The 72,089-nt window shown below is 45.6% G+C and overlaps 1 protein-coding gene across 1 annotated transcript; it reads left to right on the top strand.

Moving 5' to 3' along the window:
- Positions 1-34,564: 34,564 nt before the first annotated feature.
- Positions 34,565-44,144, top strand: LOC146776431 (interleukin-17C-like). The gene is made up of 3 exons (XM_085636940.1): positions 34,565-34,821; positions 36,640-36,974; positions 42,367-44,144. The coding sequence occupies exons 1-3, from the start codon at positions 34,804-34,806 to the stop codon at positions 42,605-42,607; spliced, it is 594 nt and encodes a 197-aa protein (XP_085493066.1). The 5' UTR covers positions 34,565-34,803; the 3' UTR covers positions 42,608-44,144.
- The last annotated feature ends 27,945 nt before the right edge of the window (positions 44,145-72,089 follow it).

Raw genomic sequence — 72,089 nt, 5'->3', positions numbered from 1 at the left:
CCTCACTTAATATTATGACATTGTAGGGGTGGTCAGCCCTGTCTTCAGCATAGTACCTCATAAAACCTTTTTAATTTTAAATTACACCAGTCATGTGTAGCCCTATAGTAAAGTGGTGTTGCTGTTATGTAAACATTCACACCTGTTAAGGATCCCCATGGCAAATTCTCACTTTAAGGCAGTCCTGGCCTTTCCAGCAGACATCACATTGTATTCTGAGACTTCAAATTCTGCTGTTAACACTGTAACAATAGGTTCAAAATCCCCAGCAGTAAAAAGCCAGGATTGGGTAAAAGTATCACACATAACAATGGGACCCCCTATAACTGTGCGTTATGTTGGTATGTGGAAGGTCTTTTGTTGTGTTTCCACCACTATCCATTGTGTGGTGACAGCGCTCTTTTCACAGGTATCTGTCCCTGCACCTTATATTGAATTGTTAAAGCCTAGGATGCTTGTCAGTTGACCTGCTATCAAAACTGGGGGAAAGGTAGGTATATTTTTATTGTTTTAAGTTATTTTAAACCATAACAATATGGAAACGCTTACTTATAATAAAAACCATAAAATCACAAGGTATCACAGTATGTTAATTCATGCCGACACCCTGCAAATAACATCAAGATAAAATCAGATAATATCTCAATCTGTCAATTCGTACATTGTGCTGCTCAATTGGCTCATCCGAGGGGCATAGACTTTAAACCAGTGGCTAGTCTGCATAATAACATCACTAGATAGTGCTAGTCATATAAAGCTTTACAACTGTACCGCTTGTTCCCCACCCCTGCTGGAAATAAATGCCATTACTATTATAAAGTGTTTAAGTAGGGGGCAGGACTAAAAATATAAAAACAGTGGCACTCAGGAAACAGGCGTGATGCAACTTTGTGGACTTATGGCCAGCCTTTTTCGTAAAGTACACTATACGGTGGCTTCTGATAATAGTAGTGGTTACATATGTGACGGTCTCTGTAAAACTTTGTGGTGCTTGAAAACAGCTTTGTTAGTGGAGTGCAATAGACAATGGCTTGTAGCCAAACAGTGCTGGCTCATGCAGATCCTAACTTGTCTTGAGGAAAGGGCGTTTAGCCTGCTTGGAGACGGGCTCACATCAAATTTGTTCAAAGTCTAGGGCTACTGACTTGTTTGAAAATGGGTTTTGCTCATTCTGTGTTTGAGGGGGAAATGTGATAGTACATATTCACCAAGATTCTTATGAGACAGCCATTTCACCAATAAGTAAAAGAATTAAACACAGCAGAAAGATCAAATAGAATTGTGTTATTCGCATATTTTTGGCAGAGCATATAAAAGTGAGATTAGACCTATAATATACTTCTAAACCCTGCACCTTCAATGGAAGCACACAAAACCAGAGGAAACAAAAGGAAGATGATACAATATTTTAGTGACTTCCCTAAACAAAAAAACTCAAGCAGAATAATCCTAGATTTGTTTTGTCTTGCTGATACCTTGTATAATAAAGCTACATTGTGTTTGCTTCTTAAGGAAGAAATAAAAAGGACCATTCTCTCTCACTTTCCTTTCGTCGAAGGGCATTTTTTATTTGTGGTTTTACAGGTGTTTATATGTTTACACGGATGAGGGCATTTCCCCTTTCGGTTGGGTTTTATCACTTTTTATAAGTTAAAACCTAAAACAGGATAACCTACTTATACCATATGTTAGGGACTTATAAGTATTTTTAAATATACCAATTAGGAATATTCCAGTTTGATTATGTTTACAAGTGGAAAGCAAACACTAGAGGACCACATGCACTTGTGCTAACCTGTAGTAGAGTTCTAAAACTAGCAAAAATACAGGATCCAACAAAAGGCGAAAAATATGTGGTGACCACACAGAAAAGGTTTATTTCCTCCATAACCATCTGAGACAACATTTACACTTACACTTTGAGGGATATATTCTCTGACATAATATTCTTGTACACCTTGTAAGGGGTACCATCTCTGGCATGAAATGATAGGCGTTTTCTCTGACACAATTGATCTACATGTAACCACCAATATCTGATAGTTATAAACTCGTTAATATTTGATGTGTTTATCTAATGTTATCATTTCCTGGGCATATCCTGTGGCACTCTGCCCTGTAAATAATCTTGTTAATCTTTGGTAATGTGATGCTGGCAGGGTCGCCTCTCGGACGGTGCAATAGGTGCCATCGCACCGGGCGCTGACTTGGGGTGGGGGCGTCATTTTCCCAAGTATGTTATTATTTCCAAAGCACTTGGTGCTGTGTTCCTGGCGTCCAGCCATGTTCAGGCATCAATTAAAAGGCCAAGGGAACTCCAGTGATTAATCGTCTTCCTGGAAAGAGTCCGTAGGTTTGTCTAGTGGAAGTTTTGACTCGTCCTAAGGTAGCGCACAGGGTTACAATGCCTGCTGCTAAGAATGTGTAACATGCAGATAAAGTGCATATAATGTAAAAAGTTCAGTGGGTTCCTGCTTTTGTAAGAGAGCTCTTTTTGTCACTTGTCGTTCTAATATAGAACATCAAAGAGCTGCGTGCAAACTGCAAGGTATATGTTAAAGCTATATCTTTTTTGTTCCCAGTCTTTCATTATCCTAATCTTGCCAAAAGGGTTCATTTGGTTAGAAATCAATTCTTATTATTGAAGAGAACCCCTAACAATGGTGTTACGTTTTAAATTCTGAATTTGTGCTTTACAGAATAAGGACTCTTAAACTAAATTGCCTACTAGTATCGATGACATGTCACTCCTACATTACACCTTGTAGTCCTGTCTGATGTAGCATTTCCTATACACTGATGTACACACATATGATTGTATCTGTACAATGTGTGTGTGATGTAAATTGCTCTGACACCTTACACTGGTATGAGTGGTGCTATATAACGAAATTAATCTGAGAATCAGTGGTTGTGGAGACTTGAAGGGCACTGTTTAAGGGTGCTAGTGAGGGAATCCATGGCAGAGGTGGTCATTGGAGGGCGCCAAAATACATTGTCGCACTGGGCTCAACCAGTGTTAAGGCCGGCCCTGTGGGATGGTAATATAATATGGCATTGAAGGATGGAAATATACATTGACAATTAGTGATTGCCATATTATATACTCTTTCAACATGATAATAGGTGATTGTTACACTTTTATTTATGTCTTGTGGTTTACTCTTTGAGATTTTAGTGACCATAGTTTTTAAAAATTGTGATACTGTTTTGTAATGATTTTAAATAATTGTACAATTAACCTTATTCTGATTCTGAATGCTTATCAGTGTTTCTTCAGCTGCCAAACCCACAAAATAGACGAAACACTGTTTTCCTAGTGTTGTTTTTTTCAGTGATTGTTATAAACCACATATTTATTTTAAAGGAGAAGTGTTGCAGGGTATGTAGTGTCTTCCAATTGGTAGTGTGTCCAATGGACTTATGTGAAACTGTTATAAGCAGAGAAAGTCTCTTTATTTTACTCCCACTCACTCTCACACCTCATTACCCTCGCTGACATTTCATTACCTCTAACACACACTCTGTCAGGACTCTGTCTGGTTGACAAGACTATCAAAGGATTACATAGTAAGAATCCTATATTCAAATGCCTAATAAACAAATTCCTGCACACAGCTGGGGTCAGACACCTACTCTTCACTTAATATTATGACATTGTAGGGGTGGTCAGCCCTGTCTTCAGCATAGTACCTCATAAAACCTTTTTAATTTTAAATTACACCAGTCATTTGTAGCCCTATAGTAAAGTGGTGTTGCTGTTATGTAAACATTCACACCTGTTAAGGATCCCCATGGCAAATTCTCACTTTAAGGCAGTCCTGGCCTTTCCAGCAGACATCACATTGTATTCTGAGACTTCAAATTCTGCTGTTAACTCTGTAACAATAGGTTCAAAATCCCCAGCAGTAAAAAGGCAGGATTGGGGGAAAGTATCACACATAACAATGGGACCCCCTATAACTGTGCGTTGTGTTGGTAAGTGGAAGGTATTTTGTTGTGTTTCCACCACTATCCATTGTGTGGTGACAGCACTCTTTTCACAGGTATCTGTCACTGCACCTTATATTGAACTGTTAAAGCCTAGGATGCTTGTCAGTTGACCTGCTATCAAAACTGGGGGAAAGGTAGGTATATGTTTATTGTTTTAAGTTATTTTAAACCATAACAATATGGAAACGCTTACTTATAATAAAAAACATAAAATCACATGGTATCACAGTATGTCAATTCATGCCGACGCCCTGCAAATAACATCAAGATAAAATCAGATAATATCTCAATCTGTCAATTTGTACATTGTGCTGCTCAATTGGCTCATCCGAGGGGCATAGACTTTAAACCAGAGGCTAGTCTGCATAATAACATCACTAGATAGTGCTATTCATATAAAGCTTTACAACTGTACCGCTTGTTCCCCACCCTTGCTGGAAATAAATGCCATTACTATTATAAAGTGTTTAAGTAGGGGGCAGGACTAAAGATATAAAAACAGTGGCACTCAGGAAACAGGCTTGATGCAACTTTGTGGACTTATAGCCAGCCTTTTTCGTAAAGTACAATATACGGTGGCTTCTGATAATAGTAGTGGTTACATATGTGACGGTCTCTGTAAAACTTTGTGGTGCTTGAAAACAGCTTTGTTAGTGGAGTGCAATAGACAATGGCTTGTAGCCAAACAGTGCTGGCTCATGCAGATCCTAACTTGTTTTGAAGAAAGGGTGTTTAGCCTGCTTGGAGACGGGCCCACATCAAATTTGTTCAAAGTCTAGGGCTACTGACTTGTTTGAAAATGGGTTTTGCTCATTCTGTGTTTGAGGGGGAAATGTGATAGTACATATTCACCAAGATTCTTATGAGACAGCCATTTCACCAATAAGTAAAAGAATTAAACACAGCAGAAAGATCAAATAGAATTGTATTATTCTCATATTCTTGGCAGAGCATATAAAACTGAGATTAGACCTATAATATGCTTCTAAACCCTGCACCTTCAATGGAAGCACACAAAACCAGAGGAAACAAAAGGAAGATGATACAATATTTTAGTGACTTCCCTAAACAAAAAAACTCAAGCAGAATAATCCTAGATTTGTTTTGTCTTGCTGATACCTTGTATAATAAAGCTACATTGTGTTTGCTTCTTAAGGAAGAAATAAAAAGGACCATTCTCTCTCACTTTCCTTTCGTTGAAGGGCATTTTTTATTTGTGGTTTTACAGGTGTTTATCAGTGTTTATATGTTTACACTGATGAGGGCATTTCCCCTTTCGGTTGGGTTTTATCACTTTTTATAAGTTAAAACCTAAAACAGGATCACATACTTATACCATATGTTAGGGACTTGTAAGTATTTTTAAATATACCAATTAGGAATATTCCAATTTGATCATGTTTACAAGTGGAAAACAAACACTAGAGGACCACATGCACTTGTGCTAACCTGTAGTAGAGTTCTAAAACTAGCAAAAATACAGGATCCAACAAAAGGCGAAAAATATGTGGTGACCACACAGAAAAGGTTTATTTCCTCCATAACCATCTGAGACAACATTTTCACTTACACTTTGAGGGATATATTCTCTGACATAATATTCTTGTACACCTTGTAAGGGGTACCATCTCTGGCATGAAATGATAGGTGTTTTCTCTGACACAATTGATCTACATGTAACCACCAATATCTGATAGTTATAAACTCGTTAATATTTAATGTGTTGCCCTGGCGAAGCTGACGCTCCCATGGTTTGACGGGGGGATTGCCCTCCCGGATATTAAACGGTATTATTGGGCCTCCCAGCTCGCTGCCATTAACCATGGCCAATACGGGCCCGCCTTAAACCCGGCATTTGAAATGGACAAAATGCTCCTGCCAGGTGGCGACTACAATTGAGCGCTCTACTCTGGCGCGCCCGATGCTCGTCTGACGGGCCCCACGCGTGTCATGGTGCAAGTCTGGCACGCGGCCAATGCAGCTATGGGGTGGAAGGACCGTTTGACCCGGGCGTCACCACTATACGCGTCTGAGCGGTTAGGCTCCCTGTGGACCTCTAAGGGCTTTGAGAAGTGGGACATAATAGGTATCAGTAAAGTGGGGGATCTCTGGACGAAGGGAGGATTTAAAACGTTTGATATGTTGCAGACGGAATTTCAGTTGCAGGGCAGTGAATACTTTCGGTATTTGCAGGTCCGTCATGCGCTGGGCTCCGTCTTCTCGGACGTTGCCTCCTTCCCGGAAAATTCCCCCCTGGAGGATAGAGTGCTGGATGGACACGTCCCGGACAGCACGATCTCACTGATCTACAAAAAGCTGATAAACGACCGCTCGGGCCTGCTGACTGCCCTTCGTGCGGCTTGGGTTGCCGACGGGCTGGAGTTGGACGACGAGGACTGGACCTCCGCGGTGGCCTCCCCGAAGGAGGTGGCCATACCGGCTCGCCTTCGCTTCGTCCAGCTCAAGATACTCCACCGGGTCTACATGACGGGGCCAAAGCTTCTGCGTATGGGCTATGCTGGAGATGGGTTGTGTAAGCGTGGGTGTGGTGCTTTGGGGACCTTTATGCATATTTTGTGGGAGTGCCCGGAGGTAGAGGGGTTCTGGCGTGGTGTACATGAGGTGCTGCGACTGGTTACGCATGTGGCGCTGTTGCCTGAAGCGAGGAGATGCCTGCTGAATGTGTGGGAACCGACTGATTACTCAGCGCAGCAGACGTGGTGGGTGACTCTGGGATATATGGTAGCCAAGCGTGATATTGCTCAACTGTGGGGATCCCAGAGGCCCCCGACGGTCTCGGCCTGGAAAGAACACATGGACTGGTGCATGTTTCGAGAAAAGGTGGTGTATGTGGCGAGGGGTAAGCCTGGGACATGGGTGAAAGTATGGGGCCCCTGGAACGCCTACCGAGGGGGTATCTGTGCACCACCGATGCTGCCTGATGCCTCGCCAGCCCCATCCCCTTAGCCGACTCATTCCCCCGCTGCCGGGCATTGGGTTCCCCCAGTCCTCGCTCTGTTCTCTTCCCCCTCTTTATGCTTCTGTGTATAGTTGGGATCCCCCCTCTAGGGGAGCACGTGCTGCTATTTTCGATTGTGGGTTGCCTTGTGGGTGTGGTTTTAATTTTTGTTGTTCTTAATTTAAAATGAAACCGCATAATGGGGTCTGGATGATGTGGCCTTTGACATTGTTACCGACTGAGAAATGCTCATCCGTAATACCACGTGTCCCATATATGTATGTCGTATGTTCCTACCATTGCTAGCGGCCGGCCGGAAGGTTGTGGGCCCATACTTGTATACTTTTAAGACCTGTAATAAACGGTTTAAAAAAAATATATATATATTTGATGTGTTTATCTAATGTTATCATTTCCTGGGCATATCCTGTGGCACTCTGCCCTGTAAATAATCTTGTTCATTTTTGGTAATGTGATGCTGGCAGGGTCGCCTCTCGGACGGTGCAATAGGTGCCATCGCACCGGGCGCTGACTTGGGGTGGGGGCGTCAGTTTCCCAAGTATGTTATTATTTCAAAAGCACTTGGTGCTGTGTTCCTGGCGTCCAGCCATGTTCAGGCATCAATTAAAAGGCCAAGGGAACTCCAGTGATTAATCGTCTTCCTGGAAAGAGTGCGTAGGTTTGTCTAGTGGAAGTTTTGACTCATCCTAAGGTAGCGCATAGGGTTAAAATGCCTGCTGCTAAGAATGTGTAACATGCAGATAAAGTGCATATAATGTAAAAAGTTCAGTGGGTTCCTGCTTTTGTAAGAGAGCTCTTTTTGTCACTTGTCGTTCTAATATAGAACATCAAAGAGCTGCGTGCAAACTGCAAGGTATATGTTAAAGCTATATCTTTTTTGTTACCAGTCTTTCATTATCCTAATCTTGCCAAAAGGGTTCATTTGGTTAGAAATCAATTCTTATTATTGAAGAGAACCCCTAACAATGGTGTTACGTTTTAAATTCTGAATTTGTGCTTTACAGAATAAGGACTCTTAAACTAAATTGCCTACCAGTATCGATGACATGTCACTCCTACATTACACCTTGTAGTCCTGTCTGATGTAGCATTTCCTATACACTGATTTACACACATATGATTGTATCTGTACAATGTGTGTGTGATGTAAAGTGCTCTGACACCTTACACAGGTATGAGTGGTGCTATATAACGAAATTAATCTGAGAGTCAGTGGTTGTGGAGACTTGAAGGGCAATGTTAAAGGGTGCTAGTGAGGGAATCCATGGCAGAGGTGGTCATTGGAGGGCGCCAAAAGACATTGTCGCACAGGGCTCCACCAGTGTTAAGGCCGGCCCTGTGGGATGGTAATATAATATGGCATTGAAAGATGGACATATACATTGACAATTAGTGATTGGCATATTATATACTCTTTCAAAATGATAATAGGTGATTGTTACACTTTTATTTATGTCTTGTGGTTTACTCTTTGAGATTTTAGTGACCATAGTTTTTAAAAATTGTGATACTGTTTTGTAATGATTTTAAATAATTGTACAATTAACCTTATTATGATTCCGAATGCTTATCAGTGTTTCTTCAGCTGCCTAACCCACAAAATAGACGAAACACTGTTTTCCTAGTGTTGTTTTTTTCAGTGATTGTTATAAAGCACATATTTATTTTAAAGGAGAAGTGATGCAGGGTATGTAGTGTCTTCCAATTGGCAGTGTGTCCAATGGACTTATGTGAAACTGTTATAAGCAGAGAAAGTCTCTTTATTTTACTCCCACTCACTCTCACACCTCATTACCCTCGCTGACATTTCATTACCTCTAACACACACTCTGTCAGGACTCTGTCTGGTTGACAAGACTATCAAAGGATTAAATACTAAGAATCCTATATTCAAATGCTTAATAAACAAATTCCTGCACAGAGCTGGGGTCAGACACCTACTCCTCACTTAATATTATGACATTGTAGGGGTGGTCAGCCCTGTCTTCAGCATAGTACCTCATAAAACCTTTTTAATTTCAAATTACACCAGTCATTTGTAGCCCTATAGTAAAGTGGTGTTGCTGTTATGTAAACATTCACACCTGTTAAGGATCCCCCATGGCAAATTCTCACTTTAAGGCAGTCCTGGCCTTTCCAGCAGACATCACATTGTATTCTGAGACTTCAAATTCTGCTGTTAACACTGTAACAATAGGTTCAAAATCCCCAGCAGTAAAAAGCCAGGATTGGGTGAAAGTATCACACATAACAATGGGACCCCCTATAACTGTCCGTTATGTTGGTATGTGGAAGGTCTTTTGTTGTGTTTCCACCACTATCCATTGTGTGGTGACAGCACTCTTTTCACAGGCATCTGTCACTGCACCTTATATTGAATTGTTAAAGCCTAGGATGCTTGTCAGTTGACCTGCTATCAAAACTGGGGGAAAGGTAGGTATATTTTTATTGTTCTAAGTTATTTTAAACCATAACAATATGGAAACGCTTACTTACAATAAAAACCATAAAATCACATGGTATCACAGTATGTCAAATCATGCCGATGCCCTGCAAATAACATCAAGATAAAATCAGATAATATCTCAATCTGTCAATTCGTACATTGTGCTGCTCAATTGGCTCATCCAAGGGGCATAGACTTTAAACCAGTGGCTAGTCTGCATAATAACATCACTCGATAGCGCTAGTCATATAAAGCTTTACAACTGTAACGCTTGTTCCCCACCCCTGCTGGAAATAAATGCCATTACTATTATAAAGTGTTCAAGTAGGGGGCAGGACTAAAAATATAAAAACAGAGTGGCACTCAGGAAACAGGCATGATGCAACTTAGTGGACTTATGGCCTGCCTTTTTCGTAAAATACAATATACAGTGGCTTCTGATAATAGTAGTGGTTACATATGTGACGGTCTCTGTAAAACTTTGTGGTGCTTGAAAACAGCTTTGTTAGTGGAGTGCAATAGACAATGGCTTGTAGCCAAACAGTGCTGGCTCATGCAGATCCTAACTTGTTTTGAAGAAAGGGCGTTTAGCCTGCTTGGAGACGGGCCCACATCAAATTTGTTCAAAGTCTAGGGCTACTGACTTGTTTGAAAATGGGTTTTGCTCATTCTGTGTTTGAGGGGAAAATGTGATAGTACATATTCACCAAGATCCTTATGAGACCGCCATTTCACCAATAAGTAAAATAATTAAACACAGCAGAAAGATCAAATAGAATTGTATTATTCGCATATTCTTGGCAGAGCATATAAAACTGAGATTAGACCTATGATATACTTCTAAACCCTGCACCTTTAATGGAAGCACACAAAACCAGAGGAAACAAAAGGAAGGTGATACAATATTTTAGAGACTTCCCTAAACAAAAAAACTCAAGCAGAATAATCCTAGATTCGTTTTGTCTTGCTGATACCTTGTATAATAAAGCTACATTGTGTTTGCTTCTTAAGGAAGAAATAAAAAAGACCATTCTCTCTCACTTTCCTTTCGTTGAAGGGCATTTTTTATTTGTGGTTTTACAGGTGTTTATCAGTGTTTATATGTTTACACAGATGAGGGTATTTCCCCTTTCGGTTGGGTTTTATCACTTTTTATAAGTTTAAACCTAAAACAGGATAACCTACTTATACCATATGTTAGGGACTTGTAAGTATTTTTAAATATACCAATTAGGAATATTCCAATTTGATCATGTTTACAAGTGGAAAGCAAACACAAGGGGACCACATGCACTTGTGCTAACCTGTAGTAGAGTTCTAAAACTAGCAAAAATACAGGATCCAACAAAAGGCGAAAAATATGTGGTGACCACACAGAAAAGGTTTATTTCCTCCATAAACATCTGAGACAACATTTTCACTTACACTTTGAGGGATACATTCTCTGACATAACATTCTTGTACACCTTGTAGGGCGTACCATCTCTGGCATGAAATGATAGGTGTTTTCTCTGACACAAATTGATCTACATGTAACCACCAATATCTGAAAGTTATAATCTCTTTATTATTTGATGTGTTTATCTAATGTTATCATTTCCTGGGCATATCCTGTGGCACTCTGCCCTGTAAATAATCTTGTTAATTTTTGGTAATGTGATGCTGGCAGGGCCGCCTCTTGGACGGTGCAATCGGTGCCGTCGCACCGGGCGCTGACTTGGGGTGGGGGCGTCATTTTCCCAAGTATGTTATTATTTCAAAAGCACTTGGTGCTGTGTTCCTGGCGTCCAGCCATGTTCAGGCATCAATTAAAAGGCCAAGGGAACTCCAGTGATTAATCGTCTTCCTGTAAAGAGTCCGTAGGTTTGTCTAGTGGAAGTTTTGACTTGTCCTAAGGTAGCGCATAGGGTTAAAATGCCTGCTGCTAAGAATGTGTAACATGCAGATAAAGTGCATATAATGTAAAAAGTTTAGTGGGTTCCTGCTTTTGTAAGAGAGCTCTTTTTGTCACTTGTCGTTCTAATATAGAACATTGAGCTATTAACTGTCATCAAAGATCTGCGTGCAAACTGCAAGGTATATGTTAAAGCTATATGTTTTTGTGCCATTATCTTAATCTTGCCAAAAGGGTTCATTGGGTTAGAAATCAATTCTTATTATTGAAGAGAACCCCTAACAATGGTGTTACGTTTTAAATTCTGAATTTATGCTTTACAGAATAAGGACTCTTTAACTAAATTGCCTACCAGTATCGATGACATGTCACTCCTACATTACACCTTGTAGTCCTGTCTGATGTAGCATTTCCTATACACTGATTTACACACATATGATTGTATCTGTGCAATGTGTGTGTAATGTAAAGTGCTCTGACACCTTACACTGGTATGAGTGGTGCTATATAACGAAATTAATCTGAGAGTCAGTGGTTATGGAGACTTGAGGGGCACTGTTAATGGGTGCTAGTGAGGGAATCCATGGCAGAGGTGGTCATTGGAGGGCGCCAAAAGACATTGTCGCACAGGGCTCCACCAGTGTTAAGGCCGGCCCTGTGGGATGGTAATATAATATGGCATTGAAAGATGGACATATACATTGACAATTAGTGATTGGCATATTATAAGGCATAAACCGTTGATATTTTTAATCAAATACATTGTTAAACACAATTTGAAGGGCATATATTCTGGTGCTATTTGACAGGGAGCTTACCTACTGACAGGATCTGGTGGGCTTCTTCTCTTGCCCTATTAGATGACAAGTTCTCTGGCATGACGTTTTTTTATATTGCACTCTATAATGAGCATATTGAGTGGAACTAAATGATGCTGTTATATTTGGAACTTGAACCAGAGGAAGGCTTGGGTCCTCAGCTAACTCGATGGGACCACTGGTAATGTGTATACAAACAAAGATATCCAGTAGCTTTGATCAAACGTATTCAATAACGGGCCAATGGATTAATTTCATAGGCTCGTGTGATTTATTTCACATTTTTTTAATTATTCCATAAGAATCAATATTATTCAAATCATGTCAAACATTAAAGGGAATCCAAAATAGTAAAGTTTTGAAATACAATACATAGATTACATAAGCAAATAGTGAACATTAACAGATATTAACAAGTGTGTATCAAACATCAGCGTATTGTACACAATTGACGAAACAAAGAATCAACAAAAAGGCAATCAGCATAGCACCAGCCGGTGATTCAAAGTGGCAATTAGGCGGAGTAACAAGACCAAATTCTCAAACCACTACATTGTCTCCTGCCTATATGCACAGCTCTGGGGGGAGCTCTGTATCAAATTCTTGGCAGCAAAGGAGGGAAATTAATTGGACTTTCTCCCTGAACACCGGAGGTTAACTTTCCCAGACGCTGTTGTCAACGCGTTTCCAACCCCATCACCATTAAGGGGTTTTCATCAGGACTTGGACGTGTTGATGTCTCTTTTCTTGGCTGCAGATTCCTTTATTTGTTCAGAAATTACTGACACTGTAAAAATTATTGTGACCAGAATTAAATGGTATTTTTTAATTGAGAGTCGAATCAAACGCTGTATCAATTATTTCAGTTGTTGAAATACTATTCCGGTCCAAACGCGTAAAGCCCGATCAAATCGATTGAAGCTTCAGGTCACAATAATTTTTATTGGGGTTGGAAATGCATTAACAACAGCGTCTGGGAAAGTTAACCTCCGGTGTTCAGGGAGAAAGTCCAATTAATTTCCCTCCCTTGCTGCCAAGAATTTGATACAGAGCTCCCCCAGAGCTGTGCATATAGGCAGGAGACAATGTAGTGGCTTGAGAATTTGGTCTTGTTACTCCGCCTAATTGCCACTTTGAATCTCCGGCTGGTGCTATGCTGATTGCCTTTTTGTTGATTCTTTGTTTCTTCAATTGTGTACAATATGCTGATGTTTGATACACAATTGTGAATATCTGTTTATGTTCACTATTTGCTTATGTAATCTATGTATTGTATTTCAAAACTTTACTATTTTGGATTCCCTTTAATGTTTGACATGAGTTTAATAATATTGATTCTTGTGTAATAATTCCCAAAAATGTGAAATAAATCACACGAGCCTATGAAATGAATCCATTGGCCCGTTATTGAATAAGTTTGAATCAAAGCTACTGGATATCTTTGTTTGTATACGTATTATTTGGAAAGCATACTCCCAGCGCTGTATAATGATACACTATCCTCCGCCATCTGATGAGCATATTCCTTAGCATTATTTCTAGTCCATATGTTTCTGACAACATGTATGGCCGGCAGCCACGGCCCGTATAGGGCTACCGCGCAACAAAATTCATTTTTTTTCCCGTTACTTACCTGAAATCGACTGTATGCCGCATTTTACAACCCCCCACCCTGCCCCTCCCCGCCCTACGTCACCACCCCGATAGCACGCCCTATACGGGCCATGGCTGATGGCCGAAATCTCTAACTTTCTTTGAAAGGCATACTCCCTAGCTGTGTCTGGCAGGGAAACAGTCTAAGGGGCATATTTACGAGCGCTCTGCGTCGCTCTTACACCACGCATCATGGTGCAAGAGCGACGCAATGAAAAAGGAGACTTATAGCCCATGCAAAGCCACCTTGCGTGGCATAATTAATCTTGAGTAATGTAACGCAATGCAAATTACTCTGCTCCAGGGAGGCATTTCCATGGGTGATGCATGGGGGTTCCCACGCAACATCCTTGTATTCTGATACATTCCTGGATTTATAAGAACTTGTAAACATGGAAATGTGCCAAAAGATTTGCCTCCCCAGGAGAGGCGTAACAAGGAGAAATATCTTTATTTCTCCTAATTTTGTCCTCTTTCTACGCGTGCTGCAATCTACAGCACACAAAGAAAGAGGGAAAAGCCTCTCAGGATTGTTTTTGTGCAGGGAGGTGCCCCTTACTGCATAAAAGCACTCCTTCATGCAAAGCAGGCACTCTTGCACCATTGTTCAAGAGTGCCTGCATTGTCACTAGGCAGCCAATTGTGCGCCAGTGCAGGGTCAGGACAGGAATGTGCTTCATTGCCTTAAATACAGCGCATTCCTGCCCTTCCCCAGTGACACAGCGCAGCAAGGTGACCTGCTGCGCTGCACCACTTTTTCAGAAATTCGGCCCCAAGTCTATATAGGATGGGTATGCATAAATTAGGGATTTATTTGAATTTATCTGAAAACTTTATAAAATGATTTTCTTTGAAGCCTTCCAGACCACACATCTTGTGTAACAGTGGCTGTGTCAATGCACTTCTCCAAATTTCTGAACTATTTGACTGGGTTCATTAAAGTGTATGTAGAGGGGGCCAAATATCGCAGCTCTGCACCTACAAATCTACAATGGGCGTCAGAAGCATTCCTGAGGCAGTCTTACGAACCCAGGCTTACTCATGGGAAACCTTTGTCAATTCCATTTCTGCATAAACAAATTTAAACTTGTATTTTTGCTCCCGCAAAATCTGCGGGCCAAGTGCAAATGCTCTTACTTTGTTCCCCACTGAAAACCCCTTTTCTCTGTACCCAAACTAAATTTGGGAATGTGTCAACACCTTCACCACCCTGAAAAGGGATCTACTCTTGCCAGGAATAACTTTTAGAGTTTTTCCTTAATAAAAAAACGCCAGCGAGTAGTTAGTGTTCACAATTATTTATGCTGCTTTGTGGGTACACACAAACTCAAAAGTGTTTCAGCCATGGACGGACTCGCACACACAAAATAATTGTTCAGTAAATGCTTTTGTTAGTGCAAAACCAACTTTATAAATTATAAAAGCTGCTTACCAGTTAGCGTCGACTTACACACACAAATAGAATCATTTTGTGAATCGGGTCATGGATGCATTAAAGTGTCGTACAGGCATCGCACGTTTGTGACCAGCCACAAGGGGCGTGGCTTCCATTGGTGCACCGGGTGCAGTGACACCGGGGCCCTCTGAACCCTGATTAACGCTGTATTTTATCATTCAAACGGCAGCTAGAAGGGCCGATTTCCTTCCTTGCAGTCGGGCCCATGACACACTGGCTACTCTACTAATACCAACACTTTGTATCCATTTGAAACAACCACTAGGTGTTATGACTGTTAAAGTGCGTAATATGTCATAGAACTTCCTTACTTGTACGCCTCTTACAAATAAAATAAAATTAATTCGAATTGAGCTGTTGGTTACTAAGGGCAGAAACACGGCGCGTGGGCACGATAGCTTGATCGCTTCCTTCCCCAATGATTCAGCTCACAAAAAACACGTTACTTCCCCTTTCTGCTGCAGTTTGTTATTCGTTCTGGGCAAACATGGCACGATTAGAGAAAATCCCGTCTAAAAACACCCTGGTAACCGAAAGAAATAGTGGATGAGCGAGAAGCAGATTTACAAGGCAAAGATTGGCAGAAACCTGATGGGTGCCCAGATTACGAAAATACTCAACGCAGGTCCAGTAGACTATTTGATTTTGCAGCAGCCGCGTTTTCCGCATAATTATGGATCAACTGCGCACCTGCCACATAATCCACCATCTGGTGTACAATCAGCAGATTTTAATAAAAAATGTTAGTTTCTAGCTCACATGGACCAAGAGTTACTAAACATGCAGCAACACGTGTTGCTTACACAGTGGGAGTCCCTCTGCCCAGTTAACTGGTCGCTTTTCTGTTGCTTTTTTCTGTTTGGGTGTCAAACTGGTACTAATGAGGAGAAACGTCTGCCTAGACAGTGTTAACTTGTAAAGATGTCAAAATAATGAGGAAATGCTACTTCAAAATGTGTCACATTATGCTGCATAATTTGCCTTTTCTTGCCGCATAATTTAGTAAACCCTGCCTCATAATTTCGTCCTCCCCTGATGTATAATTCTAGTTGCCATGGTTTAAAGGCCAGTTTAATGGTGAGAATGTCGTATGTGGATGCACTAACAAAAAATAACTACACTGCAAACTGAATGCCATTAAGGCACTCTCTAGCCAAACACATAATTTGTTTCTTATACAGGAACTTATTCTTGTAATTTATACATTTCTAACAACTTTTTTTGTAGTGGGAGATATGAAGAACAGGGATTAAATCATTCCATTAATTCAATCCTGGAATTAGACACCATCAATCCTGTATTCCGAATCGACAACCTATCCGCATCGCATCGCGTCCCAACCCTCCATGTACCTTGCAGGGGAGCCCCCTCAAATTTTGTTACGCCACTGTTTACAACATTATTGATTTACTTCTTTAGGTGGATGGTCTGGCGTGACTCTCTCCTTCGCTATCTTCTGACGCAAAGTCTTATGGTCACACTTTGCTTCATGCTTTAGGATAGCCTTCCAGCCCACTGCCGAGGGCTATACTGGTTGTTAAAGGCTCTAAACCAGATGTATAAGCCCTATCCACAGGCGAGGGCCTATAATGAGGGAGTGGGCCTTTAACAAAATGCGGAACCCAAGGCTGTGGGGCTATATTGCCATTATAACATTCCACCCACTGAGGATATAATGTGCTAAATTAAAAATGGAGAAAAACAAAGACAAACAGTGGAATGTTGGAGCGGGAGGCCTGTACCAGCTATTATAGGCTCCGAGCTACTCCATTGTCTTCAGCCTTTGTGTTCTAATGTTTCAAATGTGTTTCTTTGTGTTTTTACAATACATGTAGCACACCAGGGAGAAGCAGCGGAGCACTTTACATAAACAGATAGGTGAACAGTGATGTCAGCTCGCAACATGTATATACAAGTGGAGCATAGCGACAATGCTTCGAAAACAACTTTGAGCAGGACAATGTAACAATAACAAGATAGCAAACGTGTACAAAAGCAGTAACAAGTCCAGGAAGAGGAAGAGTGTTGGTTCATATTTCCGCAGGGTTAAGCAGGTTGTGTCAACGGACTTTACCGCAGGGTTAAAGGAAGAGTTAAAAGGATTAACCTGGCATGACATCCTCCATGGAATCAGTAGTGTAAATGTAGTTGAAATAGTAGGAAGGTAGATTAATTCTGAATACTCCTTAGGAGGACTTTGTTCTTATTGCAGGAAGGGAGTCGAGTTCCGTACCTCAGGTGCACCCCCTGAGAAGGCTTGCATGAGGGTTCTCTTTTATTCTTGATAGAAGAGGTTTCGAGAGGGAGGTTGTCTGAGCACCGAGGGAGTGGAATCTGACTTAGAAGGTGACTGTCGGTCGGGTATTCCACAATGTAAAGTTGTATATCCTATATAGGGCAGTGATACTCAAAGTACGGCCCGGGGGTCGAATGCGGCCCTCCTGACTTTTACATGCGGCCCCCTGGGCAGCAGCAGCACTGGGCTGCTGTTTACTCTACTCAGCACAAACATGGAAAAAAATGTTAAATATACAGCAATCACTTATATAAAGATGAATTGCAGTTATGGAAAGGAAGTAACTAGGCCCCTAACTTTAGGAACACCTTAATTTTTAAAGTCAGCCACTAGATATACATGCTTTGCTTTCCCTACACCCACTTTACACACACCGCTGGCATTAGTGCGGCCCTCGGTCATACCAAAGACCAAACTTTGAGGCCCCCGGGAAAACGTCTGTTAATATCCATGATAGAGGCCAACTTAAACAGGCTTGTGGTTTCAATGGACGCCACATTTGGGTAGCCAAATCTGGTGTGACCTCGGGGATGTCAGATTTAATCCCTCTGATTTGATACAATCAATCTTGTCTAGGGATTTGGTGTGAACATTCGGGTCCAGAGATTTCTCGCAGAGCCTTGGTACAATCATTGAGGGGTGGTTTACAATTAAAGATGCGGGGTGTATCACAACAGGTTTGCGATGGAATGGGAGAAGGGGACAGACAGTATCATAAGCAAGTCTGTTTTAGCAGGATTCATTTTTAGATACTGAATTGTCCTCCAAGACTGGAAATGAATAAGTATCTGGTCCAGGGATGTTATGTCTTGAGGGGAATCAACATTCAGATAAAGCTAGGTGTCATCAGCGTAGTGGTGGTAGGAGTTGCAGGAGAGTTTTGGAAGTGCACCTAGAAGAACTCTATGTAGGTTAAATAGAGTGGGAGATAAGATAGAGTCATGCTGGTGCCAAGTGGAAGAAAGGAGGCATTAGAAAGAGAACTGGATATTTGTATTGGGAGATGTTATTCAGATAGAAGGGTGACCTACTAAGAAATGTTCCACTAAATGCGACTTATTTTTCCAGAGTTTTTAGGAGAGAGAAGTGATTAACCAATTCGAACACTGCTTGCGGCTCAAGAAGAATAAGAAGGCAAGAGCTGCCTTTGTCAAAGATACTTTTAGTTGGGCTTCCGCACCCCATCCTAAGGCTTTGGCGAGGAAGGATAGGTTAGATATACAGTGGACGTATGAATTTTTCAAGATCTTCTAGAGCTGTGTCTGCTTTTAGGTATCACCTTAAATGTTTAACCAGCCTCATGCATTCTAAAAAATTCATAAAGAAAAATTCATACATAGAGGGGCTTTGAGTAAGCCTTCCTCATCCACTGATCAGTTAAATCGTCATTCACAGATGAAGAAGGTTGCTTTTGCTTTAACGACGTGGCTGCTGGTTGGTCTAGATGCATATGAAGTATTTCAAGATTCTTCTGGGAGGAATTTTGCCACAAGATGGTTTCAGTAGATCAGATAGATTGTCTTTCCTTATTAAGATCTATTCCAAAGTGTAGCACTTGTATAATTGTTTTTTTTGTGTGTTTGTCCTCTCAGTTTGAGTGGTTCCGGACAACCAATGATCTCAAGCATATCCTATTGTAGTTGCTCCTGAGCTTTTCTGTGGTATTTCGAAAGTCTGAGGAGATCCATGCTGCAAAAGTGGGTACATCAATATGCTCGTAGACAGTGACCCATTGTTTGGGTTTTATTAATTGACAGGTGGTCACTGCTGTTTTTTGCAGAGAAGCAAGTAGAATAAGACAATGAAATGATACAACCAATCCATTGGTGTCTTAGATAGATGAAAGACGGATAACTTGTTGGCGCCTGTCCATTGAAGATCGAAGTCCACTAATATGTTATTGGATGAAGAGTTGAAATTATCAACAAGCTCAATTGGCGATTCAGTAAATAAGAGTTTATCCATGGGGGTGGAATGTTTATGATGTGAAATTTGATATATTTCGAATCAGGCAGCAGATAAGGCAGAGTATTATGGAATATTTCGCTGGAGTTAAGCTACAGTGAACTAGTAAGACTGAGGAGAAAGGTAGAGGTAGGATGTGAGATTTCATAGATACGGTTGGGCAAGTGCATTGGAAGGAATTTGTATATATGTTGGATTTCCATTGGGATCTGATCATTTCAATTGACGCTGGAGGAAGTAGGTCGGACAATTGCTGTCTTTTACGATAGTTTTTCCTAAAGTTAAAAGGCATTTGAAGTGTAAGTTGAAGAGTTTCAGGTTGGTGTCAGATGTTTGCATCATAACAATATTGCTATTGTAAATAGAGGTAATCATTTCTGCCTTTTGAAGGGTGATATTAAAATGAGTGAGCGTATTGGAAATATTGTCCAACATAAATATTGCGCTCTGAACATCATTTACAAAAATATTGCAGATTGAAATTAATAATATGAAATCTAGGCTCACTGGGACTATATTTTTTTGTGAACAATATTGAGGACACAATATTTATGTCTGACAATATTTCCTTATGAATTGTCAAGATGATGATGTTTCTGCCATATGGAATTTTGAAGTTCTGAGAAGTCTGTCAGGCATTTGAAAAAACTTTGGCGCAAAGAGTTATTATGGGCAAAAAATGAAAGGTCAAGTTTGAATTTCCCTTTTTGTGTGTGGTAATAATGGTCAACAATGGGTTTGTCCCAGTGTTCCTCAGAGTTTCATTTTTGAAGTTCTTTGTAACTTTGAACGAGTAGACAAGACTACTTCTCACTCGGCAGAGCTGTTATTCCCTCATCAAAGACCTCTCACCTTCTTCAGGAGCCCTGTCACTTGCCTTAGACAGTCCTTATATTTTCTCCTCCAGGTAAGATGGGCAACTAACATTTCTAGATTGGGTGCCATTGTAAGCTCTTTCTGTGAGCCAGAACCTAAGCTCAGTGGAAATTTGCTATTAGCTTGAATTCTGCCAGAACGATCCATCTAAAGTTGATCAAATGAGGGGGTACTCCAGTGTTTGGTAATACTAATACTCATTATTTATGGGACACAGGCATTATGTGTTTTTATTCTTCTATGTTCACAAACTCTTCTCTACGCTCCCTTACATCAATGTACTCCATGTCTTCAAGCAGGAAGATCCCCTTCTACTCTCTTCTGGTATGGCTTCCAGCAGTGTATGGGTACCCTTCTTCTCATCTATTTTTCCTGCAGAAGACCTATCCGTTATTTCTGAATTCATCATTTGTCCAGACTCTGTTGTGTTCTTCCCCTTTGTGTACATCCTTCTTATCTTGCAGACAAAGGTTTCCTACTTGTTCCAATGTTGCCACGATCAGTACAAAATTAACCTTTTCCTGTGTATGCCTTTAGAGGCCATTCCTGCATCGTCAGGACCAAACATACACCTATGGCATGTTCAATCCTTCCTCCATAATGGTGACTACACATCATCCATCTATAGACACTTGTTTGGTTCCCTAGCTGACGTGCTTTCATCCAGCCCAGAAGCTCCTTTGCTCTTGTGGAGAAGTGTAGCTCACTGGTTAGAGGAGGCATACCCTGAAGCAGAGATCAGGCCCGGGACCTGGGTTCGATTCCCGACGCGGCAGGGTCCAGATCCCAATTGTCCACGGACTCGATAATTCTCGTTTCGGTGCCCACTCTAAGCATGAGTTCACACTATGCAGCTCTGGGCAACAAGCCTGCTTAATCTCCACAACGGCCCCCCGCGGCGGGATGCCTGGCTTTCACCTTGGGGATGCCCAGTACGGGTTATCTTACAGGGAAAAACCAGGACGGGTTCCCAATGCAAGCGCCAAGATGCCCGTAGGGTGATAGTTGCGCTCTATAAGTACTCCAATCAATCAATCAATCTTAAACTTTCTTTGTCATGGTCTTTACTGCTGATCTTCTTCTAATAGCTTTGATCAGGTTGGATTGTTTCCCCCATCACATAAATCTTCCTTGCGGCTTCATGTGATTATCCTCCCCTGTTGTTTTGTGATAGTGAAAATATGCACCCTTCTGTATCAACATATTTCGCCATAGGCACAGAATCAGTAAAACAACTAATACATTCGCCCGGTGGTGCAATGCATAAGACTTAGAGACAGATTCACACACTGCAATTTGAAGTACATAAAGTAGTACTCCAGTGTTTATTACTCCAGTGTTGTGTATTTGGTTTGATCTCTGTACTAATGCACTGCAAGGTGACCCTGCACACTGCATGACAGTGGTCTTGACCGGGGTACGTCAGCAGAGGATATATATAAAGAGTGCAGGACGTGCAGATTTTAGACTGGCATGCAGAGCGTATGCGCACTACCAACTCATGTGTCCATGTTTGTATTACTGAGGGACCTGGTAATACTACACAACACTGAAGTAGTACTATTAAATTACTACAAAATGCAGTTCACAAACCTAAGGCTGGGAATCTCCTCATGCACTTCTCTTATCTTTTCTGTACAGACATTTCCACCAAATGTGAGGTCTCTGCACACGTTGGTATATGTTGATTAGTAAATGCTAGAAGGACAAAGGGGAAAGACTGGAAAATGGGGAGTAATTACTACAAACTTGGTGGGGTTATAGAAATGTCAGGAGGAGTTTAGGGAAGAGTTTATGTAGCGACATGCACATTTTAAAACACACCCACCAAAGAGTAAGACAAGTGCAATTCACAAAATACACTTCTAATTCTCCTACAGCTCTATTAGTGACACAACAGACTCAAATGTACTTCGGTCAAGCCTTGCAACGAGTTAAGTACCACATATTGCAATCACTGGTACTGTAACATTTTTTTTTAGAAAACAACGGAGTCAGGGAATAACACTATGGTCAAATAGGAAAATTAAAGGTAAATCTTTTTTAAGGCACACCATTTTTAATGTTTTGTTTTAGGTATATTTATTAACATGTATAACTGAGAAGGTTTTTTTGAAAACGTATTCCAACAACGCTCCCAACACATGGAACACACCTGTTAATGCAAGAGAAGGAGTGATGACTCAGGACTCTACCAATCATCTACAGGTAAAACCTGTTACAACCCCAACAAATCACATGCAGGCAGACCACAAAACAAATAACTCACACCCCATATATGTTTTGGGTTCACTTTGCCTGTGAATGCCTTTGTAGCTTGTTCTTCATTTTGAGGAACAATTATTTGAGGTGGAGCGAGAGAGAGGGTTTACTGGCAAAGAATCAACATCTTTGGCATGTACAGGGAAGCAATCATTGTCAGATACTGCTTCTCAAAAGAAGTGATTACATGAAGTGATCCTAGACATGGATGCACGCTGAGGGGAGGAGCTTGAGTCACCTACAGTCAGCTCCCAGGCTATTCCAAACCCTTTCAAAATACTTGCGGCACTCCATTTCATAGCCACTGGGTCTTTCCAGAAGGCCATGCCTGACAATGTAAGTGTCTCACTGGCAAGCCAATCTCAATGACTGTATCAGATACTGAGATGCCTCACCAGAAGAGTGCATCGGTTTGTCGCCATGCCACAGTCACTGGAAGAAAAACAAGGGGTGGCAAAGGAATTTGATGCCTTTGCCCTCTTCCTTCATGTATTGGATGCCACTGATTGTTTCCAAGTGGTACTTCAGCCACCTCACCTCAGGTAACATATTTTCTACAACAGACACTGTTGGTTCTAAATTAATGTGCAAGTTGTCTGTGATGCCAGAGGCTGCTTCATTGACGTTTGCACTGTCTTTCCTGGAAGCACGCATAACAGCTATATCTTCCTTCAGTCAACTCTCGCATGTTGGGTGGATGATTAGAATTTGGTCATGTGGGGCTCATAGCTACCTTATAACATCTCACACTGGGGCTACAAGTGCATCTGTGGATGGCCTCTCAAAGATACCCACTCATTAATCACTACAATACTATAGATACACATTACCTTAACAGTCACAACATGGGTGTACACATGATGTGATACATTTATAATAGAACCGGATCTTAGAAAACTCTGTTCTGTCCTCTATCTTTGCACCTGGTGAAGATACTGCCCTTGACATGGGAACCATTCTGCTAGGACTAATAAGGCCTAGCGCCTTCCGGTCCAGGCCTTGGGGTCCCATTCTTCCTCTCAGGCTGGGGCTCTGGGCTTCACCATTCAGGACTGATGGCGGGTCCCTACTGCTGATGCCAGGCAAGTCAGGGCCAGGGAAAAGGCCTACCAGAGATGTACAGTCAGCACCACTTCGCTCCATGTGGAGACCAGCTCTTATACTAATGCAAAACTGACTAAAACCTACTGGAAAATTCCCCACACCCAGTGCTTGAAATGGAAAAATAGAATGGCGGGTACCCTGTACCAGAGTAGCTGCTTGTTTCTGAGAAGTGCCAGTACTCGCCAATTAAAAGTATTACGTCCATCTTGAGAAGTGGAGGTGCTCTCCCTCTCAAAATGAAAAAGTGCTGGTACTCCGTACCGGAAAGTACCGACCCATTTAAAGCACTGCATACACCCAATATACGCGAGTCCAGTTTATGAGGACCAATCGCGTGCACTCAGGTAGTGCCAATCAGCGCGCGAGGGAAGAAGTTTGTGGCACTCGGGACTTTCAGCCTAGACAACATTACTGATAATAGAGATGAAGTGTTGCAAGTCTGAGTTACTGTTCACTGAGAAGGTTTACGTCTGAATAAGAGTGCCTTTACTACAGGCAAGAGGAAATAGTTCTGTTGTAACTGAGCTGTGGCTGTGACGAACTGAGTTAGTCCTCTCCGTTGCTGAGCACCAGTGCTCCCCCTGCTGGGCAGGATGGGTCTATGCAGGAGATTCTACCAGGGCTGAGGCAGAATTTGTCATCGGTCCAGAAGTGTGTGAAAAAGAACAGACAAGAGGAGCATCAGGCGCGCAATACGCATTGGACTCAAAGGGCTACAGCCCCCCCCCCCCCCCCCCCTCGTGTGTGGCAGCCCGGGCTGAGACAGCTTCCGGGCACACACACAGCCGCACCCGAGCACTTCACAGGTCTTTAAAAGACCATTTGCATGTTAATGGCGCCTCGCTGTTGTTTCACCCCTTCTGAGTGCCCCTGCAGCTCCACTCTGCCTATTGCTTAAAGTTTCAGCCCCCCCCCCCCGAAATCTTTTCTTAGCCCCCCCCCCCCCACACCCCCCTCCCGAAATTTGGCTCTAGTTGCGCCTCTGAGGAACATGCTTATTCCTCAGTGGCGCGAACTGATTGATTACATTTGATTAAATTTGTAATTTGTACGTGATTCTGAAATATATAAAACTCTCTAAAGCAGTTTAGGTCGGCTCTTATGATATAATAATGACGTCATAGTTCTATACAGTATTCATGAAACTCTTCCGCCATTTCTAAGCGTGAAAAATCACCAGATGTTACCATCACAAAATGTAACGGGGCTCAGTTTACCGACCTCGGAAGAATGAACGGGCCAGGCTTGCCCAGCCGGAATCGAAAATTCAGTGCTTTGCTCAACTGCAGATGTTAAAGGCTAACCTTAACTCACTGACACGTGGGGTGCCAGAGGTCACTTGCGCAGCGCCCAGAGATGAGTCAGGACCCGCAGAGATCTCAGGAGAGCGAGGGGGTGGGGGGAGGGGGGGGACGTGCAGCTCTATTGGGGCCCTCCTCGCGCCTTCACCCTCTATTGGGGTTCTCCTCGCGCCTTCACCAGCACCGAAGTCAGCAAGGGGGGTTCTCCAAGAAAAGAATGCTCGGATAATGAGCGATGGAGACCTTCTGGACGTAGTTGGTCTGGTAAAAGAGCACAGGTGATGGTGAGTGGCTGGGCGGGGCGCAGAAGAGATGCCATACTGCCTGATGGTTCTTAGCCTTCTGACTTCTGTGGACCCCCACTGAATAACTACTGAGATCTGGGAACCCCTGCTGAGTCACTATTGGAAGCTGGGGACCCCCACTTACGCAATTTCTATGATTTGAACCTCAAAACAATACACATGAATACAGAAACAAGTATACACTAAACAAATGCTCAAATATTTAAATATTTTGTTTAATTCACAATCAGATATAGAAAAAGGTTTTACATTTTAAATGTTGTTTTTCTATTTCTATAACCTTCATTAATTTTAATGTACTCACTTTCATAGTATTTCATTTTGTATGACAAGTCGCGGACCCCCAGAGGTGCCCAGACCACAGGTTAAGAACCACTGACCTAAACTATGGAGTGAACAACTCTCTGAGCGATTGCAGGGTCTTATTGAGAGGTAAAAAACACACAATTGTACCTAGACAGGTGAAAACGAGAGGAGTCTGAGAGCCAGAGCAATGATGCAGCCCTGCCAAGTTTCCCCGGTCCGTGTACGATGAGGCGCTGCAGTCCAGTTTTTTTATTTGAATTCTATGACTTGTAGTCTTGTTCATTGCTTTATAAAACTAGGACTTCAAGCCCAGAATTCAAAGAAAAAAAACCTGGACTGGAGCCGCTCATCACACAAGGACCTGGCAAACTTGGCAGCTATGGTGAAGACTGACTTTGAGGGATGGATACATGTGGGGTTTTCAGAATATCCTCATGTCATAAATGTTTGTGCTATGACTCTAAATGGAATTCAAGTACATCGTCAGTCGTGGTCCTGAAAATCCAGCATGGATCCATCCCTCCTGCTCCTCCCGACTTCAGGACGAACCTGGCTTACGTTATCTGTATTGGGGTAGGACCTATGGACCCCCATGGTTGACCACAAATCAGATCGGCCACGCAATGTAAATCAGTTTTAAAACACAAAGTAACAGTGAACAACCATTAGGAAGCCAGAGAGCCTGAGAGTTCCACTGACATCCAGGAAAAAGGGAAACCAGACAGAGCCCTTAGATTTGCATGTTCCGCTGACACAATGTCCACATCACAAGCTTCCAGTGGAAGCACAATGTCGTAATCAGGACTGGACTGGACGCCAAAAGCAGCAATGGAACAGGTTAATTTCCACTCCCCTAGTGCACTGAGTAAGGGAGATTAGTAAAGGGAGTCCAACCCTCTCTAGGAGGGAGTGAATCTTCCCCCAAGATATATTGGGTAGTTATATCGGACATGTATATGGAATGGTCCGGGAAAAACTGCTTTTAAAATGACATTATGCATTTTCTTCTTTTGCGACAGCCAGTACAAAAGCCAGTGCATTATAGGCCACTCTGTGATAAAGGCTGGGCAGGGCAGATCGCATAAAAGTGCACAAAATCAACTAATCCAACATACATGGTTCAATCAGAAAGTCACATTTCTAGCCAGCTTCATTTTATATTTGTTTGATTGATTTGTGTGTACACCATAGAGGGGTAAAGTCTTGCATTAGGACACTCATTAGACTTTGCCTTTATGGTGCCGCACAGATTTCCTTACATTTCTGGTGGCAGGTGGAAACGCCCTCCCATCATTCCTGACAAGTGGTCTTAGGTCATGACTGCAACATTCAACCACGTTTTGTTTCTCAGCAGCGGGACACAAGCAGTCCATGATGGGTTGGAATCCTATCCCGAGCCATTGCTGGTGGTTAGGGGGAACAACCTTTACAACGCAACTTTTACAACGCACTACCTTTACAACGCATTTTTTACAACGCATAATCCATTACAACGCATGACATTACAACGCATGACACTACAACGCATTTTTAAAAACTACCTTTACAACGCATTCCATTACAACGCATACTACCATTACATCGCATACCATTACAATGCATATTATTACACTACACTATCCAACACTTACCCTACTGTTGCACCCCCTGGAGTTAGAATAGTAATTTTTACCCCTATACTATCCAACACTTACCCTACTGTTGCACCCCCTGGAGTTAGAATAGTAATTTTTACCCCTATTCTATCCAACACTTACCCTACTGTTGCACCCCCTGGAGTTAGAATAGTAATTTTTACCCCTATACTATCCAACACTTACCCTACTGTTGCACCCCCTGGAGTTAGAATAGTAATTTTACCCCTATACTATCCAACACTTACCCTACTGTTGCACCCCCTGGAGTTAGAATAGTATTTTTTACCCCTATACTATCCAACACTTACCCTACTGTTGCACCCCCTGGAGTTAGAATAGTAATTTTTACCCCTATACTATCCAACACTTACCCTACTGTTGCACCCCCTGGAGTTAGAATAGTAATTTTTACCCCTATACTATCCAACACTTACCCTACTGATGCACCCCCTGGAGTTAGAATAGTAATTTTTACCCCTATACTATCCAACACTTACCCCACTGTTGCACCCCCTGGAGTTAGAATAGTAATTTTTACCCCTATACTATCCAACACTTACCCTACTGTTGCACCCCCTGGAGTTAGAATAGTAATTTTTACCCCTATACTATCCAACACTTACCCTACTGTTGCACCCCCTGGAGTTAGAAAAGTAACTTTTACCCCTATACTATCTAATACTTACCTTAAATGCAATTTAATATTATGCGTTGTAAAGGTATGCGTTGTAAAGGTAGTATGCGTTGTAATGGAAATGCGTTGTAAAGGTAGTTTTTAAAAATGCGTTGTAGTGTCATGCGTTGTAATGTCATGCGTTGTAATGGATTATGCGTTGTAAAAAATGCGTTGTAAGTGCATGCGTTGTAAAAGTGTGCGTTGTAACGTCATACATCCGGTGGTTAGACTTATTGCAAGTATCCTTCCATCAAACAATTGACAGCGTTACATCAAACACCCTAAATGGACAAGTGTATGTCCAGACTTGGGTCCCTCGCTCACTGGAGCCACGCTACGTCTGAGTAAAGAGCCCCAATTAGGGTGGAACCGGTCTTGGGTTACTTGTATGCCTGTACAAAGAGGAACTGCCTCAGCAGTTTGGGTTGGACTGCTCCTAGTGGAGCAGGGTCAAGACTGATTTGCATATGCGGGGTCCAATCTGAGGTGGCATGATGAGCAAAAGAATGATGGATTGGAATGCTACCTCGAGTGATTGCCAGTGGTTAGACTTATTGCAAGCATTCCTCCCATCAGGTTTTGTATGTTTGATGTGAAGCCCTAAGTGGCCATGGGTATGCCCAGACGTGAGTCCCTTACTCACTGTGCCACTGGAACCAAGCTACACCCGACTGAAGAGTCCAATTAGGGCAAAACCGGTACTGGTTTGCTTATGCCATGGTTCATAGAGGACCTGGCTTGGCAGTTCAGCTGTACTGCTGCTATTGGAGCAGGGTCGAGACCAGTTTGCATCTGTCTGGATATAATCTGAGGTGGGGTGGTGGACATAAGAACAATGGGTTGGAATGCTATCCAGAGCGGTTGCCAGTGGTTAGACTTATTGCAAGGATCCTGCCATCAAGGTTTGTGTGTTTGTTGTTGCGACGTACAACACTACTGACAGCAGTGTTTTTCAAATAAATAAATATGTTGAAATAAATGTAGCTGTAGGCTCATAATTACAATGGGAAAAATGAAACTACAACTCCCAGAAGCAGACTGAAAATCACAATCATGACGTGGACCAGATGAAAACTAAAGTCCACTCGGTGCTCTCTTGTCTCCCTAAGGATGCTCATGAATGTAGCCGAGCTTTCACAAGGGAGAGAAAGGGGATTCAATTAGGAACATGGATACCAAGTGGCTCTGTATCCTCTGTGACACAATCACCCAGACCTGACTCTTCAGCCAAACAGTACTTTATATTTTGAATCTTGTAGATCTGATTGTTTTAAGTAGCCCCCCCCCCCTCCCAGTATGTAAGATGATGTTATTTAGAAATGTGCTGCGGCAAGACTGAATCAAACATTCACCCCCAGTCAAGAGATCAACGCCACCCCAGTTTGGACCCAGCCATATGCAAATCAGTCTTGACCCTGCTCCTCATGGGAACAGACCAGCCCAAATTGCCAAGCCAGGTCCTCCCTGAACCAGAAAAAAGCATCTTGGGACCAGTTTCGGGGCATCACCCCTCATCAGCCAGGCTACCTTGAATCCAGTGGCACAGCGAGCAAGGCAACCATGTCTGGGCATACCCTTCCCACTTAGGGCGAAAAGAGCTAAAGCAACAAATGACGGACGGAATGCTGAATGAATCAAGCAATCCATTGTTTGTTTGCTCACTACACCACCCCAGTTTGGACCCAGCCATAAGCAAATCAGTCTTGACCATGTTCTTCATGGTAACAGTCCAGCCATTCCTGGAAAAGGCCACCAATAGTGACACATTGCCAACAGGGGTGTAGATATTCAACAAGCGTTTGTACAAAATTCAGTAAGTCTAATACGCAAAGCACTTTCATAGTAACCTATTAAAGAGTGCTTTTCGCCAAAGGATGATTCAATTTACTACAAGTACTTGAAATCAGACGTGTGTTTACAAATTTAAATCAAACCGGTTTCTTGCTGGAAATCAGTTATCTTCTTTGTTTAACAAAAATATACAGCCTGAAAAAAAAAATTAAAGGCACATGGTAGCTCGTGTCAATACAGGGAACACACAACTTCATGTCACCGTAACACGACTTTTCCAGTTCTGGGTATTGATTGATTTAACATATCAGTACATTCTGGGAGTTGTAGTCTTGGTTTATTTTAATTAAGCCAGTGGCACCAACAGAGTGGTATGTCAGTGACATTGAATATCTCGTCACCATAAACGTCAAGTGGGACACTCTCAGATACCCATGGATGATTAATATAAAAACACTTTAGATTCTGGTACATGTAGGTTCTCTTGTCTCATTGTAAGCAAGCCTGAGCAGGCAAAGTGGTCTTGGCTAAAAATTCAGGACTAGGTCAAGGACCAGGCGTCACACATAGCACAAGGATCACCTGGCTGCGGTGCCACAGACAAGGGGCCTGAGATCACCAGACTATTGTCTACCGTCGCCAGGCCGATCCATGTACACCCGTGGTACTCATAGTACGGCCCGCGGGCCGCCAGCCCCCCGGCAGGCCTTCTTTGGCGGCCCGCGGACCTTGCAGGTAATGTACCCATGGCCCCCGAGAGAGAGTGGAGAGAGAGAGTGGAGAGAGAGAGAGTGGAGAGAGAGAGAGAGAGAGTGGGGAGAGACAGACAGGGGAGAGAGAGTGGAGAGAGAGAGAGTGGAGAGAGTGGAGAGAGACAGACAGTGGAGAGAGAGTTGAGCGAGAGAGAGTGGGGAGAGAGAGACAGTGGAGAGAGAGAGAGTGGGGAGAGACAGACAGTGGAGCGAGAGTGGAGAGAGAGAGAGAGAGAGAGAGGAGAGAGACAGAGAGTGGAGAGAGAGAGAGTGGAGAGTAGAGAGAGAGACTGACTCACTGAAATAGAGACAGACAGAGAGAGAATGACTGAAAGAGAGAGAGAGACTAACTGGCAAAAGGACTGACTGACTGAGAGAGAGAGACTGACTGACTGAGAGAGAGAGCGAGAGGGCGAGAGAGAGAGAGACTGACTGAGAGAGACTGACAGAGAGAGAGAGAGAGAGAGAGAGAGAGAGAGAGAGACTGACTGGCAGAGAGAGAGACTGACTGACTGACGGAGAGAGACTGACTGACAGAGAGAGAGAGAAAGAGAGAGACTGTCTGACTGAGAGACTGACTGACAGAGAGAGACTGACTGACAGAGAGCGAGAGAGAGACTGACTGACGGAGAGAGAGAGACTGACTGACTGACAGAGAGAGACTGATTGGCTGAAACTGACACAGCGAGACTGACTGAGAGAGAGAGACTGACTGACTGAGACTGAAAGAAAGAGAGACTGACTGAGAGAGAGAGAGAGACTGACAGAAAGAGAGAGAGACTGAGAGAGAGAGACTGACTGACAGAGAGAGAGACTGACTGACTGACAGAGAAAGACTGACTGACAGAGAAAGAAAGACTGACTGACAGAGAGAGACTGACTTACTGAGACTGAGAGAGAGAGACTGACGGAGAGAGAGAGACTGACAGAGAGAAAAACTGACTAACTGACAGAGACTGACTTACAGAGAGAGAGAGACTGACTTACAGAGAGAGAGAGACTGACTGACAGAGAGAGAGAGACTGACTGAGAGAGAGAGACTGACTGAGAGTGAGAGATAGAGAGACTGACTGAGAGAGAAAGAGAGACTGATGGAATTGGGTTCAAAGTGTGTATGAAGCTATGCAATGCATCTTAAGATTGCTATTGTCTGCTAATAAAAAGATATTATCAAAATGTGCTCTTTGTAGTTACATCTGCTTTTGAAATACAGCATTGTCTAATGCACGGGTACTCATAGTACGGCCCGCGGGCCACCAGCGGCCCGGCAAGCCTTACTTGGCGGCCCGCGGACCTTGCAGACATCATACCTGTGTTTTTTTGGATCACAGGTTGCAGCAGCGCGGAGCTATGAGGCCGGGCGATTCTTTTAAAGCATATTCACTTGTTAATGAGGCTTTGTTGTATTTCACCTCTTCTTAGCGCCCCTGCATCTCCACTCTGCTTGAGTGGAGATGCAGGGGCGCTAAGAAGAGGTGAAATACAACAAAGCCTCATTAACAAGTGAATGGTCTTTAAAAGACCTGTGAAGTACTCGGGTGCGGCGGCTGTGTGTGTTCCCGGGAAGCAGTCTCAGCGCGGGGTGAGGTGACAGCGGTTGATAGGACAGCAGGGTGAGGTGACGGAGGGCAGCAGGGAGTGAGAGCAGCGGGTGAGGTGACAGCGGGAGGAAGACAGAGTGCAACAGAGGGAGGAAGACAGAAGGGGGGGAGACAGAGAGGGAGGGAGAGAGGGAGGGAGACAGAGGGAGAGATAGAGAGGGAGGGAGACAGAGAGAGAAGGAAGGAGAGAGAGGGGGAGGGAGACAGAGGGAGGGAGACAGAGAGAGAGGGAGACAAACAGAGTGAGTGAGACAGAGAGAGGGAGGGAGACAGAAGGAGAGAGGGAGGAGACAGACGGAGAGAGGGAGGGAGACAGAGAGAGAGGGAGGGAGACAGAGAGAGAGGGAGGGAGAGAGGGAGGGAGACAGAGAGAGACAGAGAGGGAGGGAGACAAACACAGTGAGTGAGACAGAGAGAGAGATAGAGAGGGAGGGAGACAGAGAGAGAGGGAAGGAGAGGGAGGGAGACAGGCAGACAAACAGAGTGAGTGAGACAGAGGGAGGGAGGGAGACAGAGGGAGACAGACGGAGAGAGGGAGGAGACAGACGGAGGGAGGGAGGGAGAGAGAGGGAGGGAGACAGAGGGAGGGAGACAAAGGGAGGGAGACAGAGGGAGGGAGACAGAGGGAGGGAGACAGAGGCAGGGAGACAGAGGGAGACGGAGAGAGAGGGAGGGAGAAAGAGAGAGGGAGGGATAGGTAGGGAGGGAGGGAGACAGAGGGAGGGAGACAGAGAGAGAGGGAGGGAGACAGAGAGAGAGAGGGAGGGAGACAGAGAGAGAGAGGGAGGGAGACAGAGAGAGAGATGGAGGGAGACAGAGAGAGGAAGGGAGACAAAGGGAGGGAGACAAAGGGAGAGGGAGGGATAGGGAGGGAGGGAGGGAGACAGAGACAGAGGGAGGGAGACAGAGACAGAGGGAGACAGGGAGGGAGACAGAGAGGGAGGGAGACAAACACAGTGAGTGAGACAGAGGGAGAGAGAGATAGAGGGAGGGAGACGGAGAGAGAGAGGGAGAGTGATAGAGAGAGGGAGGGAGACAGAGAGAGGGAGGGAGACAGAGAGATAGATAGAGAGAGATGTGTGTATGCCGGGCCTGGTGGCTGCAGGGGCCTGTGTTCAAACTCATTGTCATCGGTTTTTTTTTTGCTCTAGCCCCGCCCCCACCGGTGCGGCCCTCAGCCACAAACCACACTGTAAATTTGGCCCCCGAGATAAAGTTTGTGAGTACCCATGGTCTAATGTTTTGAAACGGTTTGATTTTTTTTTTACTCTAGCCCCCCCCCCCCCCCACCACTGACCCCACCCCTACCGGTGCGGCCCTTGGCCACAATCCACACTGTAATTTTGGCCCCCAACAGCAAGTTTGTGTGTACCCATAATGTACACAAAACGACATATTTCCGGTTATGGACTTACATTTAAGAAAGCACTGCATTCTGGGAGTTGTACCATTTTTTTTGCTTCAATTGGGCTAACAGACCAGGGTTCAGTGGATTATACAAGGACTGAATATACGGTGCTCAACTACTAGGAGTGACCTAGCTATGGCTCAAGAGGATGTGGCTTCGCGACGCGCCGCTGCTGCTCCCCCGCTCCAAGCAGATAGGAGCTACGTGGGGGAGCGGCGCCTATATCTCCCACCCCCCGAGTCTTTCCTGCCTAGCTGGCAGGTTCCCCCATTGGAGGGTTTGTACCCGCTCGTTCCCCCATTGGCTGGGGGGGGGGGCTGCGCCTTCCTGGCGGCGGCCGCCGGAGCGGAGACACAGGTGCTTCTCCCGCTTCTGGGCGCCTCAGCACACCAAAAAAAACTTTTTTCCAGGGCTCAGTGTCGGTTATGGCGTCGGCCCTCGAGACCCCCTTTGGGGGCGGCCTCTGCGATAATAAGTGGCTGAGGTGAGATTCGAACCCGTGCAGCTAGTGTAAAAGGCTCATACCAAGCCACGGGCGATCAAAAATACAATGTAATAATTACGATTTATTCAAGCATTTCTAGCCATCACTTTATGCTCACTGTCTAGCCACTGCTATTCACCACTAAATTGTTTTATTAAAACAATGATAACACCTGTCTGTTATCATTAATATAATAACCCTGGTGTTTATTCTTAAAGAGTGCAGTGGCCGAAAGAATGTACATTTTCCTTCAGAAAATACCAGTGACAAAGTGCTAAATAAACCTTTTTCGGTCACATTGAAAACTCTCCCTTAACGGTACCAGTCAAGAGGATTGTAAAAATCAAAACAAAAAGTAAGCTCTCTCCTGTGCCGCGCGCTGAGCGTCTCGAGGCCTCACCTGGGAAACCTGGCACGCGGGCGCTACACGGCTCACCTATGAGGAAGTGCCTGTAAATAAAGGCCCGACTTCCTTTTACGACACAGGGGGAGGAAGAGGTGCAGGCTATTTTACACCTGTGGATTTTCCGATGAGGGCTGGAGCTTCCACAGACAGGTGTATAAAAGGCAGAGGCGGCCTGCTCCAGAGGCATGAACACAGTTTGAAGCTCAGCCAAGAGAACAGAGCAAAACAGAAGAGGCAGCTCTGCCTGCTGTGGTTGCACGTGCCGAAGGAGTCTGGGAGGCTAACTGAGGCAGAGGTGGCAAACAGCTGTTGCTGCTGAGATCGGCAGTGGAATCCAGAGTTACAGGGAGACAGAAAAGCATCGCTGAACCAGAGAAAAGCCCTCGCTCTGCAATGTATTCATCCGCCCTGGTAAGTGGTACACAAGTTTTTCTGAAAATTTGAATATACAAGTGCAGTGGACAGGGTGGTCAGAAGGCATCACGTGTCTGCTAAAAAGGGAATTTCTATGTTTTTTTTCAAATAATATTAGGTCCCTATATTTGGCTGCTCACAGTGTTTTTTCAGTTGATGTAAATTAAAGGCGATGTAGAGAACATGATTTGCACAAGATCACACAATTTGGCCATTCTGAAAAAGTCAGGATAGGATCATTTTCCAACAAGACTACTAGCCCTTAGCAACGAAACCACGAAGTGCGGTTCCCCTGGAGGAGCTCCTGCATAGAAAATGGACATTAATGTTGATTAAAAAGCTCATTTTCATATAGCACACAGTGACCGTTTCTTTGCAGCTTTTAATATGTAGGCCTCTTGCACGTGTTTTGTAAGGCATCTCTTTCTTTTTCAAAATAACCCCCTGAGTAGCACTTTTAGACTTACACAATGTTTTTTCAGCACTTTTCAGTAATTGGTGCATGGGGCCGGAGGGGTTGGTCACTATAGGCTGCACCTAGATCTGACAGAACAATCCAGGCTTGTGCCAATTACATTCTTCTGTATTAACCTTGCATAGGGTGACCAGATCTCTACATGACACAGGGAAATCTTGTTCTATTTCATATAACAACCTATTGCATTCTGGGAGTTGTAGTCTTTGTTCGCATCTATGTATAAAGTTGAATTAAAGGCACAAATTAAAATGGTTTGCAAAATGAAAGGTCAGAACTGGTCACATGATGTCCATGGTAGCAAAGTAGCTTCTTGTAACCCAAATCCATTTGCATAGGGATGGCAATGAATTCATGGCTGATTGTGCTGTTGTTATTGCATATGAAGGGCAATAAAACCATGCCTCCTTCAGTTTTCACTAGCCTAGAAATGTCAGTGCAGCTATGGCTTCTTCCTGCAGGAACGGAAATTACTGCTTGGGTTGTCTATGCAGTTGTTGCATAGCTTTGTCACCAAGGCCTGGTATTGTGCTTGGGGCCCCAGATAACCAAATTAGTGGCCCTTCAAAGGGGGCTGGGCCAGGAGAATACTGTAGACATAGGTTGTGTGCATCTTCTACGACAAAGCTCAGGGAGTAGCTCTAAGGGGGTGACAGGAAGTAACATAATATCCCACCCTACCGTGGACTCCAGGTTTGGCTGGTGCTTTTCTACGTAGACACTGGTTTGGGTGGAAAAGGCCATTCCTCAACACGTGGGTTTTGTGAGAAACTGACAGGGCTAGGTAGGTTAATTCACATCCGGCTGCACCTTGGCCCAAGTGGACTGCAAGTTATAAACCAAAGATGTGACCGACTGAGCTCCAAACCTATTAGCCTTTTACAGGCCCAAAGTGAGTGAGGCCTTCTCCCAATTTCCCAGAAGGTCAGTCTGCCTCTGGCCATCACTGGAAGTATCTAGTGGAACTACCTAGTGTGAATAATACGCTCTATAGAGCCTGTTCACAAAGGCATATCGGAATATGTAAATACTTGATCCCAACGCACTGTTTTACATACTCCTATATTGCTTTGTGAAATGGCCCCCAAAACACCTAAAAAGGCAATATTCAATGAATATCCGTACACAAGTCTTTCAAATATAAAGGATTCTGCCCTCTTTGCACTTTTACTAACAGGGAGTTGGACATTTTGGGCCGATTCACAAAGGCATGTAAGAGCACGTAAAAGACTACTCCTGTAGGACTACTTTCCATACTCATAAATGTTTTGTAAATTGGCTTCTACAAGTGTGAGACTCTAGGGGCTAACGGTATGCTCTTCCCACATCTCTTTCTCCAGTGGTTCCTGTGCGCACTCGTCCTACTCTGCCTACAACACTGCGAGGCAAACAGGAGGCACGGAGTGAAACACCATTCTCATCACCAGCAGCAGTGCTTCACCAAGGAGCAGCTAAGTGACATGCCGGACAACTGGATGCAGCGATTCAGCGGGAGCCCACTGAAGTGGGACAGTTACAACGCGGTGACCATGGTGTCCCACCTGGAGAAGATGCAGGGGGACATGAAGAGACGCCGAAGGAACACAACGGGCGAAACGTGTCCATCCTTCAAGTTCATCTCGCAGGAGGACCCCAAAGGCCACAACGAGCGCTCCCTCTCGCCCTGGAGATACCGGTAAGAGCCCAATCCAATCGCGCATTCAACCTACAGTCTTACAAGATAGTCCCACCATGAACAACAGGTGCAGTCAATACAAGGGAGTTGCGTTTACTCAAACCCCGTAAAATAAAAAACTCATTTGCGCCCAATAGGATTATTTTTGGCCTCCAATGTAGTGTGAAATAACATGCAGAAAGGTTCTTTGACTCATTAATGTTCTGTTTTGCTAGTGAAATCTTCTTGTATATGGACTGGAGGAAAATGCCCATGCAAACACCTTGGGGTCAAATGCAGTTTGCACAAAACTTGTAAATTTAAATTGGATGCAATCATTTTGGCCCAATTTTAAACTTTACACTTGGAATTAGATCAGCTAACGTTAAGGCACTAAGAAGTGATTTAGGGCTTGATGTATGGACACATTTTCCCATAGACACAGAATGGGTAAAACTGTTTGATACATCTGGCCCTTAATGAATTCTTTTAGCCCTGTTAATTGGTGTTAGTAATAAGGCCACAAAAGGTACTGATGCCACGGTGTGCTGTTTTGGCAGATGGTGTGAAAAGCTGTGAAGCTGCAGCTTTTCCCCCCAAGTTGAGCCTGGCCGGTATTACATAAAGATATGTTGGTGCGTTCATTTTGTAATATTGCTACAGCTTTTTAATGTGGGATGGCAGTAGTGCTACAGCTAGTAGGTTTCCACGTCCCCTTGAGTGCTTGACATAAACTGTTTGAGGGACTACTTTACAACAAAAGACCCCTCTTTCCACTTCTGCTTGTTCCCTGGACATGTCGCACTCTAATGTGCTAACGCCCCGTTCGGTAGTACATTAAACCCAGGCCTATTGACTTTGCCAATAGGAGCCAAAAGGTCCAGAAGTGTATTTGCTTCAGTTTGGTCCAGTATCTCCTGATTGGTTTATGACATAACTTGGTTTATTAAACTAAATCACTGCATCCCTCTGCGTGCCTCCTGCAAGGCAAAAATGTAATTCCTGGCAGGACTGACTCAGCTTTCCACATTTCCGAGGAGAATAAAATGGAAATGGCTGAGTCCAGTATTAGTGACAGCGCTAAGTGCTCACTGTGCCACAGGATTCAAGCTAGCCTGGCTGAAGAAGGGTGACATACCCTGAAACCGGTCCCAGGATGCTTGTTTCTGGTCCAGGGAGGACCTGGCCTGGCAGTTTGGTCTGGACTGTTGCTTGTTTCCGGTCCAGGGAGGACCTGGCCTGGCAGTTTGGTCTGGACTGTTCCCATGAGGCACAGGGTCAAGACTGATTTGCATATGGCTCGGTCCAAACTGGGGTGGCGTAGTGGGCAAAAGAACGATGGATTTAACCCAGATCTTTTGACTGGGGGAGAATGTTTGCATTGTCAGCATTCCGTCCATCATTTGTTTGCTGTAGCGCTAAGGAGCAGCATGATTTCGCTCCAAGCACTATATGAAAAGCAATTACTGTAATGCTTGACCTGCTACTTCTTTTTCCAGAACTGTGTGAAGTATTCATGGGCCCAGTTTGTAGGCTGTTTACCAATTGGGAAGTTTTGCACAGCGCCGCACGCCACGCTGGTCACCTCGGAGCGCTAGGAGAATATAAATATGAATGATTGATAAGGACTAGTGTTCCGGTATCAATGGAGTGTTCCGGTATCAATGGATTCGAGAACGGGTCCTATATCGAACCCTTATTTTAATGCGTTTTGAGGTTTTGCTTCAATGCCATCCATTGCGGCACTGCCCAAGATCACAGTTAAAAATAGGATGCCGGAAACCGTGGGATGGAGAAAGAGCGCAGCCGAGGATAAAACCCTGGGGTGGAGCACGGAGCTTGTGAGTGGGTGGAGCTAGAAGCCTGGGAGTGGGGTGAAGCCTGGGAGTGGGGTGGAGCCTGGGGTGGAGCACGGAGCTGAGTCACATTCGTTCGTTGCTCCAGGGAAGGAAGCAATGGTGCAAGACATGTTAACCGCGCGCTCACCCGTGCACACGCCCTCTTCAAGCATCTTTCCTTTTACCCACAATGCACTTGCCCGTCTCCTTTCAGAATCCCAATTAACTCACAGAAGCACAGGAAGTGATAAGATACCGCAGTGTCCGCCCAGCTCTTTTACCGGCCTGACGTCAGTGTAGTAAACTCCAATGCGGGGGGATGTGCCGACTTTGAAACTGGACAACCAGGTTCGGCGTCGGCTCATCTTCCTGTGATCCTGGGCAAATCACTTAATCTCCTGTGCCTCAAAAAAACAAAATTGACCCTGTTGAATGTAACTATGGCTCGTGTAAAGCGCTCTAAGTCCTTCGGGTCGAGTTCACGCTAGATAAAACTGCATTTTTTTTTTTAAATGTAGAAACTCCTGACTCTTCCTGCCTGGCCGTGGGCCGTGGGCCCACTCCTTGGTCCCGACCGCAAGCACTTCTGTACACGTACTTTACTTGTGCCCCACTGTCCCGACAGTGTGCGGCGCCCTAGTGTTTTCGGTCTAGATGTGCACTATAAAAAGCCCCAAGGCCACAGGCAGACCTGTGACTCGCAGACCTGTGACTTGATCGGCTTTTATTCCACCGGGCTTTTCCCCGGTGGGCAGGAGCCCTCGGAGGCCGGGTGTGCACGCCCAGGGCCGTTCCTGGTGCCCCGGTTACTTTCCCCGGCGCATGAGGTGAATTGTAGCAGTGATGGGGGCTTCAAGCGGGAGTGGGTGCAGGGAGAAAGCGATCACTGGGGTAGAGCGAATGGGTGGATCCAAGGACAGTTTGCAGGAGGAGATGCAAGGCACGTGGCTGCTGGAGCATCTTTGCCAAGGCTGCTTTTGGTACCCTGGTCCGTCCTGGTGTCTCTTCAGATGCCCCCGCCTGACTCTCCGGCTAGGCTTATGCTCCCATCACGGGCAGAACTTAGTCCAACCTGATCCCATTCCGCAAACAGCTAAAAACAGATGTATCTCGTCTTTTCCTTCAACAGCTTCATTGTGCACCATCCCTTTGTTTTTCCTCTCCCACCCCCTTGCTTCTGTCCTCTGCTTCCAAACCATAAAGTGAATATGACTGGCCACACTGATTATTGCGTCTTATTCAACAGCGCCACTTGTTTACCCAGCTCCGCCAGAACCGCCCCCCCCGCTTGTGTCGCCCATGGGGCAGTTGCTGTGTCGGTCGCTGCTGGTGCTCCAAGTTGTGCCAACAAAGTGGCCACCGTTGCCAAAATATTAGAGTGAGCAGCCTGGCCAGCTCCCACCGCTGTACTGGGCACCTGATCCCCCCCTACCTCAGCTTGTCTGACTGGTAGCACTGCAGGCGGTGAGACCGCCACCGGAACCTCTGGCACCGACAGTACTGGGATACTCGCGGGTGGGGCCAAGGTCTTGAACGCGCCCCTAATTTCTGCCAAAATTAAACCAATATCATCCCTCGCTAACCCTGGTCCCTCTTGTGGGGTCACTATGGGTTCTGGAATTACAGGAGGAAGCATAGGCGGTGGCATAGGTGCTAGTAATGGTACTACAGGGGCAGGAAGCACAGGTGTGGGCAAAGGAGGCACAGGAGCAAGGGGCATTGCTGGCGCAGGTTCTATCACCTGCTGAGGTACGGCCGGCTGACACTCCTGCCCCCCTGGAACGGCCTCATCACCCCCTTTCGACTCTTTCCTCCTCTTGACACTTTTTGCCTTCTTAACCAACGGCGGAAAGGCCGCCTTCGGCGGTACTATCGCCCTTCGCGGGCGTTCCGGCACCACCGGCTCTGTAACCCCCTCACTGTCTGACTCGGGAGCCTCCCCCCCCGCGTCCTCCTCACTGTCCTCATCCCTACTCAACTTCGCTAGCACCAATTTTAATAGCTGTGCTATCTCGGAATCCCCCCCTTTTCTCTTCTGATTCCTCTTAGGAGGCATCCTGCCCCGGCTGGATCAGGCGATTAGGTATCCTGGGCGGCCCCACGACGCTCCCCCTTCTACCCAAATTACGAGGGGAAAAAACGAGACGCACCCTACAAGCAGTTCTCAACGTAGCAACGCTGCAATGAACGGATTCTGAATTGCTTCACCCCACTGACCCCGCCTATGGGCGCTTAAATACAAAATGCAAGCACTGGCTCACGCAGGCACGCTATTTTTCTCTGCTGCGACCGATCGGATCGTACCCGAGCCCTCCCCGGCACCGATTGTGAGCTGCAACGGGATCTGTTTCCCGCTCAAACGCTCGCACCGATGCGAACCACAACACCGCGCCGCGGGCTACTCCCGGACCCCGGTCCCATGTAGAACGAAAGCAGCACACCACGCTACCCAATCCCCGACTAACACTTGCTTTGCCCCCCGGAGAACCAACCCACACGCCTCGCCCGCAGCCCAGATGCTAGGGGAGCAGGACCCACCAACTCGCCCTGAGCCCCGTGGGAGCAGTACATAAAATTAACACTGCCGCCCGCAGAACCCCGGACGATGGACCCGAATCCTCACCCCTCCCAGCACCTTACCTGACCTTTTCACCGGACCCGACACCAAGCTCCGTTGCCACCTCGAGACCCCACCAGCATGCACCGAGTAGCACAACAACCGCGCAATCCGCAGTCCGCCGACCCGCCGACAAGATCCACGACCAACAGGAGGCCCCAACGATTCGCCAACCAGCGCCTACGCCCCCACGATAGTCCACGCCACGAGATTCGGAGTCGTCGTCGTCTTCGCAGTAAGAGAGGATGAGTGGAGGCGAGAACCGGGCCTAAATAGCCCCTACGCCCCACCTCCACCCATCCTGACCGGAAGCGTGCGCTCGCCCAACGTCGCTTTGCCCCGGAAGAACAACCGCTGCCCGGCAGCCAATCGGCTGCTGGCCACGCCACCGAGAAGGGGGGTGTGTCGCACGGGCGGGGGGAGCCGAGTCCTAAGGGCGCGCTTCCGGATGGTCGCGCTTGGCATAAAGTGAATATGACTGGCCACACTGATTATGCTGTTTTGATGCTTTTTTTTATATTAAACTGTTAAATATATGGTTACTGTTGAATGTAAATCGCCTATTTGCCTCGGGATGCTGTTGCTGTTTGTAAGAACATGAAATAGATAAAAACATGTTTATTAAGGCTGTTTGTTGTCTTTTGAGCACATAAAACCTAAAAATAACACAATATAAAATAGGGCAATTATCACCAAACTACTATATACATACAATTCGTCACTTAAAAATTTCTAAAAAATGACCCAATAATTGCCTTGTTTTATATTGTGTTGTTCTTCTTAATGGATGCATATTTAATGAAAGAAAGTCACAACATACCCAAAGCGTCTTCGTTGCGTTGGCTACACAAGGCCTTGACATATACATTTTAGTGCATATGCCAGTACTTTCTGCGCTTAGATTCTCTACTATCCCCACAAAGTGGCTCAAAATTGAATTTTTTAATCTTTTCTCCAGTATCAATGTGGACGAGAACCGGTACCCTCAAAAGTTGGCCTTCGCCGAGTGCCTGTGCCGCGGTTGCATCAACACCCGGAATGGGGAAGAGACCGCCTCTCTGAACTCGGTCTTGCTGAATCAGACCATGATGGTTCTCCGGAGGAAGCCGTGCCCCCACCCGCCAGCCACGTTCACCTTCGAGGTGGACTACATCAAGGTCCCAGTGGGCTGCACCTGCGTTGTACCCCTATACTCATAAAGCAGCCACTGGTGACCCCCCACAGAGCTCCTATGGAGTTCAGTACATTGACAACCAACCCTGTAGTGTGATTGTTCACACAGAACCAGTTCGTTTGTTTTAAAACACTTTAAGAAGTCTTTTCACTAGTAGGGCCTCTTAGGTCATTGTCTGGTCTGTGGAATAGTAAATTCACGACTAGAATTGAATTCCAGGATATTGGATTTTGGATTATGTAAAGCAATAGCAGGTTCACAATCAATTCTTGTGCCCAAGAATGTAATTCATTCACACACAGTCAGTTGCATGGCTTTTTAAATAGCGCCTAGTATGGTATTCAGCATGCGTCTAAATGCAGTGGCACCAGCTGTTGCAGTAAATGCACACAGAAGCCCATTTAGAGTTATGTCATGAACTTTGACTAGCCTTACCAAATTCACTTCTTCACCTGACACATGTTGATGTGCAATGCTGGCAACCATTTTAAAATATCCTGCCACATAATGGCCCATCCCCCTTCCTGAGATACAAATATTCATTCAAAATGGAGTTTGATTGACTCCCCATAAATGTACAAGACTCCAAAATCTTGATCCTAGAGTTCACAATGACCTTTGACCTAGCTAGTATGTCGAAGTTATAGTACGGTACTATGCTCTTTTACTGTAAAATGCATTTGTCATGTTTATATATTTGATAGAACTGCCCTTAACCAAAAATATATATATATATTTAACATATTTTATATAACTCTTAAATATCAATCCTATTTATTATATTGTATATGTATTTTAATTTTATTAATTATATGGTGTATGTACATTAATGATACTGCATATGTGTATTTCTAATTATTCGTTTTATCGCATAACCAATTGTTTGATTCAGGCACAATGTGCTTAGTTTAACCTCGAACTGCAGAGTCAGCTCAGGAGTTCAGCTGATCAGCAAAGGTGGTGAAAACAGTCACTTTTGGAAGTGGATTATTTGTTTCTCAAGCGCACTTCCTGCCTGAGGCACGCGTCTAACAAACTATCTGAATCGTGGCGCTGTGCCGGGGCAACAACCTGTCTGGAATGCAGCCTGTCCTGCTGGCCAGGCAGAGAAACCGGAAGGCCCAGTTCCCTGTGTAAGCAGGCGGGAGCTGCGATGACAAAATAGCGAGATAGGAACGAAGATGTGTATTTAATAACTATTTATTATGTATTTATAATGTATTTATTATAGATCTATTTATTGAAAGGCCCTGCTGATTTAAGAGCCTTTAAAACAGTGATTTTAAAGAGAGGCAACATGACATATATATATATATATATATAGAGAGAGAGAGAGAGAGAGAGATTATGTGGCTTTAGGATACTATTACAAAATAATATTTTTGTATCTTTATGAAGTGACAGCGTGTAATTATTTATTGTGTGTAGCTGTGGCATTTAAACACACTTTCTATTTGATTCTGTCTAATTTAATGCGCCATGGCATGATTCGTCATTTTGACTGCTAGCAATGGCTTGATGGCGAAATGAATTGCTAAATAAATTTTTTAAAAACCATTTAATTCCTTTTGTGGTGATGTTTCTTTTTGCTACAATTTGACTGGTTTCGAATGAGGTGGTGGTGGGCACCAAGGGGCATATCATCAAGGACAGGCGATAATTATTGCTAAGCGCACTTAGCGCTAGGATAATTATCGCCGGCTAACGTGGATTTTTATCGCTGAGAAAGCGTGCTATTAGCAACGCTTATCTGAAAAGCGATAAAAATCCTAGCGCTAAGTGCCAAACGTGAGATTATCGCTGGAAACCCAGCGATAATCTCACACAATGTGGCGTTAGCTTGCTGATAGGGACTCACAAACTTAGCCATGATATCCACCTTCCAAAGGATATCATGGCTAAGTCAATCTTGAAGAAGGCGTAAGGAAAGTAGCGATAACAGGGGTTATCGCTACTTTTCTTGCCGCTATGCTTCATAGCGTGGGGCTTGATGATAGGAGAAATGTCGCTTAGCGACATTTCTCCAGTCATGTCAGGGCAGGAACGCCCACTTTGCATCTCATTAGAGATGCAAAGCTGGGCGTTCAGATTTCAGGTGCTAATGCAAGGTTTCACGCGATAGCGTAACCTTGCTGATTAGGCGATAAAATTATCGCCGCTTTTTGCCCGAAAACGGACGCAAAAGCGGCGATAATTTTTTATCACCTCATTGATGATATGCCCCCACGTCTGTCTCATTTGTTGGAGAGTGGGGTGGGGGGGAGGGGGAGGCTGTTCCATTCATCTTCTGCAGCGGCAGCTCGAACTAGGACCACTTGTCCAAGAGCCAGAGGTATCTCTGTAACTGAGGCTTCTGGGAGTTGCCAGGTGGCCAGGATCACTGCACCATACTCGGGCCACTGACTGACGACCAGCCCCCATTTAATAGCAATGCTTAATCAGTGACGTGAAAAAGTCCAACATTTTCTTAAGTGCCTGCTGCCGAATGCTGGAATTGTCGAATTCCATGGCTGCCTAGTCTTGATTCCACCTCATGCCTTTTTCTTCCAACATCCCACACTTTTCATCCCTTTATTTCACTCTTGTTGCTCTCTTTTGTCCTGAGTTCTCCTTTACTCAGTGTTTTTCTATATCTCTCTTTGTCCTTATCTGGCTTTCTCCCTCTTGATCTGAGACAAAGTCTGATTATGAGTGTTGGTGCCCATCACCTACAAACACCAGCACAAATTAAGCATGTTGTAATACTGTTTTCATTCTTACCCATCAAATGTGCCTAAAGACCAAGGTATTTTGGAACATCCTCAAAGTAGGATAGCTTCCATGACCCCACGTGTGTCCAGTCTTAGTATATTCTCACCACCATGACACGATCTATATCACACGGGCAGACAAAGCGGTGGGCACTTCAGAAGTTAGTGTAGGGCCTTGGTCAAAAGTATGATGCAGGTTCACCGGATGTTTGTTCTTTTTTGCCAGCTGTCATGAGCATCAGATACTAAGTATTAAAAAAATACATGATGTCCTCTGGGGAGAGAGAAAATATGGCAGCTCTACATCCAGCACCATCCAGTAGTATGGCCATGTAAGCTGTCTCATCTTCAATACAGCCAGCAGTCATGAAGTAAAAATCTATTTAAACATTTTTAGCGGCAGGACCACATGGGACCATCCTACATGAGGAGTCTGCGGCACGTGGGGAGATGGCTTGAAGAGCTCATAGTGCATCGACAGGACAAGCATGGAGCACAAAGACAGCCTCAGATGCTTGGGGTTCATGATTGCAATGTCAGTGAACTACAGTCCACAGTGTAAGGACATTGAGACACATGATCAGGGTGAACATCATGAGGTAAGGAAACAGACATTGTGAGAAGCTTGGGGCAAATAGTGCGAGGAGCTTGAGAAAAGTGAAGAGACACTGGGACAGATTTGCTTACATTTGATGCAGCGAAGCAACCAAAGGTGCAGCGTGGGGCCAAAGGGGGGGAGCAGAACAGCACCCAGTCTAATAATGTATAGCACTGTACCTCTCTTCCCCATCACTGGCGCACTTAAAGCAGCCAAGGGCCATCAGTCAGAGTTGCATCTAGGCAAAAAAGTCCTCTTTGAGAAGAAGATTGCTGAAGCCGATAATAAATCCAAGGAGATTTTTAAAATTGTGAAAACTTTCCTAAGCCCCAAGGTCATCTCTAGAGATTCCAAACCTACGGAAGAGCGGTGTGAAGAGTTGGAATGAATTTTTCATGATAAAATCTCCACCATTCAGGCAAATCTTCCTATAGATGTCCAATCAGCAATAATCGACTCTGAGACAACAAAGGTTTCTACTCCTACTAAGGGGAGTTCAACCGTTGCTAATTTCTTCCCTTTGCCACTAGGCGATTCCTTGGCTGCTATTAACAGTCTGAAGCCGGGTTCCCCTTCTGACCCATACCCTCGGTAATGTTGGTAGCCCAGGTTATTAACCCGATAGCAAACAGAGTATTAAACACCTCCTTACAATCTGGCAAGGTTCCGGCCCACTAGAAAACCGGAAAAGTCATACCATTACTTAAAAAGCCCACACTGTACCCGAAATTGCTGGCTAATTATAGACCCATCTCCCTTCTCCCTGCTTTTTCTAAAATATTGGGAAAATCCGTCAACGCACAATTGTCGCAATTTCTGGAGGAGAACAATCCCCTACAACCAGTCAGGTTTTAGGCGTCACTTCAGTACGGAAACAGCGCTTTTAGAAGCTGTGGATTATGTAAGATGTGCCCTGGACATAGGAGGCAAAGCCATCTTGTTCATGCTGGACTTATCAGCAGTCTTCGATACTGTTCTGCATCGAAGCGCGCTTGATCACCTCCAGGAAATTGAGATTGAGAATACTGTCCTGAAGGTGTTCCAGCAGTTGCCAATTAATCAGCTAAAATGCAACTCGGATAAAACAGAGATTATGATCTTCGAATCATCTTCCCCTAACCTATGGAAATCTTTCTGGCCAAAGGACTCTCAGCTTCCGGTCCCTCAACAGGGCTCAAAAGGAAATGTAGCCATCAAATTTGACAGTGCCTTTTCCTTCCAACCACAGATCCAGGCTCTAATAGGAATGGTAATCCAAGCGTTAATAACCGCTAAACTGAACTACGGGAAAGCTCTCTACTTAGGCATTCCAGAATATCTCCTAGGCAGTCATAAGGTGGTTCAGAACTCGGCAGCCCGGTTGCTTCTCAGTCTCCATCTGAGAATACAAATCCCATCTAGAGGCCCTTCACTGGCTTCCAATAAAAAAAGGATAATGATGTTTAAAGCCATGGCCTGATGGGCCGGCTATCTGAGGGAGATGATCCATGGCTATGACCCTGCCAGAACTTTACGTTCTTCTTCTGGCACTTGGCTCGAGTCCTTAGAATCTACCAGCTTAGAACGGGCGGCAGATCCTTCTCCTATATGGCGCCAGTGACATGGAACAAAGTCTGGGGGAATCTCCCCACCTTTAAGAAAAAAGGAAAGACTTGGCTCTTTCGACAATCTGCGTAGGTCTTCACTGTAGGTGCCTTTATGTCTGTTCAGCGCCGGGACACTCTTGAGTAGCTGCACGCTGTATACAATTTTATAAAATACCATAACGTACATATGCAAGGGTGGGTGCGTGCGTGATGTCTAGCACTGGTTGTATATTGGAAGGGCAACAGTCCAACACAAATTACTATGCTTATATTTTGTTTAAAACTTTTTGAAGTTTGTACGTGTGCTGTACATTACGCCAGCTTGCATCACTTTTTGTGACACTGCACTGGCGTAAAACTTGATAAATTTGTCCCATTGTGTGAAGCGCAGGTGTACATGCCAATAGACCCCATTCAAGTGGGAGACTCCCAATTTTTGAAGCCAACAATGGCTTCATTTAGACTGGCTCCAGACTCAAATTGCCTCTCTTTCAATTGAAGTCAAAGGGAGAAATACAGTCCTGATTATGTTTTAAAAACATCCACTTAACTCTTTTAAAATGTTGGCATATCTGCACAAGGCACATGGATAGAGGGTGACACTGTCAATGTACAACAGGGATACAATTTGGGGAATAGACAGAACTTGTCAGGCACTTGACCGACATTTTGAGGTGCTTAGGACATAAGGGCAGGTACTGAGAATCACGGGGCAGTGCTTTCTGGGCACATAGGGAACTTTTCCCCCTACCCTCTCCGAGTTAGTCACACATTGGAATGTAAGGCCTGCCGCTTTGTTATACTGTTCCTACTAATCTAGTAGGACTGTGTATATAGAACAACAAAACTTCATAATACAGACACAAAATCAAGCATAAACTGTGTAGAAAAACATGGCCCCAGGCCGACGAAACTGCGCATAAAGTGGGACAATGCTGATGCCCACAAAAAGGAACACGGGCACGCAAGAGAACCCATGCAGAGTACACAGACGGCAGTCCACAGAAAAACTCCAAGCCCTTGAAGATGGTTAGGCATGTAGCAAAAAAGGCAAGTAAATACAGACAGGACCCTTCTTAGGCCAACACTTCTGCACACACACGTTTTAAATGCACTTTGTGTGTACTTTACCGTCAGGAATTCAGAGAAGTTTTAAGGCACAGCCAAAGTGGGGAATCGTGTAGAGCCCCTCACCACCCCCCCCCCCCCCTTCCAAGAGCCCCTACAGGAAAGTTAACTTTCGCTCTATCTCACATCTGTCTATTTCTCCATCTCAGCCTTTAATTTATTATTCAATATTGCTTGGCATCCTGTGGCTCGAAATAGCAGAAAATGGGTAATACAATGCAAAGCTGCTCTGGCCTGGGGCCCCTAACATATGCCTTGGTCATATGCTCAGAACCAGACTGATTCACTCCGCTTTTCATCCTTCCAGTGCCCATAAAACGGGCCAGAGAAGAAACACATGTTAGGAGCAGAAAGTAACCCAAATGGTTACATGCTGCCCTTACCTCCCAGGGGGCGGCTGCCTCGTATCCTCTCAGCTGCCTTTTAGCTGCATTTCTTTAGCTGGACGATGCTGTGTCAATAATATATATTTTGTCCTTTCCAGGGCACTCTTTTTGAAAATTGACTGCGGCGAGAACTGTTGTTGGAAAAGGTGACTGAAGGCAGGGAATCTTCTCTCCTCTGGACTCCGGAGATGACTCATTACTGTAATTACAGGAAGAATGTGCAGAGTGGCTTTGTCTGATCAGCAGCGGCCTTTAATATCATTCACACTGAATATAGATGCACCATGTAGTAGGTCAACCATTGCAGATGCCTTAAGGAGCTCCTGCTACCACATCTGCATGCCAGTTTATGTGTTCCCATTTTACTCTACAAGATGCTGCTGAACAATTTGCACGGATTCAATCTCTAAAGCGCTTGATAATTCAAAGGACCTAGAAAAATAGCCTTAATTGTTGAAAACAACAGACCAGCCACTCTTGCCAACATTCTCAATGAAATTCTTTCTAAACTCAATACCTTCTGTATTTCTTTCTTTATCCTCTTCAGCTTTTCCCTTGGTAATTTCTATTGACTTTCTACTGAGTTTACCATAAACCCAAAGAACTGAGTTTCCTGACTTGCAACTAGACACAACTTCTGTCTGTTCCCAACAAAATCTAGATGCTCCAGCAAGGACACTGCCATGTTTGTGTATTCCTCTACCTTCAATCTCTTCTGATCCATTAAAAATAAGTCATCCAGATAAATTATTAGACGTATTCCACGTTCCATTAAAAATGCTGCTACCGGCGGTAGTACCTTTGTGAAACACCATGGGGCAGAAGACACACCAAATGGTAGACAAACAAACTTCTACATTCTTCCAGCCCACCTGAAGTGTAGAAATCTTTGATGTGGTTCCCAAATCGGAACTATCAAGTAAGCATCTTTCAAATCCAACCGGGTCAACCAATCCCATCTGCAGTAGGTCTCTCAATAAATACATGCCATCCATCTTGAAATTATGGTACTCCACCCAATCGTTCAGGTTTCTCAGATTTATCACTGGTCTCATACCCATGTCCTTTTTCTCTACCAGAAGTATATTGCTTACAAAGCCCTATACCTCTTTTCTTACTTCCACAATTGCTCACTTTGCTATAATTCTTGAACCTCCTTGCTTACCAATTCCGATGGTTCTGTACTGAACCATATCATTCCTGGGAGATGGTCCTAAACTGGTTCTTTTATAGTCTATGATAACCTTGCACCATCTTTAGTAACTAAGCATCCCCTGTTACCCGAGTACAGTTGCCGAAAAATTGAGCAAGTCTGCCGTCTAATTTTAATGGGGCAACAATAGGGTCTATTCTTACCTGATCACCGGGAACGGCTGTCTCCATGACTTACTCTACCTCCTGGTCTCTGTTTCTGGGGATAAAATCCCACTGACAGGTATGGGGTCTGATACCTATTGTGCCTAAACCCTCGTGAAAATAAAGCTCTTGTGATGCCCTGGCCATGGGTGGGCCATGTTCACCCGGCCCACCCAAAAACACGTCTATCAAAGTCTTTCTGGATCTCAAGTTGAGATTTTTGCGAAGAACTAAATGCCCCTACATATTTGGACATTTCCTTTATAAAGTCATCTCCAAACAATAGCCCATTTGCAGTCTGCCCTGCTTCATTATTGGCTAATTCCACCAATTTTGGGTCAATTTTAAATCAAATACTTTTCCTACACTTCACTGAGATAGCAGTATTCGCATTTCTTAGCAGACAAACTGCTCTCTGGTCACATTCTCTTAATTCTTCAACATCCAATGTTTTCTTACCAATATAAGCATTCTCAGCCATATGAAAAAAAAACTTTTTAATGACCCTGTGAGATCCATCAACCTGTCCTAACAAATCCTTAGTTTTTTATCCAGTTCCTTCCTGGGATCTCGTACCCCTTTACCTATAAAGGCAAGAATGTTACCATCAGGATTCGGTGTCAACACCTTATTAGCCAGGCTAGGCCTCGGTCATTCTGATCTCAGCTGCAGTCTTACATCCTTAGGAATTTGCTTCCTTAGCCAAGTTCGAACATACCCGGCCACATGTGCTGCCGGGGACCACTCAGATGAAAGTGGGTGCTTCAATAGCATGGGGTTAAACAAAGTCTCCTGACGGATCTGTTGAGGACAAACCTTCCCTACTCTTTATCCCCTCTAAAGTCTCAGATCTCTGTATATTTTCTTTGTTCTCATCATCTGGATCAAATTCAGAATAACAATCTCAACTCTATTTCTGCGCTACCAGAAGACTTATCACAGAGAACAGCAGCATGTTTTCGGATCTTTTTAGATGTCTCATTTTTTAGGCTCGTCTGGCGTTGGAGCGCGCACGCGCTCCTCGCCTGTGAGAGCTATAGTAAACAAGCTTTTTTCTAGAAGGGGACTCGAGCCCCGCCCCTCATTTCCATTGGGTAGCGTCAGCGTTTATGGTAAGCGCTGGCTTCCCATTGGAAAGGAGGGTTTTTCGTTGACTCCCTTTGGCTTTTTGCTGGACTGGCTCACCTGATTCACAGCTGTCGTGAAGACTTTTCTTATCTGCTTGTTTATTTAACAAGCAGATAAGAAAAGGCTTCACACAGCTGTGAAGCAGGCACGGAGCTCAGAGGCGCACAGGGTCACGGGGAGGACAAGGCAATGGCGAGCGCTTGTGTTTCTGTGCTAAAAAACATTATCCCTTTAACATGACAGTCAGAAGAGAAGTCAAGCGACCCCTTCATCTCCCACCCCCTGGTCGCTGTTCTGCTGTGAAATGTTCACATTTCTCTGTTAACAATAGCCACCCCGCCGTGAGCTCTTGTAAACGGGCTTTGAGTACCCTCTGCCCTGCGCAAAGCGCTTCTCTGTCCCTCAGGCGAGGGCCATGCTACATAAACACAACTGCCACCCAAGCTCCCGATGTCGAAACCAGTAGCACTTAGAAACCGTCTGAATTCCTGCAACCAAGATGAGCATCTTCTTTCGTGACCAGTAAAGTGCCTTCCTTGCCCTCAGACCCAAGATATTTCCATGTCACCGGAATACCACTTTCTTTTCTTTTACACATCAGTGTTTTTTCTCCTTTTTATCAAAATGTTCTGCTTGACGCCATTTATCGCTGATGATAGAAAATTGCTCTGTTGCCAGGACGCTGCCGCTGAAATAGGGGGCAGGAGGTGCGCTTCCATCTCGGAGCTTGAAAGCTATTCAAATGAATGTGAAAAGGGAGGCAGGGATGCGGGGATAAACAAATACAAGGCATTCGCGCTCCCCTTTTCAGCGCCCACCTTGGTTTTTCTTGGCGCCCAGCCTCGCTTGCGGCAGGGCTCTGTCCGGTGTTTGCTGAAAACTGCTTAAAAGTTGTGCAATGCGCGTAGCACCCCCCGGGGCTCTGCGAGGCCCGGGGATTCGCTTCTTGAGGTCGTATCCCCTCACCCTTTGCCTCCCCCCCAACCTCGCCATCTTCTCCCTCTATCGACCTATCTCCATTGTTTATCATGTTTCCCATCTATCACCTCTCTCACATCCCTACCCCTCTACATTCCAATTTCTCTCTTCCCACTCTCTCCCCTTCTAACTTTTAATTTCCCCTCTCTCTCCCTTTTTCTCACTCTTTCCTCATCTCCTCCTCTTTCGTCCCCTCGCCTCCCCTAGCTCCCTCATCTGCTGTGCTGCGCAGCACGCGGAGGGAGTGGGGCTCGCTTCTTCAGGCTCTGCCAGGCCTCCAGATGAGACCATATTACAGGTAATGCCTCGGGGGTGGGGGCTTTGCCTCGCAAGGGGTACGTAGTCCGGGACCCACCACCCCACTCCACCCCACTTGTCTCTGTCAAGAAAGAGTGTGTATGAATCTCCCTCTTGGAACAGACCTTGGCGCCTACGGGCCGCTGTTCACAGTTCACCACTGTGTAAACCAGTGTGCTGAGAAGTGGAGTAATCGCTATGCATTCACAGCGTGCACTCTTTGATACATTTACATTGATGTTCTATTTCAGATGCACTAACGTGTGCACGAGAATCCAAAACCTTTCCACAAATGATCTATAGATTTGGGGTGAAAGGGCGTGTTTCACAGTTGCAGTTGTAGATAGAGGAGACACGTACATGCATACACACTTACATAGCCACACAAAGTAATAGATTTGCACATTTGTATACACATACATATAAATTACTTTTACACACACATGAATCCTGCTCATATATATCATGTGATATGCATGTGTCCATGCACATTTGCATGCGTACGTCACCTGCAAATATATGAAATATTGGCTCTTAAACAACTGAATTTAGTGCAATAAAAGCACCTGTACAGACACACAGACAATCAAACATCATACATACAAATATACACACACACACAAACTACACATGCTCATCCCTGTTAGGACAACACACTAAAGCATAAAAAAAAAAAATTATGGATGGAACGCTTGAATTAATCTAAGCCGCTGGTAATACTCAGGGCTGCATCCTAATCCATTGTTATTTTGCTCGACAAAACTGCTAAGCCTGGTCCTACCTGAACTGGAACACAGGTTCAGTTTTGTCCTAGTTATGGGCTCTTCAGCCAGGTATAGCTTGGATCCAGTGACACAGTGTGCACTGGACCGATGTCTGGGCATATTTGTGCCACTTAGGGCAACACACTACAGTATACAAGAAAAGGATGGATGGATTGCCTGAATAAACCTCAGCCACTGGTAAACACTTGAGCTGCATCCCAATCCATCATTATTTGCAACATCTTGTCACCTTAGTTTGGACGCAGCTATGTGCAAATTAGTCTTAACACTGCTCCAATTGCAACAGTCTATCCTTAACCTTCCAAGCCAGGTCCTCCCTGTACTTGCTGTGCTATTGGAACCAAGCTGTACCCGGCTGCTGAGCCCGTAACTAGGGCAAAACCGGTCTCGGGTTGCTTGTGTTCTGGTTCAGGGAGGACCTGGCCTGACAGTTTGGGCTGAATGGACTGTTCACATGAAGAACAGGGTCAAGCCTGATTTGCATCTTGCAGGGTCTAAACTGAGGTGGCATGGTGGACGAAAAACAGTAGATTGGGATGTGGCCGAGCAATTGCCAGTGGCTGAGATTAGTTCAAGCATTCAACCCATCACCTTGTTGTTTTTGCATTCCTGTTTCAAGGCCTGGTTGTAAGTCTATTGTTTTGGGGTTTTCTGGTCACATGATACAGCTTGTCTCCAAGCCCTTTGTTTCCCACCCTCAGCACGGCCTGTTTAATGTGACTCTGAAATACAGAGAACCTTATCCTGAGCTTGACTCCTGACTCAGTCGTGCAGAGAGACTCAGTTGGTGCAGATAGTGAATTACCCAAGGAGAGCAACTTTGCATTTAGCGCTATTTTCTTTTCACGAAAATGCCTCCTCGCATCCAAAATGGAAGGAAGGATGCATTTTGGGCTAAGAAATTGCGTTAAATGCAAGAGAGCATGAATGGCGATCGAAAGCTACATGTGTCCTTGAGTTAGGATTCCCCTCAAGCTTACTCCCGGCATTTAGCGCTATTTTCTTAGTGCAAAATATGCCCTCACGTCCAAAATACACGAGAATTAATTGTGTGTTAACAAATAGCACTAAATGCAACAGAACACCGATAGCGAGCATTATCAGTCACTCAGGATTGCTTGATGTGCTCTCACAGTAGTATTTCCCCCCTCCCCCCAAATTACTCTTAATTATTTGAGCAGGAGTAATAAGCGTGTAGCATGTAACTAACAGGGGTGGTAGGGTACGTGACTACCATATTGCCTACATTCATGAAACACGTCCATATGTCTCCACATTCTCAGCTGAGGTGCGAAGGCCAGGCAGCTCCCGCTGTAAACTGCTGGGAATGCAAGGACTGAATGACTCCCAGAATGCTGGGCATTTTGTGACCGCAAAATGTATATTTTAATGAATTCATTCTTCAGTGGTTTGTCCAAATATACTGCCAGCGGCGGCAGGCCCGGGCTGGCCATCCTGAATGCAGCAGTTAAGCGACCTACACGTTTAATGACATGCAAAGGTTTTGCACCTAGAAGTATGTGCTTCGCAGTCTCCACAGAGCTCTGCTTGTTATTAAGCTCGAGTTTGCTTTTTGGCGTCATTTTTGAAGGGGATCCAAAAAGCACGGTGTGAGAAGTTGGCCTGGTATATGATGCTCACTAGTTAAAGTGATCACCTTGTACCATGCCAAGCAACCCTCATGGTGTGGTTGTAAGTCAACCTTTTGGGACTAGCTGCCCTAGTGGTAGCGTAGGCTAAGCAGTCTTTGAGGCTAAACTCGTGATGCGTGTTAAGCCAGCTGTTTTACCAAATGCAACCCCCTTTTATACCAATGAAAGGACACCACACAGATATATATTCAAAATATATATGTATTTATTTCTCAAAGTGACCCCTAGTCTCTTTATGAGCACAGGAGCACAAATCGTCAAACAAGATTATCACAGAATACACAGAAGTTGCACTTTATATGGATAGGCCCTGGTGGCCACTCGAACCATATACTAAAACAGTGGTATAAGTACCACGAACAGAAAAGGGAAAAGGCCTAGGGCCTCTAGAATCGCTGGGCCTACAAGGAGCTAACGTTAGTTAGTGACCAGGAGGTCCACGGGTGGCGTGTGCGGAGCAAATAGTCACACGCGTGCTCCCATAGGTTTCAATGGGTGCGTAAAAAGTACAAAGTTACTGCAAAGGAGATCTTCCGGGTTGACTAGGAACTTAAGATTTGGAACACAGGCACTAGAGATGTATTACTACACATGGGCACCGGAGTACCAGCTTTACCTCACCCACAGGAAGCGGGTGCATAGGCCTCAAAGTGCGTCGGGTTTCTTCTATCTGTTCCGTTGAGCCTGGGACAAAGATGCTGCAGGCGGTCGGTCCGGGAGAGATGCGGTGGATCCAAGGGTGGATCGGAGTTGCAGAAGACCTGAAAGCAGAGGGGACAGTGTTCACAGTCACTAGCCAGTGACCGGCGTGGCACCAGGTAGGTACCAGGCGATGTCGGGTGCAAACAGGTGATGAGGGGTAGCTTGTCTCCGCAGCCACGTGGTCCCTGAAGGTCGACGACGTCCAGGAGTCGGCTCACGAGCTGTCCCACGCAGGCTCTCGCTGTCGGCGGTGTCGGCGACTTGGTCGAAGCAAACAAGCCTTGGCAAAAGCAATTGCAGGAGGATTCGGAAATCAGCTGTTGGTTCTGACCAGCAAGGTCAGAGGGATTGCTCCTTTGGAGAGGAGCAAGGGCCAGTCTGGAGCAACCAGACCAGCGGTGTTTTTCGTAGAGTTCGTCACCAAGATGGCCACTAGCCAGCGGGCCAGCAACCGGTTAGGCGCGTCGAGTGGCAAAATGCAGAAGGGCCCCACGCAGATCGTGGAGATGCTGGAGGGCTCACCTTTGGTGCAAATGCTGCTCGAGAGTTGGGCTTCTCAGATCCCAAAGCACAACTTGGAGGGAGCCTCGGTTGTTGCACTTGTCAGCTTGTCGTAGTCGATCCAAGATGGCTGGCTCCACGTGTCTCGGTGCCTCCACGGGTCTCCTCTTTTCAGGGACTGTGGATCGGGTGGTGAGAGGTCTGGAGGTCCAGGTCTTGTCAGTCTCTGGGCTCGGGCTCCGGCGGGAGGCGGCGGCAAAGCAGACGTTGATTCGCTGGATGGTGCTTGCGTTAGCAAGGTGGTCACTCCCTGACCACAGGGGAGATTGGCTTCAGTCCTCTGTGCAGCAGAGCGTCGAAGTTCCCGTCTTCTTCTTAGTGTTAAGTTGATTTCAGGATGTCTGACGTCTTAGGACACAGCTCCTACCTTTAAGCGGATTCTAGGGGCCGGACTACCTGCTAGGTCCCTCCCTATGGGTGGGACCAGGAAGGGGGGTGGTTACACCCCCAATCCTTTGTCCAGCTCGCCCCAGGCCCGGGACTGGTGTGCCCCAGGACCGGTTTGAACTGGCATATGCACCGAGGCTCCTTGTGAGCCACAGGCATGTCTGGTTTCTTTCAAGCCCTACCTGACCAATACACAAAATCCTGTCTGGGGTGGTGCACGCACCTCCCCTGGCAGGAAACCCTTTGTCCACACCTCCCAAGCTGGAAGGACTCCCAGCAGCAGGAGGGCAGACTTGTGTCTGTGGTGGCAGCATCCATTTTGTGGAGCTGAGGCTATGTCTGATTGTACCCGGGTTTCAGGTACTGTACATGTTGTGTCCCTCTAGAAGGGTGGAATGCTAACCCCGTCGCCAGAATTGGCGAGGGGTTAGTATTCCAATTCGTATGACACCTTACTCGACATGTTTTGATAAAGCCAAACCAAAGATAGCATTTAACCGCGAGGTTCATAATGCACTTAAGAGTATATGGTATGACGATATCTGGAAACAGTAGAAGGAAGTTGTTCCGACCACTGCAGACAGGCTCAGCTCATGCCAGAGCACCATCTCACATGGAACCAAGCACTCTGCCTTCAGGATTGTTAAGGCCTGCCATAGGAGTGACTTATAGGTTACCAGGTGTCCCATTTAAGGTTAGGTATAGGTATACTACACCTAAGTAAGAGGTGATTACACCAACTTACCCTAGCTGAGTGATCAGCCAGTTGTGTCAAATTGTTAGGCCAAGCCTGGGGTGGCAAAATACATGCTTCAGCCCTTGGCAGGCCTTGGGTACACCAATGCCCTGGGTACCTAGTGTACACTGGTACAGGGGCTGACAGGGTGATCCACTTCCAATTGGTTATGCACCTAGGGTGCATAGTTTTAATTTAGTAGAGAGAACAGCAGGCTGGGGGTCTGATTGGCAGGCCCACAGCCTCAATATGTCCAAAACCAGTGAAGCAAAAAGCAAAAATTTGGGGTGACCATAGGATAGCAGACCCTACTCTCCTACACAACCCCCCCCCAAACGCTGGGACATTAAACTAGCCTTGACCAGTCTCGTCTTCATGTCCTAAGTGGAAGTACCTGGAGAGACCATCTGCATTCCCATGGTCAGTACCTGGCCGGTGCTCCACTGTAAAGTCCATCCCCTGTAGGGAAATGGACCACCTAAGCAGTTTGGGGTTTTCACCCTTCATCTGATTTAGCCACAAGAGGGGCTTATGGTCGGTCTGAATCTTGAAGTGAGTGCCAAACAAGTATGGCCTCAGCTTCTTCAGGGCCCACACCACAGCAAAGGCCTCCCTCTCAATAGCTGACCAATTCTTCTCTCTGGGGGTCAACCGTCTGCTAATAAAAGCAATGGGTTGGTCTTGACCATCTACATTAAGTTGTGACAGCACAGCTCCCACACCCAACTCAGAAGCATCTGTTTGGACAATAAACTCTTTGGAGTAGTCAGGACTTTTCAGGATAGGTGCAGAGCACATGGCCTCCTTCAGGTCATCAAATGCCTTTTGACAGCTTACTGTCCACTGAACCTTTTTGGGCATCTTCTTGGATGTCAGATCATTAAGAGGAGTCACAATGGACCCATAGTTCTTAACAAACTTCCTGTAGTACCCAGTCAAGCCCAAGAAAGCTCGAACTTGAGTCTGGGTGGTTGGAGGGGACCAGTCCTTGATGGATTGTATCTTACTCTCCAGTGGTTGAACTTGGCCTCCACCTACAAGGTGGCCCAAATATACAACCCTACTCTGCCCTATCTGGCACTTTGTAGCCTTGATAGTGAGGCCTGCCCTTTGCAGAGCCTCAAGAGCCTTCTTCAGGTGGATCAGGTGATCCTCCCAGGTGGAGCTAAAGACAGCAATGTCATCAAGATATGCTGCGCAAAAGTCATCCAACCCAGTAAGGACTTGGTTCACCAGCCTTTGGAAGGTGGCAGGTGCATTCTTCAGACCAAAGGGCATCACCACAAACTGGTAGTGCCCACCTGGGGTTGAGAATGCTGTTTTGGCCTTAGACTCCTCAGCTAATCTGATTTGCCAATAGCCAGCTGTTAAGTCAAATGTGCTCAAAAACTTTGCAGAAGCTAGTTTGTCTATGAGCTCATCTGCCCTTGGAATAGGGTGTGCATCTGTCCTGGTGACAGCATTGAGTCCTCTGTAATCCACACAGAACCTCATCTCTCTCTTGCCATCTTTGGTGTGAGGTTTGGGGACCAGAACCACTGGGCTAGCCCAGGGGCTCTCTGAGGGTTCAATGACACCTAATTCCAGCATTTTATGTACCTCAGCCTTTATACAGTCCCTGACGTGGTCAGGTTGTCTGTAAAGCTTGTTCTTTACAGGCAGACTGTCACCAGTGTCCACCACATGGGTACACCAGTCAGTTTGACTAGGTATCAAGGAAAACATATGTGAAAATGATTGTAGAACCTGTCTACATTCAGTCTGCTGATGGGCAGTGAGGTTGCCTCCAAGGGTCACTCCTTCAACTGTGCCATCTTCAGGGTTCTGAGACAACAGGTCTGGGAGAGGGTCACTCTCTTCCTCCTGTCCCTCATCTGTAGCCATGAGCAAGCCCATGTCTGCCCTGTCAACATATGCTTTAAGCCTGTTAACATGGAGTACCCTGTGGGGACTCCTGGGAGTTCCTAGGTTGACCAAGTAGGTGACCTCTCCCTTCTTTTCCAGGATTGTATGGGGTCCAGACCATTTGTCTTGGAGTGCTGCTGGGGCCACTGGCGCCAACACCCATACCTTCTGTCCTGGCTGAAACTCAACCAAGACAGCCTTTTGGTCATGCCAAGCTTTCTGTAAGGCCTGGCTTGCCTCAAGGTTTTTGGATGCCTTCTCCATATACTCAGCCATCCTGGAGCGGAGACCAAGTACATAGTCCACTATGTCTAGCTTAGGCTTTTTGAGAGGTAACTCCCAGCCTTCCTTCACCAAACACAGTGGGCCTCTCACAGGGTGCCCAAACAACAATTCAAAGGGGCTGTAGCCAACTCCTTTTTGTGGGACCTCTCTGTAAGCAAACAGAAGGCAGGGTAGAAGGATGTCCCATCTTCGCCTGAGCTTTTCAGGTAATCCTTTGATCATACCCTTTAGGGTCTTGTTGAATCTCTCAACAAGCCCATTGCATTGTGGGTGATAAGGGGTGGTGAACTTGTAGTTGACACCACATTCCTTCCACATAGCTGTTAAGTATCCTGACATAAAGTTGGTACCTCTGTCAGATACTACCTCCTTAGGAAACCCCACTCTGGAGAATACTCCCAGCAGGGCCCTGGCCACAACAGGTGCTGTAGTGGTCCTAAGGGGAATTGCCTCTGGATACCTGGTGGCATGATCCACTACCACCAGTATAAATCTGTGCCCAGATGCAGTGGGAGGATCCATGGGACCCACTATGTCTATTCCCACTCTTTCAAAGGGGACCCCCACCACAGGTAGTGGTATTAGGGGGGCCTTTGTTGTGCCACCTGATTTGCCACTGGCTTGGCAGGTAACACAGGAGCGACAAAACTCCTTTGTATCTTCATTCATGTGAGGCCAGTGAAAGTGAGGGACAAGTCTGTCCCAAGTCTTGTTCTGGCCTAAGTGTCCTGCTAAAGGAATGTCATGGGCCAAGGTAAGAAGGAAGCCCCTAAATTGCAGAGGTATAACCAACCTCCTGGTAGCACCAGGCTTGGGGTCTCTAGCCTCTGAATAAAGGAGCCCTTCATCCCAATACACTTTATGGGTACCTTGAGCATTCCCAGCAGCCTCAGCAGCAGCCAGCTGTCTGAGGGGTTCAAGAGAGGGACAGGATAACTGAGCCTGCCTCAAGTCAGCCCTTGAAGGTCCCCCTGTCCCCAGAAACTCAACCTGATCAGGTTCAAGCTCTTCAGGGACAGTTCCTTCAGGGTCCTCTAGATCAGCTTCCTGGGAAGGCTGATCATCACTCTGAGGCAGGGGGGAAGGCACAGCCTTGACCCTCCTGTTCTTCTTCTTGGTAGGTGCTTGGTCCATTGTTCCAGGATCCAAGACCTGAGGTTCAGTGAGGCACTTTTTGGCCTGTGACCTGGTCACAGCAAGGACATGTGATGATATACCTAACATCTCTGCATGAGTCCTGTACTCCACTTCTGACCATAGAGAACTCTCTAGGTCATTGCCCAACAAACATTCTACTGGGAGGTCTGCACTAACCACAACCCTTTTGAGGCCAGTTACCCCTCCCCATGAGAAGTTAACAACTGCCACACTGTGTGAAGTAGTGGCATTGCTGGCATTGGTCACCAGGTAGTTCTCACCTGGTATGTACTGTCCAGGGTCCACAAAGCCTGGTGTCACCATAGTGACACTGGCACATGTGTCCCTGTAGGCTTGAGCCACTTTGTCATTAATTAAGGGAGTCTGTCTGTACTTGCCCAGGTTACTGGGGCTCACAGTCAGGGACAAATCAATGTCCCCATCACAGATCAAGACTGCCTGTGTCAGGGTTCTGTCTAAGTCAGAATCTCCTTCAGTTCCCATAGTGATTCCCACTACACCCTTTGTCTGGGGACCAACACTGCTAACAGTAGTACTGGGAGCAGGTGCCTTAGGGGCAACAGTGTTGGGGGCTCCACCCTTTTTGCAATCACCAGTCCAGTGAGTTGTATTCTTGCAATGATTGCACCAGGGTTTCTTTTGACCTTCTTTCTTCTTTTTGGACTGTTGTTGGGACCCACCCTCCTTAGCAGTAGTTTGGGGCCCTGTTGAAGACTTCTGGTCTTTAGGTTTCTGATCTCCACCCTTTTGGTCTGTTTTCTTCTGATCACCCCCTTGGCCCTGGTTCTGGTTCTTTTGCTTAACCCTGGTTCTGACCCATTTGTCTGCCTTCTTTCCCAATTCTTGGGGAGAGGTCAGATCAGAGTCAACCAAGTGTTGATGCAGTTGCTGGTTTTGACAGTTATTTAAAATCTGTTCTCTCATCATCAAATTATACAATCCTGTAAAATCAGATACCTTACTTCCCAGCAACCAACCCTCCAAAGCCTTAGTGGCACATTCAACATATTCAGACCAGTCCTGAGTCTGTGTCTTTTGGATGTCTCTGAACATTAACCTGTACTGTTCAGTGGTTAAGCCTAACCCATCTACCAGAACACTCTTCAGGACTCTGTAATTTCTGACATCCTCTTCTCTAACAGTGAGGAGTCTGTCTCTGCCTCTTCCTTCAAAGGAGAGCCAGAGGATTGCTGCCCACTGGTCTTCAGGAACCTGCTGTACTTTGCAGGCTCTCTCAAGAGCAGTTATCCATTTGTGGATGTCATCCCCACTTTTGTAGGGGGGCACAACCTTAGACAGGTTCCTATTATCAAAGACCCTATCTTTGTCCTTAGGGACAATGCTGCCACCAGTGGGTATAGACCCACTCTCTCTAGGTTGCCTAGCCTTGTTCAGTTTTTCTTCCATCAGGGCTACTTCTAGCTCCTGCTTCCTGATCCTCAGCTGGGCTTCCTGCATTCTGGCCTCATGTTCCCTCCTCTGAGGGGTGGTCATCCTTTTCCTGGAGTGACCTTGAGAGCCTCTAGAGCCATGAGAAGCATTGGAGTCACCTGAGCGATTCCTTTGCCTCCCAAGCCCTGTGTTAAGTCCACTGGGGAGATCCAATGGGGTGAACCCATTGTCAGTCCCCAATAGCCTTAGTTTAGCTGGGCCAAGTATAATACTTGGCACTGGGCTAGTTCTCCCTTCATCATCACTACTTTCTGTATCCTCACCACTTTCCTCCCCTGTAGTATGATTCTCATCTAAGGGATGGCTATTGGAACTGGGTACCTCTGTAGTATCTTCAGAAGGGGGGCCTCCTGTTCCTGACCCTAAGGGGGCTAACTGGGAAGCTTTCTTGAGTTCTCTCTGATTCTCATCATTTTGTAAGAGTTCTCTGAGCTCAGCAGAGTTAGGGTTCTTGGGCTGTTTAAGGCCTCTAAGAGTTGCCAAATGCCTGAGCTCATTCTGATTAAGGGTAGCAAAGCTGGATGGTGCCCTCTGGGGGTCACTCTCAACAGAGATGGGTACAGTGGACCCCTCTGCCCCGGCCATTGCTCTTAAGTGTGGGTGGATGTGTTGCAATCTACCTACACTTGGGTTTACCTACTAAACCTATCTAGTAGTTGTAGTCAGGGTGTGCTACTCCCTTTGCTCTACAACAACTAAGTTCAGTAGAACTTATGTATATCTAATCTTGTTTTATATGTACCTATAGGTACCTATGTGATCTTTCAATTGGTAACCAAGAGATTACAATGGTAAAACACAGCAAGCTCAAATCCCACCGCTGCTCACCAATGTGAGAAGTTGGCCTGGTATATGATGCTCACTAGTTAAAGTGATCACCTTGTACCATGCCAAGCAACCCTTATGGTGTGGTTGTAAGTCAACCTTTTGGGACTAGCTGCCCTAGTGGTAGCGTAGGCTAAGCAGTCTTTGAGGCTAAACTCGTGATGCGTGTTAAGCCAGCTGTTTTACCAAATGCAACCCCCTTTTATACCAATGAAAGGACACCACACAGATATATATTCAAAATATATATGTATTTATTTCTCAAAGTGACCCCTAGTCTCTTTATGAGCACAGGAGCACAAATCGTCAAACAAGATTATCACAGAATACACAGAAGTTGCACTTTATATGGATAGGCCCTGGTGGCCACTCGAACCATATACTAAAACAGTGGTATAAGTACCACGAACAGAAAAGGGAAAAGGCCTAGGGCCTCTAGAATCGCTGGGCCTACAAGGAGCTAACGTTAGTTAGTGACCAGGAGGTCCACGGGTGGCGTGTGCGGAGCAAATAGTCACACGCATGCTCCCATAGGTTTCAATGGGTGCGTAAAAAGTACAAAGTTACTGCAAAGGAGATCTTCCGGGTTGACTAGGAACTTAAGATTTGGAACACAGGCACTAGAGATGTATTACTACACATGGGCACCGGAGTACCAGCTTTACCTCACCCACAGGAAGCGGGTGCATAGGCCTCAAAGTGCGTCGGGTTTCTTCTATCTGTTCCGTTGAGCCTGGGACAAAGATGCTGCAGGCGGTCGGTCCGGGAGAGATGCGGTGGATCCAAGGGTGGATCGGAGTTGCAGAAGACCTGAATGCAGAGGGGACAGTGTTCACAGTCACTAGCCAGTGACCGGCGTGGCACCAGGTAGGTACCAGGCGATGTCGGGTGCAAACAGGTGATGAGGGGTAGCTTGTCTCCGCAGCCACGTGGTCCCTGAAGGTCGACGACGTCCAGGAGTCGGCTCACGAGCTGTCCCACGCAGGCTCTCGCTGTCGGCGGTGTCGGCGACTTGGTCGAAGCAAACAAGCCTTGGCAAAAGCAATTGCAGGAGGATTCGGAAATCAGCTGTTGGTTCTGACCAGCAAGGTCAGAGGGATTGCTCCTTTGGAGAGGAGCAAGGGCCAGTCTGGAGCAACCAGACCAGCGGTGTTTTTCGTAGAGTTCGTCGCCAAGATGGCCACTAGCCAGCGGGCCAGCAACCGGTTAGGCGCGTCGAGTGGCAAAATGCAGAAGGGCCCCACGCAGATCGTGGAGATGCTGGAGGGCTCACCTTTGGTGCAAATGCTGCTCGACAGTTGGGCTTCTCAGATCCCAAAGCACAACTTGGAGGGAGCCTCGGTTGTTGCACTTGTCAGCTTGTCGTAGTCGATCCAAGATGGCTGGCTCCACGTGTCTCGGTGCCTCCACGGGTCTCTTCTTTTCAGGGACTGTGGATCGGGCGGTGAGAGGTCTGGAGGTCCAGGTCTTGTCAGTCTCTGGGCTCGGGCTCCGGCGGGAGGCGGCGGCAAAGCAGACGTTGATTCGCTGGATGGTGCTTGCGTTAGCAAGGTGGTCACTCCCTGACCACAGGGGAGATTGGCTTCAGTCCTCTGTGCAGCAGAGCGTCGAAGTTCCCGTCTTCTTCTTAGTGTTAAGTTGATTTCAGGATGTCTGACGTCTTAGGACACAGCTCCTACCTTTAAGCGGATTCTAGGGGCCGGACTACCTGCTAGGTCCCTCCCTATGGGTGGGACCAGGAAGGGGGGTGGTTACACCCCCAATCCTTTGTCCAGCTCGCCCCAGGCCCGGGACTGGTGTGCCCCAGGACCGGTTTGAACTGGCATATGCACCGAGGCTCCTTGTGAGCCACAGGCATGTCTGGTTTCTTTCAAGCCCTACCTGACCAATACACAAAATCCTGTCTGGGGTGGTGCACGCACCTCCCCTGGCAGGAAACCCTTTGTCCACACCTCCCAAGCTGGAAGGACTCCCAGCAGCAGGAGGGCAGACTTGTGTCTGTGGTGGCAGCATCCATTTTGTGGAGCTGAGGCTATGTCTGATTTTACCCGGGTTTCAGGTACTGTACATGTCGTGTCCCTCTAGAAGGGTGGAATGCTAACCCCGTCGCCAGAATTGGCGAGGGGTTAGTATTCCAATTCGTATGACACCTTACTCGACATGTTTTGATAAAGCCAAACCAAAGATAGCATTTAACCGCGAGGTTCATAATGCACTTAAGAGTATATGGTATGACGATATCTGGAAACAGTAGAAGGAAGTTGTTCCGACCACTGCAGACAGGCTCAGCTCATGCCAGAGCACCATCTCACATGGAACCAAGCACTCTGCCTTCAGCATTGTTAAGGCCTGCCATAGGAGTGACTTATAGGTTACCAGGTGTCCCATTTAAGGTTAGGTAAAGGTATACTACACCTAAGTAAGAGGTGATTACACCAACTTACCCTAGCTGAGTGATCAGCCAGTTGTGTCAAATTGTTAGGCCAAGCCTGGGGTGGCATAATACATGCTTCAGCCCTTGGCAGGCCTTGGGTACACCAATGCCCTGGGTACCTAGTGTACACTGGTACAGAGGCTGACAGGGTGATCCACTTCCAATTGGTTATGCACCTAGGGTGCATAGTTTTAATTTAGTAGAGAGAACAGCAGGCTGGGGGTCTGATTGGCAGGCCCACAGCCTCAATATGTCCAAAACCAGTGAAGCAAAAAGCAAAAATTTGGGGTGACCATAGGATAGCAGACCCTACTCTCCTACACACGGCCTCTTGTAAAAAGCGCGGGCATTCTGGGAGTCTGGAAGTAAATGAAGAGTATGGGGGCTGCAGACTTTTAGGCCTCCCCACAAGATTTTCCATGGAACTAAAATGCAGCCAAACCGTAAACCAATTTACTGCACAATTTCTTTGCATTCAGGCAATGCTATTTGCGTGCAAACGTGTAGCAATGACTATGCAAATATATTTTGATGTGCATGGCCATATAATACATTGATGACTAAGCAAATGATTTTTGGAAAGCTGTGTTGCAGGATATAAAAAGACACTTATTTTTTACCATCTTGGCATGGAAAGGACGCATCTAAACCACGTGCGATATTCGTTTCGGCACGCACAGGACAACATGCACACTGTAGAAAAGCACACAGCTTCCTTTCATAAAACAAGCATTAAAAATGCAATAGGTCTTGCCTTTGATTAAGTTAAAGCCATTTGCTTTGTTATACAATACCATTAGCAAAGCAAATGCCTTTAACTTAATCAAAGGCGAGACCTATTGCATTTTGACTGCTTGTTTTTAATGGACCCTTCCGTTGGTGCCCATGTTTGTCCTCTACACAACCATGTTTTGTGTGTCAACAAAAACCAACATCTGCCTCTGCAGATTTTATTCTCTTCGCTTGTGTCAGGTCTACCTCAAGATGCTTTCTTTTCCGACTTACTTTACCACCTTTTTAGGTCTCCTCAGAGCCAGAGCATGTGCTGCTCTGCGAGACATTTAGTAAGTGAGTTTTCAAAGTGCTACCACACGCTTTTGCTGGCCTCAAGCTTGCTGTTACACGTGCGTGCATGCGCGCACCCGCCATCTGGCTTTCCTCCGTCATGGGTCATTAAGTGCATCGCTTGCGGGCACCCTTACAGCCCACGATCGCGATCACTTTCACGGCTGCGCGGCCAATGCTTGTTTTTTTCACCCTCCGCTTTGCTTTGCGTAATTATCCTCACCCCGTCGCCCCCCTCCCCCCAATATCTCGTTCTCCGTGCATTATCTAGCACCTTACTCCCACTCTCTTCATCTTGCTTTCGGGCTTCTTTATTGTTTTCAGCACTCAATCTCGCCTTGTCCTCATTCTCTTCTGCCACCCTTCCAGTCCTCACTCTCCCCTCGCACCCCGTTTCTCTCCTCCCTCACACTCTTTTTGTCCTCACAGTTTCCTCCTGTTTTTGCGCTGTCCTCATTATCTCTCTCTGCCCCCATTCTTTCACTTCTCTCCATGCCCTCTCAGCATCCCTCCTCGCCGTGCCACAGCTCGCCAACCTTCACCCACTTCCCTCGCTCGCTCTCTCCCTATTTCCCGCCTCCCCTTTGCTTTCTCCCTCCCCTCACTTTCCCCTTCCCTCACCTCCTCCACGCTCTCCACTCCGCCGCCCCCGCTCGCTCTTGCCATCCCCTCCTGGCAGTGAGGTATTACCACCGCCTGCAGGGCCCGCAGAGGATTAAGCTAACGAGAACAGATTGTTGTCATTGAGCAGTAATTACTTCATTTAGCTCGGCGCCTGCATTGGGGAAACAGGGCGGTGCTGCCCGCTAGGGGTCCCTGGCATCCATGACGCCTGCAAGTCGCTATTGTGGCATCGTTGGGTGTCTCTGCCGTTAACAACCTTAACGGCCCCTGCCGTGAGCCCCCCCCACCTTCCCCACGTGGTCGTTGGCAATCATGACACATTGCTGCGTCACAGCTCTGACGCCCCGCGCGCTGCTACCAGAAACACCACACTGCGAGCCTGTGTGAGTGCTGGGCCTGCAGGGTTCTTGTCATGGCAGCTTGCAAGGTCCAAGCGAAGACGAGGGCTCTGCTGTGACCCTCTGTGAAATCTCTACCATGATCTCCTACGTGGTCCCCACTGTTACACTGTGTGGCGGTCGCTTGCAGCCACGACGCTCTACAGCGTCACAGCCTGAACGCTCGTGAGCTCCCTGCCATGATACCCGGTGAGGTGCTAACAGAGACGCGCCACACTGCGAGATCCGCCATGACACCCAGTGCGGAAGCTAGTCCTGGGCCTGCGCGCTACCATCCATGACAGATTATGAGGTCCCAGCCATAGTTATCATGTGGTCTCTACAGTGGCCCTCAGTGGCTCGAGGTCTCTACCATGGTGCCTCACAAGGGTCTTGCTGTAACACAATCGTCGCCCGCAGTCCTAAACAATCATAGCAATGACACCTTGCAAGGGCGCTGCTACAGCACCCGGTGGGGTTTTCTATCTGTTAACAACAGCAACACTGTAGGAGGTCCCTACCATTACAATTTGCAAGGTCGCAGCCATGAATCTAGCGATGACACCCTACAAGAAACCTCCTGTGACACCCTGGGAGGTCCCAGCCATAGCACCCAAGCGATCTCTGCCATGCCGACAACCCTCCACTTCTTACTATGGTACCTTTAAAGTACTTCCTCCTGAGACCCTGCAAGATCCTATCCATGACATCATAAGAGATCCCTGCCATGTCGCTGGACTTCACTGGCGCTTCCTGGGGCCCCGGGTTGCACACGCCCTGAGCCTCCTGGTTCAACCTTTGGTAGTGGTGGTTGAAGGACAAGACTAAGTCTACAGAAGGTGGTTGGGGTGCAGTAAGAGACAGTCATTTGGTTACAGTACAATAGGCATTGAAATCACAATGCCCAAACTAAGGATTTATTTCAAACCAATAGCTCTTCATTTAAAAAAAATAGTACTGGACCAAAAAGACACAACTTACCCAAGGTGCTAAGTTTTGGACTTTCATCTGTTGGTGGAGCCTGTGGGCCTTCAGCTGCTTCAGTCACCATCATACATAGACTGTAATGGGGTTGAATGGGGGAGAAAAGTAATTGTGAAGAAGAACTAATAAGCAGCAGCATTGAAAACGTAAAAATAAAGCCTTTTGTGATTATCCGAGGTATCATCTACATCATCCTAGATATATCAGTGGGCCTACATAAAACGGTTCTTGAAATAGAGGCCCAGGACTGTTGTGATTGCAATCACAACAAGCTTTGGCATAGCCAATAGGTCTCGCCTTTGGGACCTTATAAGTATTTAGCCATGCAACAGTTGATGTTGTTGCACCAAGGATATTGTGCTGCATAACTAAATACTTATAAGGTCCCAAAAGCGTGACCTATTGGCTAGGCCAATGCTTGTTTCCTTGTGACACTTGGCCAGCCTACCAAAATCTCTTCTCCTCAGGTGTTAAACCGCTTGCTTGAAACATATCCTCCAATTTTGTTTCCATCTTATCATACAAATCAGTACTAGACACTGTAATTTCTAAACACCACTCCTCACAACTACTATATCCCAAATATATATGCAACCTTATTACTTGGCACCGGAAAATACATACCAAAGCAACCCAATTCGAAACAGCCAAAAATGACCTTATTTGAAATACACCCTCTCACCGCTAGAAAAACAACCTGTAAACTACCTCAGGACTTCGCCTCAAATCTTCCTGGATGTTGGCTCACTATTTAACCTCACAAAGCAGAGCTTTGTGGCTCCATTTCAAGCAGCTCAATCATGTGGCTGGTGTTTAAGGGACTAGAGACAACAAACAGTGAATATTTTGGCAAATAAAACCAAATATATGCTATATACCCAAAAGCTTTTTTTTCCAGAAAACAAAATGCTCCACTTATGATCAAATCTCCAAAAATATTTTCAACTTTTTGGACAATGGAAATACACAATCAGGAAGGCCCTTTAGTTCCCCTGAAACACAGACCCAACTTTAACTTTCTCAACTTGAAAAAGCCAGAGTCCCAACCTCTCTTTTCCCACTAAATGGCTTATTCTTCCATAATCATTGCACCCAACTTTATTCTTAGATATATATTCATCAAGATTTTAAACATGTATGCAGCAGAAACTGACTGGTCCTGTGAATGAATATCATTTCTAAAGTGCAACTGTTACCCAGATACGGGTCAACCTGGCGGAGTCTGACTGGGAAGAGAAAATAGATCCGAGCACCATATTAAAAGAGTCTAATCAATAGTGAACCATACAGCTAAACATATAAGTGGCCGCCCGGTTTTGCAAACTCGAACAGTTAAACTATGTATAGACATGCTGTATACGTGTCGTGCAAGGTATGGGTGACTGCATGCATTTGTGCTTGTAGCAGGTAGCATTTGTGGTGATATCTGGGTAATCAACAGTGATAAAAAGCCCACCAGAGCATAAAACAGGGCCACATGCTGCTAAATAACCAGCCCATAAACGCACTATAGGTTACCCGACCGTACGTGAGGAGGTCACAACAGCAAGAAGAGAGATAGAAGGAAATTAAAGCTATTTAAAAAGGTATGTGTCTTTCTTTAAGCTTAAGACCTTTCCTGAAAGAAAGATACGTAGGAGAAAATGTGACCCCATGGTAGTGAATTCCAGATTTTAGCAACCCTATAAGAAAAAGACAGACGTCAAATTTGTCGTCTCTGGACCACAGGTACATGCAAATGATTAGCAGCGGATGAACGAAGAACACAAACAGTTCTGTGGAGACACACCTTTCTTCTAAGACAGTGATACTCAAAGTACAGCCCAAGAGACACTTGTAGCCCTCCTGGCCTTTACATGCGGCTCCCTGGTGTATAGGAGCACTGGACTGCCGTTTACTTGAGAAAGCACTAACATCCGAAAAGGTGTTAAATTGGCAATAATGTATTTACACATTGACTAAAGTAAAGGAAAAGCTGTCCTACACCATTTAGCCTTAAGAACCCCTTCATTTTTAAAGACTTCTTGCAACAAATGTGTAAAATTTTGATAGTCTCTTCAAAATTCAAAAACGTGTATTTCATTAACATGCAGAAGCCTTTCACCTTAGTAAATCGTATATGTATATAACAATATATTATCAGTGCATTGAGAAGTATGTTTTAAAAGTGATTTTTCAAATGTGAACACAGAAACACTCATGCTTCCCCCCCACCCCATCTGGACAACAATGCCGATAGTGAACCAAGAGGCAAGTCCTTTGTCATGTGGACCTGTCTGGGTCGCCAGAGTTTTTATTATACATGAATATTATAGTTTATTAAATCAAACACAAGAGAAGGTTTTGCACAGCGCACATTGTGAACTCATGATATGGTATAATGAAGATAAAGGAGGCCAAGTGTGAGAAGTTGGCCTGGTATATGATGTTCACTAGTTAAAGTGACCACCTTGTACCATGCCAAGCAACCCTTATGGTGTGGTTGTAAGTCAACCTTTTCGGACCAGCTGCCCTAGTGGTAGCGTAGGCTAAGCAGTCTTTGAGGCTAAACTCGTGAAACGTGTTAAGCAGGCTGTTTTACCAAATGTAACCCCCCTTTATACCAATGAAAGGACACCACACAGATATATATTGAAAATATATATGTATTTATTTCTCAAAGTATCCCCTAGACTCTTTATGAGAACAGGAGCACAAATCGTTAAACAAGATTACATTAGAATACACAGAAGTTGCACTTTATATGGATAGGCCCTGGTGGCCGCTCGAACCATATACTAAAATAGTGGTATAAGTACCACGAACAGAAAAGGGAAAAGGCCTAGGGCCTCTAGAATCGCTGGGCCTACAAGGAGCTAACTTTAGTTAGTGACCAGGAGGTCCACGGGTTGCGTGTGCAGAGCAAATAGTCACACGCGGGCTCCCATAGGTTTTCAATGGGTGCGTAAAAGTTACAAAGTTACTGCAAAAAGGATCTTCTGGATGGACTATGAACTCAAGATTGGAAACACAGACACTAGAGATGATACTCTACACTTGGGCACCGGAGTGCCAGCTTTACCTCACCCACAGGAAGCGGGTGCATAGGTCTCGAAGTGCGTCGGGTTTCTTCTATCTGTTCAATGGAGCCTGAAGACAAGGATGCTGCAGGCGGTCGGTCCGGAAGAGATGCGGTGGATCCAAGAGTGGATCGGAGTTGTAGAAGACCTGTAAGCAGAGGGGACAGTGTTCACAGTCACTAGCCAGTGACCAGCGTGGCACCAGGTGGGTACCAGGCGATGTCGGGTGCAAACAGGAAGAAAGGTGCAGCTTGTCTCTGCAGCCACGTGGTCCCTGAAGGTCGACGACGTCCAGGAGCCGGTTCACGA

The sequence above is a fragment of the Triturus cristatus genome, chromosome 12 (assembly GCF_964204655.1).
Source record: "Triturus cristatus chromosome 12, aTriCri1.1, whole genome shotgun sequence".
Taxonomy (NCBI): domain Eukaryota; kingdom Metazoa; phylum Chordata; class Amphibia; order Caudata; family Salamandridae; genus Triturus; species Triturus cristatus.
Note: the sequence above shows the minus strand (reverse complement) of the source record. Positions and strands in the feature narration are given on the sequence as shown.

Bases quoted from the DNA above. Each gene is read 5' to 3' on its own strand.
- LOC146776431 (XM_085636940.1), top strand. The intron at 36,975-42,366 runs GTAAGAGCCCAA...TCTTTTCTCCAG, and splicing joins CTCTCGCCCTGGAGATACCG to TATCAATGTGGACGAGAACC.